The sequence below is a fragment of the Lissotriton vulgaris genome, chromosome 4_1, assembly GCF_964263255.1.
Source record: "Lissotriton vulgaris chromosome 4_1, aLisVul1.2, whole genome shotgun sequence".
NCBI lineage: Eukaryota > Metazoa > Chordata > Amphibia > Caudata > Salamandridae > Lissotriton > Lissotriton vulgaris.
In genome coordinates this window covers 905,644,862-905,716,950 of record NC_141691.1, presented here as the reverse complement: position 1 = coordinate 905,716,950, position 72,089 = coordinate 905,644,862, and positions in this window count along the sequence as shown.

Sequence of the window (72,089 nt, the reverse complement as noted above, 5' to 3'; positions counted from 1 at the left end):
CTTGCTTCCTCCACTTCCCAGGTCCTCCAGTTGGCGCTTCAATAATTCTCTTCTTCTCGACCCACTGTTTTCTTCCTCTTTCATCACATTTGCTAATACATTTTTTGAACTAAATAGTAACCCCACTTCCTCCCCCTATATATTATGGGATTCCTTTAAAGCCACCGCAAGATGCTTTATCATGGATTTTGTCTCCCCAAAAAATTTACGTTTTATTCATCAACATAAAGTTACCCTAGCGCATATTAAGGCCTTAGAAGATAAATTCTATATATCATCACCAGCGGATTTGGTCCTTCAAGATTTTATTCATGCCAAGTTAGCCTTTAATAAAACTACAACTGATAACGCATCTTCCATTCTCCTCCGCAGCAGTGCTCGCTATTATGGTGGTCGTAATAAAGTTTTAAAACGTCTAGCGAATTATCTTAAAACCTGTAAAGATCGTATGCTGATTAACTCTATGTAATCTTCAGATGGCTCTTGTCTCCATAAAGATCGGGAAAATTTTAACTAATTTAAATCGTTCTATGAAGATCTCCATACCAGACACTCCTCTCTTTCTAACTCTCTCACATTCAGTCCTAACTCCATCACCTCCAACCCCATCTAATTTTCATCTTAATTTTTCTGATCTTGAAGTAAACCTGTCTCTCAATGAATTATCCTGTGCCCTCAACACTTTAAAGAGAAGGAAAAATCCAGGCTTGGATTACTTCTCCGTTGAATTTTATTTACACTTTTCCAATTTACTACTTCCCAAACTTTTAAATTTTCTCAATTTTTTCTCTCTCTTCGATAAAACAGAAGGTACCTTTCAAGAAGCCATACATGTTTTGCAAAAATTATCGACCAATTTCATGGTTAATGTTGATTATAAACTATTCGCCAAAACACTTGCTTTACATTTAGATCCTCTCATGCCTCATTTGGTTGCCAAGAAGCAATGTGGTTTTGTAAGGGGCAGATTACCCGTGGATAACTCCTGCCTATTTCTTAATGTTTTAAACAAAGCTTCTTCCCTTTCTTCTTCCTTAGCAGCTATTTCCGTTGATGCTGAGAAAACATTTGACAGAGTGGACTGGTCCTTTTTATTCGCATCCCTGAAATGGCAAGGATTTGGTCCCAAATTTTCTTCTCTCATTTCTCTACTATACTCAACCCCCGGAGCCTCAGTTCCAGTCAATGGTTGAGTTTCATCCTCCTTTTCTCTTCAACGGGCAGTTCATCAAGGTGGTTCCCTCTCACCCCTCCTTGGCTCTTGAACCCTTTTTGTCCTCTATTCGTAAAAATGACTCCATATCTGGTTTTACTTATGATGATTGTCACTTAAAACTCTCCTAATATGTGGACGACATCCTTCTTTTTATTTCTGCTCCCAAAACTTCCATTCCCCCTTCTTACATGAATTCACCTTTTTCCCCTTGTTTCTGGCTATATAAACAATTCAGACAAAACAGAAATTCTCCCTCTTACTAAATTTTGACTCCCAGATTCTTTTTCTTCCACTGGTTTTGCATGGAATGGTTCTAAAATAAAGTATCTGGGTATGTGGTTCTCCAACTCAGTTGCTTCTTCTATTAAATTAAATATGACTGCCGTTCTCTCACGTGGTGGGGTTGGTTATACTCCATTAAGATGATGATTACCCTATTTTGATTTATACTTTTTCAATGCTTCATGTTGATATTTCTCTCTGTTATTTTAAACAAATTGATTCTCGCCTTACCAAATTTCTCTGGAAAGATAAAAAAGCCAGGATTTCATTATCTTCTCTTCAAAAGACAAAATATAATGGGGGTGTACATTTTCCTGATGTTCGTCTTTATCATAAATCATTTTGTCTTCATCAGGTCTCAAAGTGGCTTCTTTCCGAAGTTTCCCCTTTCACTCCTCTTTGGCTTTGCATTGAACGTGCCCTATTATTACCCGTTTCTTTCAAGGAGGTTCTAGCCTTTTCTACCACAAACCCTCTTACCTCTCTCCCCTTGCTAAAATACAAATTTCCTATTTGGCATCATTCCTTGATTACTATCAATAGCAGAACCATATTTTGGGGATCCTAGAGCTCAAGGGGCATAATTTGGGTTAAGCACCTTTTTGATGGCCTATCTCCATGCTCTTTTCTCAATTTCAAGTTGCATTTAATTGCCCTCGCTCCTTCCTACACAAATTCACTATTCTAATAGCGGCTATTCTTTTTTTTTAAATTGAAGCTGGAGTTGGTCAATTATAAACATTTACATATTGCTATATTATATCATACTAAAAAACAGAGATAAAATTATATTTTTGACAATATAAATCTCTTACAGAGTCACTATAAATATCCCACATCCTAAACCTATTTTACATTTTATAAAAGAATTAGCAAAAAAACAAGTAGTACACTACAAACCCCCCTGTAAACATTTACACAATACTCTAATCTAATGATATAAAATTGCCTTCCCCCCACCGCAGTGTAGCAACAGCTTCATTCTTCACCTCTGCTACTAATCAAAGTTAGTCCCCCATATTTTATTACATTTCTTAAGTCCCCCAATTCTTGCCGCATAGGTGTATTCGCTTTTCTTCACCCTTCTCATCTTTTGACCCCACTCGAATACCAGAGGAATTGAATCCGAGCGCCATTTTTGTAATAACAGTGACCTTGCAATTGCCATAGCTATATATAAAAATCTAGTCACTGAATCTATGAAAAGGAGATCAGGATCAAAGCCAAGCAATATTAATCTGTCGTTCACTTCCAGCTGTATATTGCATTCTTTGTCCAGATACAGAAATACCTCTACCCAATACACATTCATTTTTGGACAGCAAAGCATGATATGTGACCAGTTGGCAGATGGATAATTCAAGCAACGAAAGCATTGAGAGGACTGATTGGGATACATTTTTGCAAGGGCGGCAGGAGTTCGATATAACAGCCATTTACTAAAAAATAGCATCCTGCGCCAATTTGCTCCTCTTAAAGAACAAAAAAGTAGTCTATTTATGGTGGTCCAAATATGGGGAGAGATTTCACAATTCTCATGCCCTGACCATTTCTTTATGGCTTTTGGCTCAAGATCTACTCCCCTCGCAGAGGCTAAATATTCCTTCCAGGCTCCTGGCTTCCTATCTGATGCTATAACTAGAAGAGTCTCCACCAACTGATTTGCAGCCAAAATGGAGGTAACATTTATTTCAACAAAGTATTTATATAAAAGTGCCATAAGAATTTGTTAGAATAAAATCATTGATCTATAATTGACGTATTTCTTCTACGGACACCCAGTTACCATTCCTTACAAAATCTGAAATTTTAACAAACCCAGCTGCTGCCCATTTTGATGCCAGGTATGTGGGTTGTCTAACACCTATAAGGGCGAGGATTTCTTCCAGTAAGGATGCTGAGTTAATAGCCGGAATGGAATATTTTTTTAAAAAGCCTGCCGCCTTTTTAAAAGCCATTGCGGACACTTATATCGAACTAACTTCGGTGATCCAAACATTAGCAGAGGAGAAAGAATTTGACTATCATTACACATAAGATTCATAAAAATATTGCTAATAAAATATACTTGCGGCGACGGCTTAAACCTAGATAAATATTGTGCAAAATATGCATCATAATAACTTTTAAGATTGGGAAATGCTAAACCACCTTGGTCCACATCTTCATACAAAATGTTAAGTGCTAGTCATTTTTTTGCCCAAATAAAGGCTGTAAACATTGACTCAACCTGAGAAAAGAGCCTGATAAAGTGCATGGAATTGAGGAAAACAGGAAATTAAATAGCGGTAAGACGGAGATTTTAATTAAGGCTGCACGTTCCACTATGGACAGAGGGAGCAAGTTCCATCGGGAAAACAACCCTTTAATTTTCTTTATTAGAGGAACAAAATTTTATTTATATAAATCATCAATCAAATTGGAGAAAAATATCCCCAAGTATCTCTCTGGGTTGGAGTTAAGAGAGCACTGAATATCGGGGTGCAGATTTATGACTGTCCTCCCACATTGTATCACTTCTGTTTTGGCTTTATTTATTCGATATCCCCCTAAAGCTTCAACATTCTCAAACAACTTGAAGACCTTAGTTTGTACCTCCACTGTTGGCTTAATTAGAAGCATAATATCATCTGCGTAAAGTTTTAACTTAGGCATTGCTGGAATTGGAGGGTGGATATCGAGGCAGTTCCGAATAGCTGTTGCCAGGGGTTCGATAAAAAAAGCAAATAACACAGGCGACAAAGGGCAGCCTTGCCTTGTGCCTTCCTTGATTTTTATACAACCTACCACTTCAGAATTGATGATAACATTAGCCACTGCATTTTCGTACAAGCTCTGAACTAAAAGTATCAATGACCGTGGGATATTAAAGGAATGTAGAATCGACAATAGTGTCTCCCAAACCACAAGGTCAAAGGCCTTTTCTGTGTCTAATAATAACACGAGTGCCAGAAGCATCTGAACCTCAAAATAGTCCAGAGCTTCTACAAAAAAGTGGGTGTTAGTAGCCAATTGTCTACCAGCCAAAAAACCATTTTGGTCTGCGTCAATCAGCTGTGCTGCGTATCTATTAAACCGGAGAGATCACAATTTTGTGACAATTTTATAGTCCTAATTCAAGAGCGGACGATAAGAATTAGGGTCCATCTTATCCTTGCCTTTCTTTGAAAAGCTGACAATATTCATCTGCCTAAAAGATTCTGGGACTAACCCTCCTTCTAATAAAGAATTAATCAGGGCTAAAAAAAATTCAGATAATGCATCAAAAAAAACGTAAAAAACTCTGCGGGTAGTCCATCTGGGCCACAGGCCTTACCATTCGGCAAACTCTTTACAACTTCCTCCAAGTCTATCAATGAAAAAGTGCTTGCCTAGATTGTTTATCCATTTCTGACAGAATAGGAGATGGATTTTCTATGAGGAAATTTGCAAGTAGTTGGTCATCAACTCTTTGGAGTTTGCTGTAAATAGACTCGTAGTGGGACATCATGATGTCCCCAATTATTCCTGGATCCTCCGTGGGAACTGCTGTCAAGGGGCACTTTAATGCCTTAATTTGATTTGCAGCGGCCTGCTCTTTAGCCTGCTACTTTCTGTTGATAGCGTTGAAAAAATATCTCACTTTGGGTGTTATAGGCAGAGCAGAGCTCACACTTGGCCTGTTCAATATGTTTTTTACTGGAAACAGAAGGATCCCTTAAAAATCTCTCATTGAGGGCATGAATCTTGTCTTTGAGTTTTAGCTTCTCCAGCCTAGCTTTCTTTGACATGGCCGCGTCTTTACCTATTATTAACGCCTGCACAAATGCTTTAAGGGAGTCCCAAACTATATGAGGGGCAGCAGACAGAGTGTTTTGAAGAAGAAATTGTATGATCTCTGTATCTATAAACTTCACCCACTCCTTATCGTTTAAGTATAGTTTATTAAAGGCCCATCATTTTGGTGACCTTAAGCCTGCCCCCAGATGGATTTCTAATGTCAACATAGCATGGTCTGAAAATGCGTTAACAAAAATTTTGTTGTAAAAAATCTAACCCCTGAGAGATCAGGAAGAAATCAATACGGGAGGAAGACCAAAACCGACCCGATCCACACGTATATTTCCTTTGCTCCGGGTATGCTGATTGCCATGGATCATGTAAGTTTAATATGGTTTCATAATTTTTCAAGATTTTAAAAGATCTTGGCTTTGTCTGCCTCTTCCCAAATACTGTGGAATCTATCCGCAAATTTCCTCAAAATATTAAAATTCCCTCCCACAATTAGATCTCCCGGGATCATAGGCAATCTAGACAAAGTTCTTCATAGGCTTTCACATTATCCTTTACCGGTGCATAAAAGATCACAAATGTGAGGGGACGTGGTTTTGATCTAAATGAGAAGGAGGCCCAACACCACCTCCCCGATGGATCATTACCGGCGTTAATATATTCTGCTTGTAAGCTCTTATTTATAAATATAGCGGTCCCTCTATCGGAGGCCGAAGAAGATGAAAATGTTCTATAAGCTGCCCATGTTCTAAACATAGAGAATTCAGAGATTTTAATAGTCGGGATATGGGTTTCCTGTAAAAGAATTACCCCTGGATTTTCTGTTTTTAACCATGATTCAACAGCATGCATCTTTCTTTTGTTATTAAGCCTGTTTACATTAAAAGACAACATTTTCACAATTGACATATTAACCATATAATAACACGAGTGACTCTCCTAACGAAACAAATGAGAGAAAGTAATAGATTATTAACAAACAACCAGCTTCATTTTTCCCCTTTTGCCAGTCACCTCCCACCCCCACCCACAACCCCTTTTGCAGAGCACCCACCCCCCAGAAAAGTGGCCTTTGAACCCTCCACCACGCCTTCCACTTTCCCCTCCCACCTCTCAATTCGGGTGTCATGTTTTAACACCCTGGTGGTCCCACCTCCAGTCCCCCCAGAAATGTGGCCTCCCTGTTCCCCTTAACACTTAGCCTCCAGTTCTAGCGACAAAACCTATTGTTCAGTCTCCCCCACACTAATATCTAGACTTTCATACATCTCTAGAGCGGGGAACTATATTACTTTTACTACCATCCCAGGAATCCTGACAACAGGCTTAGTATACATATCGTCCTGGTACTTAACTATTCTAGCCTTTTGAATTAAGAGAGATCTCATCCAGAATCCCCTGTGCTTCACCTACATCTGTGAACATTAAAAACTTTCCCTTCACCAGGACTCTCAGCTTGGATCGCTGAGCAATTGACGCTTGTGCCCCCTTTGCCTTAAATAATTGCAGCATTTTAACAAATTATTTCCTGCGGCGAGCCGCAGAGGAAGACATATCTGAGAAAATTTGACATTTGATAGTTTCATTAACAGGGAATTGCCTTTTTTGAATGGCTTTCGTTAGGACTGCCTCTTTGATACGAAAATCTGCAAAACTGATCAAAATCGTGCGCAGGAGTGAAAAATGTTGAGCCGGGACATGGTGGGCTCTCGTAATCGTGAGGTCCCCTCGAAATTCAGGAATGACCCTTTGTTTAATGAAGGTATTGACCCAGCTCAGGGTTTGAGACCCTTCCAGACCCTCAGGTACCTGAACCAAGCGGAGATTTGATCTTCGAGAGTGGTTCTCCAACTCTTCCAATGCCTGTTTACTTTTAGTGGCAACTTTGACCTCTCTCATAACAGAAGAGAGTTGATCCTCTAAGGCAGAGATTCTCTCCTCGGCTTCTTGGAGCTTAATAGGGAAAGTCCCCATTGTGTTTTCTATTATCTCCAAACGCAGAATGAGGGAGGCCAGTTCCACTTTCTGAGTCCTTTTCAGGTCCCGAACCTCGTCTAGGATCAATTTTCGCATATCCTTAACACTCATTTGGAAGTCTCCCGTAGAGTCACCCAATATATTAGAATCAGTGTTGGCATTTAGGTTAGGCAAGGGCTGAGGCAAAAACATGTCAGAAGGGGGAGTTCTTAAATCCTCTATTTCTGCATCCTCCTGCTGGCAGGATAGTAGCTGGTCTAAAGTTGTCGGGCAGACCCATGCTTCTTCCTAGAGTCGGCCTGTTGCTCACTAAGTTCTTAAATCCTCTATTGCTGCATCCTCCTGCTGGCGGGGTAGTGGCTGGTCTAAAGTTGTCGGGGCAGACCCATGCTTCTTCCTAGAGTCGGCCTGTTGGTCACTAAGTTGATATTTCCCTCAATTCAACAGATTGACAAAAGGCCTCTCACTTTGGCTAGTAGGAACATGGGCAGTCTTCTTATCCAGATTGCGGAGGCCGGCTAGTCTGGGGAAGCAGTATGGACAACAAAATCAGTATTGTCTAGTACAACTTGTGGACTCGGGGCCGGGCTCTCTTGTCTCACTACCATACCACCATTTTCTTTGTCATTCCTAGTGCTCTTAGTAATCTGAGTACCCGGGTTAGAGCTAGAAGAGGAAGCCTGCGGAGTAGGTTTTTTCCAAAAAAGTGGGAATTGCTTCTTCTGCATATCCAATTTCTTGTCCAAATCACCTTCTTCTTGTATATTTATTGGTGAGCAGATGGTGGCTACGGTGGTTGCGGTGCCTGGAGCTTTACTGGTATTCTCTACTGGCAGTACTGGCTGCTGAGTGGTTGCATCCGGGCTCTCATTCTCCACTTCTCCTTCAGAGCTCTGAACTGTAGTGTCCATAGTGTGAGGCGGGGGGTGCTTTCTGGTCCAGCTGGGCGGGTCGCTTTCTTAGCCTCTCTTGCCTCCTTTGCCAAGAGCCGAAGTGCCTTAGCCTTGGCGAGGCGAGTATTCAGCAGCTTCCCCATCTCTGGAGTCTCCGGCATATAGACAGCTTGTACTGCTTGGTCTGCTCGGTCGTTTAAGCCACAAACCGTCTCTCCTCTCAGTCTCAAATCACTTTTCAAGCAGCTTTCAGCCTCTACTACTTCATTCAAATTCTGACCTCGGCAGCCCTGGCTGTCAAAAGTTAAATAGATCTAGCCTTGCCTTGCCCACTGCGTTTTGCTTAAGAGTCTACCACTGCCCGCAACCTCCTCACCTCCACCTCCTCCTTTCAGACGCCAGACACCCTCTCTGCAGCACTGTGCTAAAAATTTCGCAGGTCTCTGTGGGGCTTCCCAATGCCTTATCTCCGCGAAACCGCCGTTTCCAGCCTCCTTACTTGTGAAACATGCCTGCAGAGGAAGAGACGCCACCGAAATTTTTCGTCAATCACCTCCACTCCACAGAACCGCCGTATGGGGTCTTCTCACTTTCCTGGCATGCCCGTAAACACACAAGAAGAGGCACCACCCGGAGAGTTCTTTAATCATCCATCGGAGCAGTGAACATTGCACACGCGAACAAGGAAGAGGCGCCGCTCGTAAACTCCTTCATTCGTCCCTCCGAGCAGCAAGAACGCCGTCAGGTACACTCCGCCATTCCTGGGGGCGGAACCGTGAATCACCTGAGAGTACCCGGAGGCGTGGTTCTCCGTGGCAGTCATTACGATACCAGCGGCTATTCTTGATGCTTTTTACTCTCTTCCTCCTTCCCCTCTCCCTTCTGTTCAAGATCCTTTTATCAAGAGCCTTCTCTTGCTACTCAAAGCTTCTCTTATACATAAATACTTCTCAGCTCCAGTCCTAACCCAGATCGTATTAAATCAAAGTTGGAACTCTCATGGTAATCTGATCTGGGATGTGAATGGCCTATTACTTTCTGGGACAAACTTTGGTCCCACTCGCTTAAAATTTCTCATTCTGCTTCTCTTACTCAATCTATACTCTTCCCTCATGATAGAGTTTATCTCACACGTACCTCTATAGCTAGGTTCTCCCACTCTACAGATACAAACTGTTGGTCCTTTGACTCCTCCAATGCTGACCATCTCCACCTTCTCTTTCTCTGCCCCTCAGTTTCAAATTTTTGGGGAAAAGTTTGGTCCTTCACTTCCCACATATTTAATATTTCTACACCTTATTCCACTCCTCTTCTTTTTTCTGGGAGTCTATCTGAGGCGCTTGATCTCCCTTCCCAAAAACATTGTCTATTTGACCTTATGCTTGCTTTAGCTTTCCAACACATTACTTCCAACTGGAAAACACTTATAAAACTTTCTGTCTAACACTGGATGAATAGTCTTTGGCATTTTCATCGACTTGGCATTGCTTTTGCCTCAACTTGCAAACCAAGGGTTAATAGAAATCTTTTTTGGTTACCTCTTAGGACATGTTTAGAGAATCTAGTGTTAATAGATAATTCTTGTTTAAATACCAAAAATGTCTAACCTCCTTAAATGGCTTTAGGAAGTAGGGGACCCCTATATATGAAAACCACTAGTTATACATAGGGAAAAAATGTCTAGTTTGAGAAAGGTCTATAACTAGTATACATAACATAGAAACAAATAGTGCTATTAAAACCCACTATATATAAATAATCATGAACCACTTTTGTTGTACTTTTATTCAAAATTTATTATCTTTGTTTGATTTTGTAAAGGGTATATACTTTTTGTTTAAAAATTGAGTTATTTATATATATAAAGGGTAACTGATCAAAAATAGTTTATCATTGAAGGTGCAAAACATACATATGACAAGACATAAAATTAAACATAAGGAAGATGAATGAACATGATGTAGGCAAAGCGGTAGATACACACTACGCGCGTTTCGACTCGTTAGCCTTCATCAGGTGACCCGTCTTTGACTAAAAAACAGCTAAAGATGAGTGAAAAGCTGGTCAGCAAATTAAGATAGTTGTATGTTCAATCTCGTAGCCCTAGCAAAATGGTCGGGGAAGTGCTGATGCAGAGTTGATATATAAGCGTGTAATTTCCTTTAATGTATTATGATCACGACGTAAAAGATCTCATTGATGCTGGAAGTGAATATGATGCTGGTAATAAACCACTTCTAATATCTTGGCGTTGTGGATATTGGCTCTTAAGGGTTGGGCATCTAGAAAAGAAGCCAGATCGATTTTAATGTGGAAATTGTAGGACGATTTTTTAGGGATTAAAATGAAGTCGATCGTCTGGCTTCATCAATGCATCGTCGGTAAAGGATCCCGGCGTCTTGTGTTGGAAAACCTCCTTAAATGTTCATCTTCTCTGTTTCTTGCTTTTATGCCATGTACTGTGTTTCACATTCCTTTGTATTATGCAGTTTCTCGTTTATCAGTTTTATAATAATAACTTTCCTCTCCCCTCCCTCCCTCCCTTCCCCTTCCTTTCCCTTATGTATTTAGAACATTTAAAACAGCTTTCTCCTTTGCTTTGTATGCTACCCTTTTTTGTTCCTGATATATTTCTATTTTAATATGCTCTATTTGTATTGCTGTCTTTTGTATCACTTAATTATCCAAATAAAGCTTTTTAAACTTTATGAGTGTGGACAGTTCATAAATCAACACATGTTCCTTTGTAATTTCCTACTGTAATGGGCGGTGATGATACAGTGTTGATGTATATATGGAAATTGTTTGTTTTTTCCCCTTTACTCCTATACACTTTTAAATATATTAGTTTTCAACCATGTTACTACACACACCTATTTTCTTCTTTACTTTTTATTTTATATTTTATATTTTCTTTGAATTCTTGTCAGAACAAAATGAACCTTTACTTTTTTTTAAGTCTCATCATTAAGTGATCATACAATTCATTTGATAACAATAGATTAGTAATAGTTATTTAAAAAAGTATCTTTCGAGCTCCATTTTATAACCTACAACTAAGATCACAGGGATTATTGGGTAGCCCATGTTTTGCATTTATTGAGATTATTTCAAGCATTCCATCAGTTTTTTGTATACTTGATTGTCATTTGAGCACCTGTTCTCTGTTTTACTGGGTGTATGTCCCTGTAAAAGGGGCGATATTGGACATCCAAGAGGCAGAATGATTGACAACAGCAAGCCTTTAGGTCCTTCACTACTGGTGCACTTTAAGCCCTGTGCCCTGGTCAGTTACACAATAAATGTTCTTCACAAACAATAATGACAGAAACCCAAAGTTTAGGGAAAGGACCTCAATTACATTGAGACAGCACTGACAAGTTTGTGGGCACAACGGTGATGGCAAGATATCACCCCAGAAAAATGACAGGTTTCCCTAAATCTTAATTCAGTAGACTGATTCTTTTTGCCACTTGCATCAAAACTTCTGCAATTGGTCAGACTCTGGTCTGACCAAAAAAGTTGCGATGAATTCACATGAATCACTGCTTACTAGCTTACTAGACATAAAAAATCACAAATAATAGTGTTCATGTCAAAGTACTCCGCCCAGAGCATGAATGGAAAAAGGTATTTTGAAAGAAAGGAAATTATTAAAGGTCAAAGCAGACTTTTAGTGTATATTAGATCAATTTCCATTCAGTGCATACCAACAGTTAAAGAATTTCAAGAATACAGTGGTAAAAAGAAATCCATTCAACAACATAGATTTTGAAAGCAAACAGTCACATATCCTAGTTACTATTCTAGACATTACAACATTTTTACAGGTGTAGTTAAACACGCCTACAATTGAATGAAATGTAAAATTCCTGATTTTTCGACCAGTGACATCTATTTTAAATATAAATGTAGAGTGAAAAACAAACATAATCAACATTCACACTCAAACAAGTAAATCTATAGTGGCAATGCAATTTCATGAATGTTGTAACAACGTAAGTGAAATGAAATTCCAAGGGAGACTTTGATCTAGAATAAATACACACATTCTGCCCCATAAACCCCTATCACTTACAGTATCGGTTGATGAAAACCCCGCTGGGAATCAATTTAGAGCTTTTCTATATGTCCGTTTGCCTGAAGATTTTAACCTATTTATCTACTAAGCCCTTCCTTACTCACAGATCTATTTTAGTTGAATTAGTGTTGGTAATTAACAACATTAAAACATTTATCTATTTTATTTCATTGAATAACCACAGACTCAGTTTTAAGTTTAAAGTTTTATCTGAATATTTTAGTGAATCAAGTACAAATTACAGTGTTATGTTGTTATGTTGTTATGTTATGTTATTGGCTCTTTTATCGCGCATGACTCACCCAGGGGCATCTCAGCGCTCACCAGAGAGGGGGGATATCCAGAGATTACGAAGGTCAGAACAACCAGGTTTTTAGTTGCTTCCTGAAGATCAGGTAGGTTGGGGATTTTCGCAGTGACACTGGAAGCCTGTTCCAGTACTTTGGTGCTAGAAATGAAAAAGCTCTGCCGCCTGTGCGAGTGCGCCGGATTCGAGGTATATTCAGGAGAGCAAGGGTCTTTGATCTTAGGTTGCACTCACTTGTGTGCTTGACAAGTTTGTCCCTAAGATATGCTGGGCCTTCCCCTCTTAGAGCCTTAAAAGACAGACAACAGATCGTGAACACGGCGTGCTTTTGGATTGGCAACCGGTGCAGTTGTCTGATCAATGGAAGGGAGGGGGTACCGGGGGGGGCAGTTCAGGACCATTCTGGCCGCGTTTTTCTGTATTACTTGCAGCTTAGATAGAGTAGAAGTTTCTACCTCTGCAAGTAAGGCATTGACATAATCCAGCCTACTTCCTATCATTGCCTGCACTACTGTTCTGCGGTGCTCCAGAGGAAGATAGGGGATAATTCTACTTAGTAGGCGGAGATTATAGTAGCATGAGCCTGGAATGTTTTTCACATTTTCTTTCATGTCTAGTTTGGCATCCAATTGGATTCCCAGGCTTTTTACTGAGGTAGAGGGTGATGGTGCTAGTCCCTGTTGGGGGGGGCACCAATCTGCTGTCCACAGGCCTGCAGAATTCCCCAACAGCATTAACTCAGTTTTCTCTGAGTTAAGTTGGAGACATTGCTCCCTCATCCAATTTGCTATTGCCAGCATACCATCCGTAAAACGTTGTTTCTCTTCAGTAATGTTTTTACCGATTGGGAATAGTAGCTGCGTATCGTCGGTGTAAGAGAGAATCTCAAAGCCGAACGACTGGATCACCTTGGCCAGGGGAGCTAAATAGACATTAAAGAGGGTGGGGCTGAGACACGAGCCCTGTGGTACCCCCTTATCCTGTAGGAACTTTTTTTGGGAAACATAGGGGCCAAGCATGATGGTTTGCCATCTATCCTGTAGGAAGTTTCTTAGCCACTCTAGGGCAGAGACTCCGATACCACACTCACTTAGTCTCTCTGCTAGCCTCCGATGAGATATCGTATCGAAGGCCACGGAGAGATCTAAAAGGATCAAGATAGAAGAGCCCCCCGCATCAAGGGTGCGTCTTAGTGAGTCGGTAATTGCCAGCGAATCTGTTTCTGTACTGAAACCCCATCGAAATCCTGATTGAGATGGGTCGAGTATGTTATTTGTTTCCAGATATTGACTGAATGAGTATTTATATTTGCTTCCAATAATTTCCCTAATAAGGGTAGCAAAGATATCTGCCTGTAATTACACAGTTCCAAAGGATCTGCAGATGTTTTTTTCAGGATTGGCTGTACAACCGCTTCTTTCCAGGTCCCCGGGATGAGACCAGTCTCAATTGAGGCATTGAAAATTTGTTGAATTATTGGGGCACAAAGTGGGGAGATCAGGGCCATCGTACCAGCTGGACATAGATCCTGAGGGGACCCAGATTGTCGACTCCATAATTCTGAAACAAGATTCAGTTACATAAATTAAACTATATATTTTAATGATGAGTACCTCAGGAAGAGAGGACAGAGAGAAAAGGCACATTGACACAATACACATTTATATTTACCTAGGATGGTGTGAGATCAGACCCCTCCGGCCAAGAGTTTGGACCCCATGAAATAACAGGTAGCAGGTTTAGGATAGGATTAGGAAAGGACAGGTCACCTCTTCTGGATTTAACGCCAGCGTCAAACCCCTCTCTGAAACTAGTTTCCCTCCTCGATTATCTTCCGCATCTCGTTCCTAGTTCCCTTGCTTCCACAGTCCTCTTCCGCACTTTCGGTCCTAAATTTTATTTTTACTATTCCAAGTCTGTTTTCAAGTAAATCGATCAGTAATCGGACATCATCTCTATCTCTCAGCATTCTGGCAGCAATCAGGCTACTTCATTTAGCTAACTATCCCAATTATTCCTTTAGGTGCTATGTTCCACCCCCAAATGTTTCAAACTTGTGTAAATTGTGTATTCTGATTGGATAAGACAAGGGAATGATCGTCACACAATACTAAGTTTATTACTTTTCTTAAGAGCATTGTCTTATGTTCCCGCCCATTTAATTTGTTTCACCCAAGCTTTATTCCTACCCATTTTCATATTCAATTTTAAACATTTTATAACATTTATACGTTTATTCATTGAGTCTTCAGGATGTTCCGTCATTTTTCTACCTATGAGAAAAGATTGTCCTTGATCAGGTTCCAAGACTTGAGATCACAATTCCAGGGTTGCGGTCTACTGTGACTGCTCACATTACCCACGTGGGTTTAAGCCTTGTTGCTCATTTTAGGCCTAATTACGAACTAACAGAGAAGTCAAAAAGACAAGATGTTAGATTCAAATAAAATGGTTTCACTGTATACCACTTATGTCTACTCTAATCCCATTTAATCAAATAATTCTTTATGCATTAGCACTTAATATAAAACACAATTTAGTGTCAAGCAGAGCAGATGCTTAGCATGTGAGTTCGGAAGTTGCTATTTTGGACCTTAGTTCGCAGAGGCAAAGCTTTCCCTCAAAGCGTTATGACATCATGCAGTTGGCACATGCGTACTTCAATTGCAGCATTTTTCAGCGGCCATTCTCAGTCCAGTTACTTGTTAGTAGACACATAGGCAAGCTCCCCCTGCTTCTACATTGTATACGAATTTTGTATAAATTAGTATAACAAACATTTATTAGTACTTTATTATGATTAGATGAGAGGACTCATCCAGCAAGTTGCTTATATACAAATCGTTGCTCCATCAATCCCCTCTCTGATGGCATTTATGCCATCTACAACTACCCATACCCAAATCAAATGCCAACTTTAGCATATTTCCATTCCCTTCTCTAATTTGTCCATTTATATTTCTTCTTTCCCTTCTATTTTCTTCATTTTCTTATATAATTCATCTTTTAATTCTTCAAGCCTAATTTCTTCATATTTTCTTCTCTTTCCCTGCGTATTTGTCTCATATTTTCATCTCCTTATAATGCATTTGCACCAAATCATTAGCATAAAACATGTTAATGTTATTCCAAGTATAGTTAGTATTATTTGAGCCATTACTCCTTTACTAAAACTAATAAACTAAGACCCTATTGAAGTTAAACTATTTGTTAGTCTTTTCCACACATCATCAACTTCCAGTTGTTTTAATTCTTCTTCCAAATTAGTAATATTCTTAATAAATTATTCTGTTTCTATACTATTGACAGGAAAGTAAGTGCAACAATATTGGGCTTTCAACATTTTACAGACTTCGTCCTCTTTTGCTTATAATATATCAAGAGCAAGTCGATTTTGCAAAACCATAGATCTGATGGCAACCATTTCAGTATTTATCATTGGAAACCCTCCAGCAGTGTCAGCCGATAAGTGATCAACTACTGTAGATAATTTACAAATTCTTTGTGTATTCAGAATCACTCCCACTGAAGGTATCAATGCACTGAATATATCTCCTACAATTTCTGCAAAACTAGCTCTTTTACTACGTATTAGTTCATTCTTGTTTTCACTGCTTTCAGTGATTTTTTTTACATGGTAAACTTTAGGAAATACTATTCAAAAATAGAAACTCCCATACCATCTATCAGGTAGCTTAAAATAAGCTTTGTTCCAACATATATAATAAATTCCAGGAAATATTGGATCTGTTCCTGCTTTTAGTCCCTCATCCCCCAATGATCAAGAAATTATTAAGCATGGGCGTAAAATCTGTTCAGTTCACGGAATTTGCGGATTTTCTGCAATTTCGCGGTCCGCGAATCTCGCGAAACTGCGGAAAATCTGCGAAATCACGTGCGGGACGGATTTTCAAAAACTGAAGTACATGAAGCACTTACAATGTTACAGCAGGTGCCCAAGTTGAAGCTAATTTCTTTGTAACCATTTACAAAAAGGTTACAAAGAAATTAACTTCAACTTGGGCACCTGCTGTAACCCTGTAAGTGCTTCCTGAGCGGCGCCTCCAGAGTTGTTGCCTACTTGCAACTATTCTCTGACCCTGCTCTGACCCTCGAAGCAGGGTCAGAGACTAGTTACAAGTATGGCACAATGCTCCAGGCGTCACATAAATTAAACCACAACAGCAAGCACTTACAGATAAGAAAGCAGGTGCCGGACTTGAAGCTCAAATTCAGTAACACATTAACCAGACCCTGGTTGAGGCTGGGTAATTGTGCTTTCTCCCCATAGTCTACAGTGGTGAACCAGAGGGTGCTGTGATGAACCAGAAGGTGCAGTTGTTAACCACAGGGTGCTGTGATGAACCAGAGGGTGGCAGTGGTGAACCAGAGGGTGGCAGTGGTGAACCAGAGGGTGCTGTGATGAACCAGAGGGTAGCAGTGACGAACCAGAGGGTGGCAGTGATGAACAAGAGGGTGACAGTGATGAACCAGAGAGTGACAGTGGTGAACCAGAGAGTGGCAGTGATGAACCAGAGGGTGACAGTGGTGAACCAGAGGGTGGCAGTGATGAACCAGAGGGTGTCAGTGGTGAACCAAAGGGTGCTGTGATGAACCAGGAGATGACAGTGATGAACCAGAGGGTGACAGTGATGAACCAGAGGGTGGCAGTGGTGAACCAGAGGGTGCTGTGATGAACGAGAGGGTGGCAGTGATGAACCAGAGGGTGACAGTGCTGAACCAGAGGTTGGCAGTGGTGAACCAGAGGGTGGCAGTGATGAACCAGAGGGTGGCAGTGGTGAACCAGAGGGTGGCAGTGGTGACCAGAGGGTTTCAGTGGTGAACTAGAGGGTGCTGTGATGAACCAGAGGGTGGCAGTGGTGAGCCTCAGGGTGACAGTGATGAAGCAGAGGGTGGCAGTGGTGAACCAGAGGATGGCAGTGATGAACCAAAGGGTGGCAGTGATGAACCAGATGGTGGCAGGGGTGAACCAGAGGGTGCTGCGATGAACCAGAGGGTGACAGTGGTGAGCCAGAGGGTGCTGTGATGAACCAGAGGGTGTCAGTGGTGAACCAGAGGGTGGCAGTGGTGAACCAGAGGGTGGCAGTGATGAACCAGAGGGTGACAGTGATGAACCAGAGGGTGGCAGTGGTGAACCAGAGGGTGGCAGTGATGAACCAGTGGGTGGCAGTGGTGAACCAGAGGGTGGCAGAGATGAACCAGAGGGTGGCAGTGGTGAACCAGAGGGTGGCAGTGATGAACCAGAGGGTGACAGTGATGGACCATAAGGTGGCAGTGATGAACCAGAGGGTGGCAGTGGTGCACCAGAGGGTGCTGTGATGAACCTGAGGGTGGCAGTGATGAACCAGAGGGTGACAGTGATGAACCAGAGGGTGGCAGTGGTGAACCAGAGGATGCTGTGATTAACCAGAGGGTGGCAGTGATGAACCAGAGGGTGAAAGTGATGAACCAGAGGTTGACAGTGGTGAACCGGAGGGTGGCAGTAGTGAACCTGAGGGTGGCATTGATAAACCAGAGGGTGGCAGTGGTGAACCAGAGGTTGGCTGTGATGAACCAGCGGGTGGCAGTGATGAACCAGAGGGTGGCACTGCTAAACTGCCCAAGAGCCCGGTGGGTGTGAGCCCCCATGCTGCTGAGCTGCCCAGGGGTTGTGAGCCCACACGCTACTGAACTGCCCCGGGGCCCAGTGGGTGTGATCCCCCCATGCTGCTGAACTGCCCCGGAGCCCACTCAGTGTGAAAATCATTTGTGCTCAATTGCCTGGGTGCCCTCTGGGTGTGAGCACACATTGTGCTATGTGCCCCCCTGCCCCCAGTACATATATACCCGTACCGCACAGCACCATTATGCTCTTGCACCATGAAGACTGGTGCCTGGATGCTCCTGATCCGTGTAGGTGGTATCACCGTCTAGTGCAGTCAAAATGTAAAGTCATAACTTGCTACACAACACCAACAAACACGTGTCCCCCCTGGCACCGGCCCAGCGCCAGCATATGCCTGTACAGGGCAGTTTAGTATGAGATGGGCCATTGCCCAGCAGCTGCATGCGCCTGAACCCACTGAGCAGGATCAGAATGGCTTTGTACCAACATGCTCAGCAGAGCTATATTGGACATCTGAAGGAATCTGGGGTCCTCTGCCAAATGTATTTTTGCATCAATGAGTTTCCCGAGTGCCATCCCCGTGTTGCTCCTGTGACCAGGAGGCTGCTTTCTCCTCCTCTGCTGCTCTGCTCAGTCTCTGACCCTTTATAAACAAGATGCATGTGAACTCGCATAGAAGCCCCATCCATTTGGGCCCGTCCACCATACACTAGCGGTATGAAACGTCTTCCCGCCCGTCCCACTATAATGGCAAACTCACTCAAGGGACCATGGCTCCTTTTGGCGCGCTGGCAAAGTTACAGGCACACATGGTCAAATATTTGTGCAAATGGCACAAAAATCTGCGAGTTCGCAGGAAAATTCGCGAACTCGCTGATTTTTTTTGCCATTTTGCACGAATTTGCGGACCGCAAATTTGAAAATTTCGCCCATACTTAGAAATTATGCTCACATTTACTGGAACCAATAAATACATTGTTATAGTCAGTTTTCAACCTTTGGAGACAAATCTTCCATTTTTTTTCAAAATCTAGTGGCATTGCAGCCTGAACCTTGCCAGGTGTATGAAAATTTCCTTTCTCCGCCCATGATGGAATTTTAGGTTTCTTTTCTTTGGCTATTTTCTGGAAAGCTTGTCTCCTGTCTTCTACTAAATTCAAAAATATCTTTTCTTCTTCTTTTAGTAAATATGTTCGATTATGCTTATGAGCTTCTGCTATATCTATTGAATTTTGTGCTAAGAAAAATTCTCCCATAAACTGAGCAGCTAGACTAGTGAGTACTGTATTCATATTCTTACTAACAGGAACTTCTGAAAATATCCCATCTAAGTTTGAATAAAAATACTGCAATTTCCCTGTTTTATAGAACAGACTTGTTAGTATACTGCATGATATGCCATATGTTGACGGTAAATGGTGATATGTGACTCCTTCTGCTACTAAAGCTGGTAATTTCATGCATACATAACAATCACCAATTTCCATAGTATCTACATATTCAAATAATAAATTTGTAAAGACATTTAGATCTGTGTTATCTGTTACTGTGTGATGTATTTCTAACTCATCTGATGCTTCTAGTTCTTCTCTATTTCCCTTTATGTTAGCTTGCTTTCCATCTATAACTGTAACATTTTTCTTTTCTATATTCATTAAATATGGTATTGCTATGGTTAATCCTAACCATACTACAATCACTAATAGAATGCATTTTTGTAAACAATTTTGTTTTGGTCTTTCAGTAACTTTATATTTAGCCATAATTTAAGAAGATTTCTCTTCTTTCTTTCAGAAATTCACAATTTTATCGGTTTGTTTTTAAGAAGGTCTCACCTCTCCTTCGTTAATTTGATTTGCAATTATTTCTTCATCACTTTCTTCATTTAAATCTACATTTTAGGATCTTCAAGAATAATATAAGTCCATTCAGGTCCCTTGAATTTATTATTCAATATTTTCAGTTTCTGGCTTCTTCACTTTTGTTTCTCACTATTCTGTCCCGATTGACTAGTGACTTCATTCACTTGTTCAGGTTCTTCATCACTAGTCTTAAGGTGATACTTCAATCTTTTGACATATTTGGGTCAAATATCACCTTTTCTGACTCTTTTAGTTTGCACTGTATTTTAACTTTCCTCATCACTTTCAAGTATTCCTTTATTTGTATTTGGTTGTGGCACAACTTTATTTTCTTCGACTTCTGAATCCCTCTCTAGTTGACCAAATTCAGGACCTTTTGAAGTACTAATCTTCACCTGAACATGTTCTGCATTGTCTAACTGACCCTCTACTGATTTTCTGCTAATCTGTTCTTCTTCCTGCTCTTGTTTCTCTATTCTTATTTGGCTTGATTTACGTTTTTCTTCTTCAGAATTTTCTCTCAAATCAGTCTGTGTGTATTTTTCTGTTCTTATCTGTTCTAGCTCAGAGTCCTCAATTTTGTTCTCTATTTCCTGAACTTGATCTCCTATCTCTATCTGATCCTCCACAACTTCTAGCTTTTCTGCTTTTGGTCAGCTCCTTGTTCTTACTTCTGCATCAGGTAAATTGACTGCTAGTACCCAATCCTCCTGACTAGTGCTTGGTTGTTCTTGATCAGCTACTTCAGAGTTTGTTATTCTAGGCTCTTCAGCTGTACAACCTTCTGCATCTTCAACTTCAATTTCTTATTGTTGATTTTCTTCCTCAGGAACTGCTTCTTTCTTTGAATGGTTGGCATATATCCGGTTAGGCAAACTTGCACATTTCACTGCCGTGGTTGTAACCAATATGACCTGTTTTGGGGTGCTCCACCTGGGTGCAAGACACATTTCTTGGGTGTGATTCTTCACTACCACTGAGTCACCTAGATTTAGATCATGTGCTTGGTTCAGCTGCCTTGTCTCTGCATCTTCTCCGACCTGGTGAGAGACAGAACACACTAGGTCAGCCAATATTTTACAATAATTCAATACCAGATCATCAGATATGCTTAACAATCTATGTCCAGGTATGAAAGCTAATCTCATTGTTCTTCCCATGAGTACTTCAAGGGGACTCAACCCGGAATTTCTGTCAGGAATGTTTCTGAGTCCCATCAGAACAAGAGGCAATGCATCTGGCCAATACAATGAAGTGGATGTGCACACCTTCGCCAATCTTTATTTTATCGGGCGTTCACTTGTTCCACTATCCCAGAAGCCTCTGGGAGATTGGCACAGTGCAACTTTTGTTTAATCTTGATTGCTTCACAGATCAATTGAATTATTTAATTATTAAAGTTAGACCATTGGTCTGATTCTACTGTTACTGGAAAACCAAACGCAGAATGTTCTCTCTCAACAATAATTTGGCAGCTGTTATACTGTCATTCCTCCTGGTTAGGTATGCTTCTACCCATCGTGAGAATAAGCACACTATGACTAGTATGTATTTTAGTCCCCTAAATGGTGGTATATGAATGAATTAACTTGCAACCTCACAAATGGTCCTTCTGCATTTCAAATCCTTCCCTAACTGACCACTGTCTTTCTACCTGGGTTATTTTGTTGACAAATTAAACAACTCTGGCAAAGGTTCTCTGCAACAGTTCAAAACTTCGAATTGTACCAATCTTGTCTGACAAGTCTGATTATAGCATCCCTACCTATGTGTATGTCTCCATGATACATTCTTGCTAATTGTGAAAGTAAACAATCTGGCATAACTGCTCTGCCATCTGGATAAATCCAGACACCATCACCTTTTTGACATCCTATTTTGATCCACTCTTCCTTCTCACTTACTTCTACTTCATCTTGTAAATTTTTCTGCACATCCCATGTTTCAAATGGTGAAATAAGCATAAGTTGGCATCTGATTCGTGTAGTTTCAATTTTCTTGTTTACTGCCATCTTTGTTTTAGCACAATCTTGATCAACTTGTTCAGGATAACGATTTCCCGCAGTCAGATAGTCTTTTCCTGACTGATGTGCAGCACACGTGACCACAGCTACTTCTTTTGGCAAGTGTATGGCTTCTAAAAGCTCTTTCCCATATTGTCCATTTTTCATAGGGATTCCTGAAGAAGTCATGAAATCCCTTTGCATCCTGAGTTGGCCAAAATCATGCACTACCCCGTAACCATACTGACTATCAGTGTAAATGGTTACTCTCCAATTTTTTCCAATTTTGAATGCTTTAATTAAAGCAATCAATTCTGCTTTTTGTGCAGACCTGACTCCAGGTAAATAGGATGCTTCGACTATTCCAGCCAATGTTCAAACAGCATAAGCAGCACGAAATCCTCTTTCCTCATGCCTCAGGCATGAGCCATATTTATATAGTTCATTTTCATAATTGATCAATGGTTCTTCTTGAATGTCTGTGCGAGGTTTTGTACAGTATTCTGTTACATCTAAGCATCATCCCTCACTTCTTCTCCGTACACATCTGGTAATAGAGTAGCTGGATTTAAAACTGTGCACCAGATTATGGTCACATTTTCTGCTCCCAAAATAATTCTCTTATATTTTGTCAATCGACTTTGGTGTGAGATACTGGGTCCGAGTTCTTGTCAGGCTGTCCCATCACAATCGGTTCACTCTGTTCAAGACTTGTGCAAGCAGCAGCAACTGCTTTCAAACAACCAGGTAATGCAGCGTACTAAGCATGGGCATAAAATTTGTTCCCCTCACGATTTTGCGGATTTTCCGCAATTTCGTGATCTGCGAATCACGCGAAATTGCGGCAAAATCAGCAAATCCGCGAGCGGCACAAATTTTTCTCAGGAAGCACTTACAGGGTTAAAGCAGGTGCCCAAGTTGAAGCTAATTTCTTTGTAACCATTTACAAAATGGTTACAAAGAAGTTAACATCAACTTGGGCACCTGCTGTAACCCTGTAAGTGCTTCCTGAGCTGCGCCTCATTGCCTACTTGCAACTATTTTCTGACCAGGGTCAGAGAATAGTTACAATTAGGCACAAGGCTCCTGTCACTAAAATTAAACCTCAGCAGGAAGCACTTACGCATTATAATCAGACCAAGAATCTAATGAGCACGGTCGATGCTAGGCAGGTGTGCTTTCTCCCCAGATCTACTGTCTACAATTAGCTGTAATCTGTGATGGAGGTCCAGGCATCCACGTGTTTCTCCAGCGCAGTCCCCCTGTACTTCCAATGACCAACACTTATTGCTTTCTCCTCATTTGCCATTCTTCTGGGCCTTTACGCAGATGTAGTGTAGGAAAAGCAGGATAGATTTACCCAACGAGGTAGCACTTACTGCTTTCTCGTAATCTGCTGCTCTGATCGGACTCTGACCCTTTATTAACAAGAGGCATGTGAACTCGCACAGAAGCCCGGCCCCAAACACACTAGGCTATGCAACCTCTTTCAGTCCTTTCCCCCACTGTGATGGACAGCTCACTCGATGGACCTTGGTGCCTATGGCCGCGGTGGCAATGTCATAGACACACGTGGTGACTTGCCACTCTTCTGGGCCTTTTTACGCAGCTGTAGTGTAGGAAAAGCAGGATAGATTTATCCAACGAGGTAGCACTTACTGCTTTCTCCTAATCTGCTGCTCTGATCGGACTCTGACCCTTTTTAAACAAGAGGCATGTGAACTCGCACAGAGGCCTGGCCCCACACACACTCGGCTATGCAACATCTTCCCGCCCTTTCCCCCACTGTAATGGACAGCTCACTCGAGGGACCTCTGTGCCTATGGGCATGGTGGCAATGTCACAGACACACGTGGTGACTTGCCACTCTTCTGGGCCTTTACGCATCTGTAGTGTAGGAAAAGCAGGATAGATTTACCCAACGAGGGAGCACTTACTGCTTTCTCCTAATCTGCTGCTCTGATCGGACTCTGACCCTTTATAAACAAGAGACATGTGAACTCACACAGAAGCCTGGCTCCACACACACTAGGCTATGCAACCTCTTCCCCCCTTTTCCCCACTGTGATGGACAGCTCACTCGAGTGACCTCGGCACCTATGGGTGTGGTGGCAAAGTCACAGACACACGTGGTGACTTGCCACTCTTCTGGGCCTTTACGCAGCTGTAGTGTAGGAAAAGCAGGATAGATTTAACCAACGAGGTAGCACTTACTGCTTTCTCCTAATCTGCTGCTCTGATCGGACTCTGACCCTTTATAAACAAGAGGCATGTGAACTCGCACAGAAGCCAGGCCCACACACACTAGGCTATGCAACCTCTTCCCGCCCTTTCCCCCACTGTGATGGACAGCTCACTCGAGGGACCTCTGCGCCTAAGGGCACAGTGGCAAAGTCACAGACAAACGTGGTGACTTGCCACTCTTCTGGGCCTTTACGCAGCTGTAGTATAGGAAAAGCAGGATAGATTTACCCAACGGGAGAGCACTTACTGCTTTCTTCTAATCTGCTGCTCTGATCGGACTCTGACCCTTTATAAACAAGAGGCATGTGAACTTGCATAGAAGCCCGGCCCCACACACACTAGGCTATGCAACCTCTTCTTGCCCTTTCCCCCACTGTGATGGACAGCTCACTCGAGGGACCTCTGCGTTATTGGCGCAGTGGCAAAGTCACAGACACACGTGGTGACTTGCCACTCTTCTGGGCCTTTACGCAGCAGTAGTGTAGGAAAAGCAGGATAGATTTGCCCCACGAGGTAGCACTTACTGCTTTCTCCTAATCTGCTGCTCTGATCGGACTCTGACCCTTTATAAAGAAGAGGCATGTGAACTCGCACAGTAGCCCGGCCCCACACACACTAGGCTATGCAACCTCTTCCCGCCCTTTCCCCCACTGTGATGGACAGCTCACTCGAGGGACCTCCGCGCCTATGGGCACGGTGGCAAAGTCACAGACACACGTGGTGACTTGCCACTCTTCTGGGCCTTTACTCAGCTGTAGTATAGGAAAAGCAGGATAGATTTGCCCAACGTGGTAGCACTTACTGCTTTCTCCTAATCTACTGCTCTGATCGGACTCTGACCCTTTATAAACAAGAGGCATCTGAACTCACACAGAAGCCCGGCCCCACACACACCTAGGCTATGCAACCTCTTCCCGCCCTTACCCCCACTGTGAACAACGGACCCCAACGAAGCAGCCTCGCACAGTGGCTCACCAACTGCGCCGATGACCTCGCACCACTGAAGAACCCCCCCAGCAGACAAGGCAGCAAGAAAGCCTCTTGGTTCACCAACGACCTCAAAAACTCCAAGAAAACCTGCCGCACCCTCGAGAAAGCCTGACGCTATGACCAGACAACAGAAAACATGTCATCCATCAAGAACGCCACCCGGAAACACCACCAGCTGATCCGCACCACCAAAAGGACTACATTCAAAGAACGACTGGACAACAACTCTCACAACAGCAAGGAACTCTTCAGCATCATTAAAGAGCTCTCCAGCCCCAGCGCCTGCATCAACGACATCAAACCCTCGCAAGACCTCTGCAACTCACTCGCCTTGTTCTTTCACCGCAAGATCGCCGACATACACAACAGCTTCGGCGCACAGACCACGCACCCAACCACCGATCCAGCACCCCCCGCCACCACCCTCTGCACCTGGACCTCGGTCAGCACCGAAGATACCGCCCGCACGGTGAACACCATCCACTACGGCTCCCCTACCGACCCCTGCCCACACCACATCTTCTCAAAGCCGCCTCCATCATCGCACCCCATCTCTGAGACATCATTAACAGCTCCTTCGCATCGGCAACCTTCCCGGAGAGCTGGAAACACACCGAGCTCAGCGCACCTCCTGAAGAAACCCTCTGAGGACCCCACTGATCTCAAGAACTACCGCCCCATCTCGCACCTCCCTTTTCCAGTCAAAGTCATCGAGAAGACAGTCAACAAGCAACTCTCAGCCTTCCTTGAGACAAACGGATCCCTCGGCCCCTCGCAGTCCGGTTTCCAAGCAAACCACAGCACCGAACCGCCCTCACCACAGCCACTGACGACATCAGGTCCCAGCTCGACAATGGGGAAACAGCTGCCCTCATCCTCCTGGACCTCTCAGCAGCCTTCAACACTGTATGCCACCGCACCCTGATACAGCGCCTCAGCAACATCAGAATCCAAAGAAAGATCTTGGAGTGGATCATCTCGTTCCTCGCTGGTAGAACCCAGGGAGTCCGCCTCCCCCCGTTCCAGTCAGCGGCCACCAAAGTCATCTGCAGCGTCCCGCAAGGATCCTCGCTCAGCCCCACCCTCTTCAACATGTACATGACCCCCCTCACAGCCATCGCATGCCAACACAACCTAGCTATCATATCCTACGCAGACGACACCCAGCTGATCCTGTCCCTTACCAAAGACTCCGCCACGGCCAGAGCCAGCCTCCAGGAAGGAATTAACGACGTCGCGGAATGGATGAAGCTCAGCCGGCTGAAACTGAACTCAGACAAGACGGAAGTCCTCATCCTGAAAACATCCCCCTCCGCCTGGGACGACTCCTGGTGGCCCCCTGCCCTGGGCACCGCCCCCAAGCCAACGGACCATGCATGCAACCTGGGCTTTGTCTTGGACTCTTCCCTCACGATGACCAAGCAAGTCAATGCCGTCTCGTCATCCTGCTTCAACACCCTGCGCATGCTCCGAAAGATCTTCCGGTGGATCCCCACCGACACCAGGAAGACGGTCCCCCAGGCCCTCATCACCAGCCGACTGGATTATGGAAACACCCTCTACGCTGGAACCACAGCCAAACTACAGAAAAGACTCCAGCGCATACAGAACGCCTCTGCACGACTCATCCTGGACACCCCCTGCCACAGCCACATCACTCCCCAGCTGAGAAACCTGCACTGGCTCCCCGTAGTTAAGAGGATCACGTTCAGACTCCTCACCCACGCACACAAGGCTCTCCACAACATTGGGCCCAAATACCTCAACAACCGCCTCACATTCTACACACCCACCCACCAGCTCTGATCTGCCAGCCTCGCACTCGCCACCGTCCCAAGCATTCGCAGAACCACCACCGGTGGAAGATCCTTCTCCTACCTGGCGGCCAAGACATGGAACTCCCTCCCAACCCACCTACGACTGACCCAGGACCATCTCTCCTTCAGGAAACAGCTCAAAACTTGGCTCTTCGAGCAGTAGCGGATCCCCCCTCAAGTGCCTTGAGACCCTAACGGGTGAGTAGCGCGCTTTACAAATTCCCTGATTGATTGATTGTGATGGACAGCTCACTCGAGGGACCGCAGAGCCTATGGGCGTGGTGGCAAAGTCACAGATACACGTGGTGACTTGCCACTCTTCTGGGCCTTTACGCAGCTGTAGTGTAGGAAAAGCACAATACATTTACCCAACGAGGTAGCACTTACTGATTAGCCAGTATAAAGTACTCCAGTTAAGTATGGTGCAAATCACGAAAAAATCTGCGATTCCGCGTGAATTCGCGGACCGCTGATTCAGAAACTTCACCCATACTTAGCGACTACTGGGTCCAGAGTGACAGAAAAATATGCCACTGGACGTCTCCTCAAACCATGACCTTGGGTCAATACTGACATGGCACAATTATCTCCTTCACAACAAAATAATGCAAACTCTTTTGTATAATATGGCATTCCCAAAGCAGGAGAATATAGGCATTGTCATAATTTTACAAACACTCTCATGCTTTCATCATCCCACTCTACAGGATCTTTTGCTTGTATCTTTGTTAACTGTATCAAAGGCTTGGCCAGTACGGAAAACCCTGCAATCAACTACCTAAAATATCCTACAACACCAAGAAACATTCAAATTTCCTTCTGGGTCTGAGGTAACTGCATCTGTGTTAATATTTTGATTCTTTCAAGTGTCACCCTCCTTGCTCCTCTTTCTAGTTGATGTCCCAAATATATTACATTGTTTGGCAAAACTGTAATTTCTCTGGTAACACTTTGTGTCCTCCATCTGCCAGATGGTTTAACAATGCAACAGAATCCAAGACACAATTGTCTCGTGTTTTTGAGGCCACTAACAAATCGTCTATATAATAGACCAAAACTGAATTCCTGGGCATTATCAATGATTCAATGTACTTTTTTAGAACCTGATAAAAAATTGAAGGTCTTTCAGTGTTCCCTTGAGGAACGTGGTTTCACACATAAATTCAATTTTCAAATTTAAATGAAAAGAGGTTTTGACTATCTGGGTGTAATGGCAGAGAGAAAAATGCATGACACAAACCAATTACTGTGAACCATCCTTCATTTCATGGTATCTGATATAAAATCACTGCTGGACTTGGCACTACAGGACAACAAGGTACCACTATTTTATTTATATTTCTACGGTCTTGCACTATCCTATTTTTTCCTTTAGGTTTCTTAATGTCAATTATGGGTGATTTACAAGGGTTCATTATTTCTTTCAAAATGCCTTGTTGAATCATTCTTTCTATTTCGGCTATGACACCTGATTTTATTTCTTGACACATTTTATATTGGCTTGTATTTGGGAATGTAGCACCTTCCTTTATAGTCACTTTCACTGGGTCCACACCTGCCATTAATCCTACTTCTTTTCCAGTAAAATCCCATACTTTTGGATTTACAATTAATTTTAGCTCTTCTGGTAGGTCATCCTTTGTCATCATGGAGTACATCTCATCTACCTCTGTTCCTTGTTTTCCTAACATCAATTTATAGATACTATCTTCATCAGGGGTCTGGATTGTCACACCATCCGGTGTACACTATATGGTATAGTTCATTTTACAAAGTAAATCCCTACTTAACACATTTAAAGGACTAGAATCACAAACTAAAAACTTATGCATTTCTTTAAAATTCCCTATACACACTTCCATTGGTTCTGTAACTGGGGTTCTGATCTGTCTGTTAGAAACTCCCACTACTTGGATGACTTCTCCTGAGAGGGGCGGGTTTGGGATGTCTGTCATTCTCAAAGTAGAATGGTTAGCACCAGTGTCCAATCAAAAGGTAATATATTTTCCTTCTACCTTCCCATCACCCGAATGATCTACCGGTGAGGATGTGCCAAGTACGCATTCTTCTTCCCCCTCCTCAGGTACCGTCATAATTCATCCTCCTGATGACTATTATTCTGCAAAAGAAACTGAGAAGTTACAGAATTTGGCTTACCACTTTCGCCTTGAAATCCGTCGTCCACACTGTACTTTGCTTTGTTCACAAAATTTGGCATAGAGTCAGGTGTAATTGATTCTGTGGGCTTACAACCACTTGCGGTTTATTTAAAATCACCTCATTCTGTGTCTTTGGACTTAAATTTTGATTTGGGCCTTTATTATTTTGTATATTTTTACACTTGTTTTTCCATTGCCCCACTTTTCTGCGCCCATGACAAGGAAACTTTTTCTTTGCTTCTTCTCTACTTATTTTCCCCCTTGGTTATCTCTCATTATTTTCATTCTGTCCTGATCTTCTAATTTTTTCATTATTTATTTTTAATTCTTGTTCTTCCAGTTTCACTTGTACCCACATTACTTTTTCTTCTAACTGTTTCCATCTATTGTCTATTTAATCTCCACAATACTTCAAAACATCATCTACAGACTTCATTTGCAAGCACAGCCTGTGCGTCTGAATCATTTGACAAATGTCTGATCTTAGTCCAAATACAAATCGATACACAAAATGTCCCATACTTTTATCAACAATATTTTCAAATCGACTATACTGTTTAAACACTTGCAATACACGCTTGTAGTGTGCATAGACAGTCTCATTTATTTCCTGTGTTGTTTTATCTATTTGTATCCAATCAGTTTCTTTTGGAGGTATTTTCCATTTCAAAAATGTAATTACTTGATTATATTTCTTCATTACCTCTTCTGATGGTGCACCTGTTTTCTCATCTCTTGTATATTCATCACTAGGCCAATCTACTGTAATTTTACATTTCTGTCCATAAATCAGTAGGTACCACTATGTCAAACAAACCATCCAGATCCTACAGCAAAACCTTTGAGACCTTTACAAACCTTTCGACTTGTCTGTACCACTCTACAGGCTTCTCTCTTAATTTTGGGAAATCATTTGTAAATTATAGAATATCCTGCCTTGTCAACGTAACATGTACATATCCCGCTCCGGGTACTTCTCTCATAGGGCACGGTCTTTCTGTATTTTTAGTTTCTCTAAATACATATTCTGATGCAGCTTTGTATACTTGAGCTTCCTCCTTCTTTTTAGTCCACCTTGCCTTCCACCTGTCTAATTCCCCCATTTCTGCAAAATAGTCATCAGTTCTTTAATATGCAATTTTCTTCCTGGCATATTCATATTTTCTAAATCTTTGTCAGTGAACTCTGCTCTGTGGGGTTTTTGCAATACTTTGGATTTACCTATGTCTATTCCCATTTCAGAAGCAAGTTCTGTTAATTTCTCATGAAATACTTTTACATTTATTGTTATGCTTCGGCATATAAATAATGACTCTTCCTCACAATATGCATTTAATCTGTATATTCCCACATTTCCAGCTATCATTTCTTCTGATTCTATTTTTAATCTATAAATATACAGAATCTTTGGTGGCAGTACTGTTTTATCTACTCCCTGTGCCTGTCTTTCTAATTCTTCAGGTGACACTAGGGTAGCACTTCTAGTTCCTGTGGAAGCCTCCATTCGTATTTCTTGTGAGCAATTTGGGGTAACTCTTTTTGGAGTCTAATGTACCTGTTCCCTGATTGGTAAGTCCATTAATGATATTACTGACTCGCATTCACTAGCTTGATCTTCAATTATTATATTTTCTTTTCTTGACTATTTTACAGAAGTAGTCATAACTGATAGATTAGAACAATTTATTTTATCCCCATATCACAGGACAACAGGACCTATAGTCTCTGGTATAGTTAATGCTTCTGGATTTGCACACAATTGGTTTATTTTCTGTATTAATTCTTCTGTATCCTTATTTATGGCTTCCCTTTCTTTTACTTGTAAAATTCTTTCATTTAATGAATCATGCAATACTTGTGGAACTAAAGGAGTCTCTAAAGCTGGAGCATTTGGTATACTTCTAATGGGCCTTTCCTTATATGGCAGATGATTCTTTGTTAAAATATCTTCCATAAAACTCATCTTCAGATTCACCATAACCTGTCATATTTTTAGTTTTCCTTGTGCACTTGCTTCCTGATTGCTCATCTGCCACTACTACAGGATACAATACTTCTGTGGCCATTGCACTGTTTCATCTGATCTTCACGCTTTATGTGTAATGTCTTGGGATAAAATCCCCTGTGTCACCTAGTACTCCTAGTTCTGTCTCGTTCAAATGCCTCCATTTCCAATTACTCTAGTGCTTCATATTGGGTTAAGCTAGATCTGGGTTCTATTTCATTCATCCTATTTCTTAAATTATAAAGAATTTTGCCATTAAATGTACCACGTTCTGGAAAAGCCAATATGCCATCACCTTTTGTATATTCGATCCAATTTTGTAACCATACACAAGTATGATACCCTTTTTTCATCATCATAAATGAAGCTGGTGTTTGGGGCGGTGGGATAAGGATTCCTTCTCTAGTTTTAATAAGTTTATCTTTTTAGAAATAATTTTTTTCTTTTCAGCATAAAAGACATTTTTCTTTTTTCTCCGTACATATTATAAGTTCTCCTCCCTATGAATTCTTGTCTGACAAAACCTAGATGTCTCCTATCCGGGCGATTCCTTATTGAGGTTGAATCGTTTTTCCACATAAAATTCTTATTTTCCTTCGTATTTTAGTTTATACTTTTTTCTCCAATCTTATTCGCACTTTTATTCTGTTACTTCAACCAGATTTAGATTTACAAAACTCTTTTGTCCAATGCTAGCGCGTCTTTTATTGTAATGTCAGTATTCAATCCTCACTACTGACCCCTCCTTTACAACTCTTTGTTAACTCACACACCTGTTGTCTCGACCAATCCCAGCGCGGCACCTGATGAGGTCAGTGTGACAACCAACCCCTCCTTTACAATTCTCTGTCGTTTCACCCACACCCGCCGCCCTATCCCAGTGTGGCACTTGGTGACGTCAGTGCAGCTCCGGTAACTGACCCTCCCTTCACAATGTAATACAAAAACTAATTTTCTTCAACTTTTTAAATATTTTTTCACATTAGATGACAATATAGGTACATTCGCTACTCTGTCCAATTTGCAAATATAATATCTATTTTTTTTCACTACGAGTAAAACCTTCTGTTTACTTTTCAAACATTACAAGCAAAACCCTTCCGTTTACTCTTCACATAAGCTCAGAAGAACCTGCTGCTCGTCCAGTGTTCCCCTTTCTAGGTGATATAACACCAAAATTTCAACGGCGAACTCTTCACTATCAATTACTCCCACTGTTTCTCGACTAAATTTCTAAAAATCAACGAGTAACCTGTCTTCAGTGTGATTTCCATTCATCACCCGCTATACATTTCCCACGAAACAAATTTGTTAATACTTAAATCTAGAACCAATAATCACCAAACTAATCAATAAAAACCATACCTCTGCTACCATCATAACTGATCCAGCGGGACACCAACCTGCAGTCAAGTACCACTAAAATACACACATTCAGGCCCATAAACCACTTTCACTTACAGTATTCGGTTGATGAAAACCCCGCCGGGAATCAATTTAGGGTTTTTCTAAATCAGTTTGCCTAAAGAATTTAACCTATTTAATTACTAAGCCCTTCCTTACTCTTGGATCTATTTTAGTTGAGTTAGAGATGGTAATTAACAACATTAAAACATGTATCTATTTTATTTCACCGAATAACCACAGACTCCGTTTTAAGTTTAAAGATTTATCTGAATATTTTAGTGAATCAAGTACAAATTACATTGTTAACTCCATCATTCTGAGAAGTAAGATTAAGTGGCCTAAATTAAACTATAATTTTAATGACAAGTACCTCAGGAAGAGAGGACAGAGAGAAAAGGCACAATGACATAATGCACATTATATTTACCTAGGATGGTGTGAGATCAGACGCCTATGGCCAAGAGTTTGGACCCCATGAAATAACGGGTAACAGGTTCAGGACAGGATTAGGATAAGACAGGTCACCTCTTCTGGATTTAACACCAGCGTCAAACCCCTCTCTGATACTAGTTTCCCTCGATTATCTTCAGCATCTTGTTCCTACATTTTACTTTTACAATTCTAAGTCTGCTTTCAAGTAAATCAACCAGCAATCAGACAGCATCTCTATCTCTCAGCGTTCTGGCAGCAATCAGGCTACTTCATTAAGCTAACTATCCCAATTATACTTTCTGGTGGCATGCTCCACCCCCAAATCTTTCAAACTTGTGTAAATTGTGTGGACAAGCCAAGGGAATGATCGGCAAACCATACTAAGTTTATTAGTTTTCTTAAGTGCATTGTCTTATGTTCCCACCCATTTAATTTGTGTCAACCAAGCTTTATTCTCACACGTTTTCATATTAAATTTTAAACATTGTATAACATTTATACATTTGTTCATTGAGTCTTCAGGATGTTCCATTATTTTTCTGCCTATGAGAAAAGATCGTCCTTGATCAGGTCCCAAGACTTGAGATCACGACTGCAGGGTTTCTGTCTACTGCGACTGTGCACCTTACCCATGTGGGTTTAAGACTCATTGCTAATTTTAGGACCAATTACGAACTAACAAAGAAGTCAAAAAGACAAGACGTTAGATTCAAATGCAATGGTTTCACGGTATGCCACTTATGTCTACTCTAAGCCCATTTAATCAAATAATTCTTTATGAATTAGCACTTAGTATAAAACACAATTTAGTTTTAAGAAGAGCAGATGCTTAGCATGTGAGTTCTGAAGCGGCCATCTTTGACATTAGTGCGCAGAAGCTAAGCTTTCCCTCAGAGCCTTATGACATCATGCAGTTGACCCATGCGTACTTCAATTCCCGTGTTTTTCAGTGGCCATTTTAGTCTCAGTCCAGTTACTTGTTAGTAGACACATAGGTAAGCTTCCCCTGCTTCTACATTGTATACGAATTTCGTATAAATTAGTATAACATACATTTATTAGTACTTTATTATGATTATATGAGAGGATTCATCCAGCAAGTTGCTTATATGCAAATCCTAGCTCCAACAACTTGAATCTCAATAGGGAACGTACATGCAAATAATCTTACTTCAGATTGAGACTATTTGGATAAGAAATCTGTATAGATGAGAACTAAAAGCATTTAATTAAATTATTGAAATAAATGAGCAATCGTTTTTTCTATGGTGCTACTGTTGCCTACCTTGCGGGTTCAAGGTTCCACCTTTTATGAGGCATACATACCAGTTTTAATATTATGTTGTGGCTTTGGTCATTCAAACCATCACATTGGTAATTTATAGTGCTATAATGTTTTTCATAAATTAATTTACATATATTTTCCATCCACAGAACGTATATGATAATACTAATAGGATTTCCATGCAATGAATTGCTCTTTCACAAGTCTTGCTAAGACCCTGCAAACTTTCTTCAACCAAGGCTTCCTGTTGCAATATGCAGTACCATTTTAAAAACCATAATAGCAGCATTTTCAATATTTTCTCTGCTCCAAGGTTTCTAGCAGTTGTTAAAAGAACTTTAGATTTAGAACCTTAAGTTGCCTTAAATTATGAATATGAATGATATGCTATTAGACAGCATTGCACAGAATAATTATTTCAATGGCTGCTTGAATTTCATAATAGGTATCCCATCTAAAATGTATTAGGTAGATATGATCTACAATATACTTTCCATGTTTTAAATTTTGATTGATATGCAATATATCTGTTTCAGTGTTATAGTCCGTCCTTCCTCTGTTTTAACACAGCAGTCCAATTGCTTTAGTTTTCCAAGCAACAGCAACAGATAACGACAGCAAACTACAGATTCTGTTAGCCCTAAACGCTTGCTCTCTTGCTATATGTATAAAATGCAGTTTTTCGGTATCCCTGAGAGTTGGAGAGAATGACAGAGGAGTCCAAAACTAACCACCAATGGCTCCCACTTGGTAAATGCCTGATAAGATAAAATGTATTATATTAACAGGGTCCAACTAGATGCCATTAAGTATGCAAGTTGGCAATGAAGAATAGTTAAGAATCTATCTTAGGACAAATTAAATCAATGCAGTATCCTAGCGGTGACATAAGACTGTGTACGCAAAACATTTTAAGCAAACTTAAGCATGATACATAGGCAATAATCATTGAAAACAATGCACAAGTGATAAAACGTGAAGGTGACCACACAGTGCTAGAGAGAAGGAGCATATTGCTCGAATCAAGTGATCAGATGAGAACAGCTGCAGGATACAGAACATGTAAGTTAGGCAAATTAAGGCACATAATACTTTGGTCAAGTTGTAACTAACATTCTCTTTAGGAAATTGTCATTTTGGTTAATATCTTTGTACATGTTGGCGTCGATAGCAGTTCAATTGGCTTTGCGTATATTTGTTTTTTGTTTGTTTTACCTACAATCCATGTCTGCATTTTCAGCCTGCTTCATTTGATGTCACTAGTCGCCTTTAATACGTTATTACAAGCGACTTTGATATTTTTCATACTATAAGCATGTTGTGATGTACTGTAGTAAGGAAATAAACCAGTTTTCTTTGTACTGATATGTAAGCATCATTAGTATTAACAAGAGATATTTTATTGTGCAAACTAAATAAAAATCTCTAGCTTGACATAAGTTAGTAGAGACCTCTAATTGTACCCCTAGAAAAATATATCTTGCTTGGTGATATATAAAAATGCTTCATTCTCTGTTTCGTCAGTATTAATACAAGTCTTGCTGTGCTGAACTCTTCAACAATGTATCCAAATAGTAGGGACTCATTGTCTGACCATCAGTGTTTAGACAGATTTATCGTTGTTTACATCTAAGTTTCATGTAAAATCTCTCTATCTTTTATGTAACGAACTCGGATAAAATACAGTTATGCCATATGTACAAGGACTGGCGAAAACCACTGCTAACGCTAGTTAGCGGCAGATTTATTACCGCTTTGTACCGCTGAAAACTATCACCTTGTTAGCGACGTATGTACAAGACGTTGCTATGATCCACTACTACACCGGGTGCAACAATGGTGGGCGGCGGCTCTCTGCATCACAGGCTGGATGATGTTGCGTTGGCTGGACGTTGTGGAAGGTGAGGCCCCTGAACTGTGCCGAACTTGTGTGGCAGGAGCGCTGCAACCTGAATGCCTAAAGGGGCCCTGCTGCATTACCTGCATCAGGAGGTTCACCAGCAGACTTGGTGGTGACTGCTTTACCCAGGCTTCTGTAATCCCACCTGGCTGAGGCTCCTGCTGTTTGAGTCACAGATTTATAGAAAGTGCAGAGGATTATGCCATGGTGTCAATGTTCAGGTAACGAGAAGGTGGGATGAGTAGCGGAGGAGGCCCGGGGGTCGAGTCGCCCAGGCCTAGCACATGTAAACGACGCATCCCCAGTGGCAGCTCATCCACTATGGTGGAAAAGCATCAACCCAATGCTTTCAAGCAGTGCAAGAAGAGGTACAATCATCACATGATGACAACTTCCTGATTTAATCGTGCCATGTTTCCTGTGCAGGCAGGAGTGTGGGTAGGGCTGCTCCACTCATGGTGAAGAGCAGGGACGGAGTTGCATGCCTACTCAAGTGCGCATTGACTGTTTGGTCAGCCCGCTCAGGCCGCCCCAAGCAGTCATGCACAGTCCTGTTTGCAATGCAGGCTGCATTACAGCCTGCATGGAGAACATGCCCACCCCTCCAGCCCCTGGCTGAACAACTCATCCCAGTGCCAATGACCAATTCCAACACTGCATTGCAGCGTTGTGATTGGCTTAGGGGAGGAAGCATGGCTGCCTACTTCCTGTTCCTGGAAGCAGACTCTGGAGAGCAGGAGAAACGAAGACATGGGATACGGCCTCGATGTAAGATTTCTCACATTTAAATATTTACAACACCGGCTCACTTACACACCCCCGCGTCCACACCCCATCCAGTGTTCTTTCCGGCGTTTCCCAACTCCCAGCTGTCCAGTACCCCTGCAGCACTTCCCAATGGCGGCCGCTGTATGGCCTTGCGCAGTGGGAGTACCAATGGAGTTCCAAAGATATATATGGAGTTACGACGCATACCATTACATCACATTCCATTACAATGTATACTAATTCTAGGCATATTGCAACAGTAGGAACAGTGCTGGATTGCGGAGATGTAAACATTACTATTCCCACTTCTGTGAGTGCTTCCATAAAACTAACTCTTGCACCCCAAAGCAAACCCTCAACCCTAAAAGTCATCTTTGAGCCCCCAAAACACACCTTAAAAATCATATTTGACCCAGATGCACACCCCAATTTTCATATTTGACCCAAATGCACACCCAATTTTTATATTTGAGTCAAATGTATACCCACATTTTCATATTTTACCCAAATGCACACACAAATTGTTATGATTGACACCAAAACACTCCCCAAATTTCAAACTTAACCTGATAATATATCCCACATTTCATCTTTAACACCAGAAACCCATACCCACCCTAAAACTTAAAAATACCAATAACTGACCCCACAATGCGTTGTTATTGAATGCAATGTAAAGGCATCTGCGTTGTTGGATTTGCATTGTAAAGGCATTACAATGTTTTGCCTGTGTTGTTATGGACGTCTCCCGTGCCAAAGGCAAGCCTGAATGTGTCCATCTGCCCCTGGACCACGCTCAGCACCAAGGAACCCTCCCCTCGGACACTCCACAACAATGACTCCAGCACCCTCCTCGCCATCAACCCTGGATGCCACATCGCTCGCAAGGACCAACATCTGCTCCAGACCGGACATCACCATCACTCACGACTACTAAATCACCTGCAAGAACCACCCCGACAGCCCATGAAGAGGCATTGCATCACCTACAGAAGCACACTCAGACTGACCACACAGTCTAATGACCCAACGGTGTCCATGGAACACCTCAACTTCCAGATCTGAAGCAACCCCACCCCATCCTCTGCAGCACCCTCATCTGTAGGCCCCCTGGGCCATGGACACCCATTCTCTGATAACATTGTAGACCTCATTGCACACCAGTCTCTCCCATTCACCGATGACATCCTACTCAGCAAACTCAAGTTCCACCTGTACAACCTCAGTGACCAGAACACTACCCCCTCCTGTGGTAGCTCCCTAACATCACACTCAAGCAGCTAGTCACCACAGGAAGCCAGCATAGCAGGACACATGGTCGAGCACGTCTCCTCCGCCAGCGGGACATTCAATTACATCAACACCACCTTCAAAACAGGCACCTTCCCAGATGACTGAAAGCACGCAGAAGTCAGACCTGTGCTCAAGAAACCCAAAGCTGACTCCAGCAACCTCAAGAACTATTGGCCCATCTTGCACCTCCCCTTCGCAGCCAAGTTGCAGAGAAAACAGTCAACAGGATACTGACACGATTAATTGAAGAGAACGCCGTCCTCGACCAGTCCCAATCCAGATTCTGAAGCAACCACAACACAGAGACTGCCCTACTTACTGCCACAGATGACATCCGCACCCTCCTTGACCAAAACCACACCGCAACCCTCATTCTACTTGACCTATCAGTGGCCTTCGACACCGTCTCCCACCGCGCACTAGGCGCTAGACTACACAATGCAGGCATACAAGGAACTGCCCTGGACTCGATCCGATCATTCCTCACCGGAAGAAGCCAAAGGGTCAGACTACCACCCTTCCTCTCTGACCCCACAAAAATCACCTGCAGAGTCCCACAGGGTTCATACCTGAGCCCCACCCTCTTCAACATCTATATGGCCCCCCTCGCAACCATCGTCCGACAACACGGCCGCTACATCGTATCCTAATGCCGACGACACCCAGCTCATCCTCTCCCTCACCAAAGAGCCCACTACTGCCAAACTGAACTTCCAGAAAGGAATGCAAGATGTTGCAGTCTGGATGAGCAAGAGCTGCCTGAAGCCAAACGCCGAGAAGACAGAAGTCCTCGTCCTCAGTACCCCCCATTCAGCATGGGACAGCACCTGGTGGCCGACTGCCCTCAGAAGACCACCTACCCCCTCAGACCACGGCAAGAAACTCGGCATCGTACTCAACTCATTACTCACCATGAACCAACAGTTCAACGCCTTCACCTCCAGCTGCTTCAACACCCTCCGCATCCTCCGCAAGACCTTCAAGTGGATCCCACCTGAGTCCCTACTCCGCAAACTCCAGACAATACAGAACACTGCCGCCAGATTCGTCCTCAACATCCCCCGACAAGAACACATCCGTCAACACCTACGAAGTCTCCACCGACTCCCCATGGAGAAAAGAGTCACTTTCAAAATCCTCACTCACGCCTACAAATGCCTACACACCAACGGATCCAAATACCTTAACGACCGAATCAACTTCCACGAATCCCAAACAAAACCTCTGATCTTCCAACCTGGTACTGGCAGAAACCTTGCGGATCCACAGAGCCAGAGCAGGCGGAATATCCTTCTCTCACTTTGCAGCCAAGACCTGGAACAAGCTACTGGCAGACATCAGATGTGCCCCCTCCCTGAACACCTTCAGGAAGACCCTCAAGACCTGCCTCTTTGGCTAAAAAGATTTGCAGACCCCCCTGCCCCTCGTTACCTTGAGACCCTCACGGGTGAGTAAGCGCTTACAATTTCCTGATTGATTGACTCTCCTGGATCGACCATCATTGTATACATTACGTATTCACCATGCCCACAGTACACCACCGCCATCATCGCCCCCCTTGCAGCTGGTTCAAGGCCACCGAAGAACGTCTCCTCAACTCCCTCAGCACCACCACTCCGCCAAGGTGTACAGATGATGACACAGCAGAGATCAATCGCCACAGATGGATCTCCTACTGCCCCGACACCCAGGCCCCCCTCTAAAACAGCCCTACATCAGTGCCTTACGCCTGCATGATGGCAGGCGTAAGGGTGACGCAGTGCCACAGGAATAGGCAGGCCCCATGCATTGCTGGAGTTGCAGCATGGTTGTGACAAAACTGCAGCAATGCCTGACTTTAGCTCAGACAGATACGTCAGAATTCCGGACGTATCTGTCATTACTTGCGTCACGGAGCACTGTCCAGTGAATACAGTGCATCCGTGGTGTTGCTAGAAGGGGGTAGTGAAAAGAGTTGCAATGCTGTCTTGGCGCCGTCCTGCAACACTTTTCATCAGTGAGGCTCAGGAATGCTTATTGATGGTGCGCAGTCCGGCCTTGTAGTTTTGTCACAGGGCAGCGCAATAGCATTGCTTTTAGCGCAGTCCAGCACCAAAACCTACTGAACTGAGGCCCCAAGGGTTATCTCTATTTTCAGACCAGCTATTTTCTGGTCTTAAAAAACTGCTTCTAACTGCAGTTAGAGGCAGTATTTTTGGTCCTCCTATCTTCAAGAATTCCCTTGTATACATATCGCGAAGTGGGGTCAGCTGCTATTTTTGCATAGGGATGCCTCCCATGCATGTCATTATCGCTAACAAAAGGGGCAATCTTTGTAATGGAAGTTTTTGGTGGAAAACTGCCGCTAACAGAGGTTCGCAGCAGCTTCTACATAAAGGGATAAAAATCTTGCCACAAAACCGCCGGGAAAGTGCTGCTAATGCAGTGTTAACATATGCCCCAGTATCTTCCATCTCCAGTGTAGTGCATGCCTCCTTTAATAAATAATACGTCATTGAGTTAAGTTTTAACAATATTTATTAAGGCTCACTACTCAACGTCACATTGGTAGTAGTGATTTGAAAATTTAGGAAGACATGTTTAGGAGGCCTTTAAACTTGGTGGACAATAATAGATTTGTTAGACATTACCATAATGGCAATTTACCTCCGTTGATCATGATTGGAGACACAAAATTGTGAAGCATAACAATTTGCTTTTATATATGCAAGTAATCTCAACAAATTGTGTTTTAATGTGAATATTCTTTGTTTTAGTTATTTATACCTAATTTAATGTATCTTTTGTATACGTTTGTGGCCTTGGCTGCTGAAATAAAGTTATTTTGAGTTGACTTGACTTGAAAGGGATCTCAACAGCAGTTTTGCTCCTTCTGTCACGTTAAAGCACTGTGCATACTTGTGACAGAATTACATCAAATATTGGTGTAAAAGATTTCACTCTCCGTGTTTCTGTAATAATTATTCAAGTGGGCTTGAAAATTACCAATGGCCGTGGATGCATAGAGGCTTCAGAGTTACTAGAAACAGACTGCAAAGCATGAAAATACACGGCACTCTGTTTGAAGCTCTGTTTTTCGGAATTGTTGATGTCTTCAGTCACACTTGTGCTAAAAAAAACTATATCGCACCATGGTGTAAAGACCAGTGGGAAACAGCCACTACAACTTGGCCTCTTCACCGAATACCCTAACCACGCATGCTTCACAACCCATGCGTGGTTACCACGTATAACCTTTACCACACATTCCTTTACTACAAGATACGTAGTAAAGGAATGTGAATTAAGGTTTGAATTAAAAAAAGGGGGCTGGGGGGTGGCTTGGGAGGGTCTCCCCCCACAAACAAAAGGAGCGGGTTTTAACAAAAAAAACTTACCTAAAAAACGATCTCCTGTGCCTCTTGTCCTTCATGTGATCAGCCTCAATAAGGATGTAATTACGTAGGTAGTGTACGTACTGCATTTTCAAGAAAAATAGAAAAAGGACCACTTACAACTGTGTAAGAAGGAGAAGTACGAACATAGAAACAGTAAGTATATTGTTTTTATTAAAATAATTTATTAGGTTAGGCTTCATTAAAAAAATAAATGTATAAATTGGAACAAAATAATCAGCCCTGCAGTCGGTTTACCATGAAAATGACATTATCATGCATAGTTATACAACGACAATCGTTGCAATGGTATGCATGGTAAAGGCATTTTTGTGGCAAAACCGTATGCATGTAATGGCATTCCGCTGTAACGCATACATGGAAAAGGCATGCGTTGCCACGGAATGTGTTGTAACGTCATACAACCAAGACTAGGGAGTGGTGTCTTGCATGAGATTTGTATTCGAGGCACATCTTCGAGTAGAAGTTCCTAAAATTTCAACACACAGGCAACACACTAAGGGTAAGCCGTGTAAAAAGTGAAAATATGCAGAAGTGACTTATGTTAAACATGGAAATTTCACCCACTATTCTGCTTGCTCAGTTCTCGGCCTGGTTTTGCTTCGTGCTAGTTATGTATGCAAAGCCTGTTCAGTATACTTGAATAGATCTGGCTGTGCATCTTAAATAGATTTAAGAGAATCTGTGAGTGTTTCCATAGTTCCTATCTATTTATGCCCACATTGCATGTTATCAGTGGTCTGGCGCTACGCTGCACACTACCTTGCATCAACTTGCGCCCTTACAAACGTTTGTGCCCTAAAGTTGATCAAAGCTGTCATTTGAATGACTTCATCAAATAGCATCCCATTGGATTGCGTGAGCTCCTCTGCAACAATTTACTAAAATTGGTTGTTTGTCTTTAGACACCCTGGTGCTAACAATTCTGAGAACAACTGTCTCACTAAGCACATGTCCAACTCCAGGTAATCGTATTTTGTGAAGTAGAGTTGTTTTTTAAAGTGCCTAAAGTTTTGCACTCTTGACACATTCACACAATCCTTCACCCTGTCACATGGTTTATGCAAAAAAATCAATTGGCACCATATTGGCGATTGTACAAAAGGGGAAAAAGACTATTTATGAGTTTTGCTTGATTGTAGTTTTTTGGCCCATGAGCATTGTGATTTAAGAAAAATTCGCCCATTTACCCTGTTGTGCATGCCAAAATGGCCACCATGAGTGTTGTCCAAATGGGTCTAGACGCCCATTAGTGTAAACCTACACTTGACTCTTTGACTGTCACGATGTTAGGCTAAAGGAGCATGAGCCTATATGCCCCCTGGCTGATGTCTATAGCTAATAATGAGTTGTAGCAATGCATTCAGGTCATTGCTTTTCATTGCCATGAAATAGTCTTTTAGACTAGCTACAGTTTGACACAAATCGAATGCACGCACATGAAGAGCATGCTCATCACAAGTGGCAAACAGATAATCTCAAAACTGACATTTTCAGTTTCCCTATGGCTCTCTGGGGACAATAGTGGGCACCTGCTTGCCTAACCTGACTGAAATCTAGTGATAAATGTATACCTTCACCTCACCATCACCACTCCTATGATCACCAGATGATAGCTTTTCTTCAACTGCCACCGCAGTATGTGCTCCTGTGTCTTCCACTGGCTCCCTCACACTACCAGTTTGCCTACTCCACAGTATTATGAGTAATAGTAGGTGTGTGAAAGTCATCCTTTTTGCTCTGATCAATCACATTTTTGACTGATGCTGGTGGTAACTAACTATGAAAGTGACTGTGGCTCTGCTAACCAGGCCCAGGGCCAATGCTTCGTCTTCTAAAGATATATGGCCATTATAATTCTAATCGGCCAAGACAACCTATCTGTAAGTCCCTAGTATATAGCAGGGCATATGGGTTTAGAGACCTTAGTGGACATTTTGTATTTAAGTGTACACTGTTGTGGTGTATGGTGTCCTTTGAAGACCAGGCCTGCCTTGAGACTGGTTTTAAAATTAAACTCTATCTAAATTCAACTGTGGAATTAAAAGTACTTCTAAAGTCAAAAACTACCTTTTTCTAATATATAAGTCAACCCTAAGGTCTGCCCTAGGTGCCCCAAGAGTAAAGTGCATTTTTATAAAAAGTGTGGACAATATAAAAGTTATTTTATATGCCTTTTTAGGGAAAAACAGCAAAAGTCGGGTTTCCCTTGTGTAGTGATGCTAGCCTGACAGGCTAATGTAGGAAAAGCTTTATTATAACTAATAAAGTCTAACTTTTGATTGAAGCTAGCTAGACATCTCATTGAAAGTATCACAATAATAGTTACGATCAATCCAACATCTTGCCAAAGTCGAATTTATTATAACTATTACAGGAAAGTCGTTTTAGAACTTACTATCCCGAGGTTACCTAAAGCAGTCCTGTAGCAGCCTTTTCTGATTGGACAGCCTTTTGACAGCCCGAGCTAAGCTGCTACCTGAGAAGGTGTGAAGAGACCTGGGGCTCAACAATGCAGCCATTTGGTTCCTGGAGAAGCCAGGGATAGGAAGAGAGAAGAAGAGAGCTGAATAGATAAGCTAGACTTGTAAGGCAGGAGCCTCTGCATAAAACCAGTGTCACAGGACATTGACCATCCAGACTTCGTTGATCTCTAGCCAGTTGGGAGCCTCCCTAATGAAATTAGGAGAGAGGCTGGAAGGGGAGTGTAGTCAGTTGTTAGTCACTCCTCTGGGTTGGGTAACACAGAAACACAGTGCATGCTGGGTCAAAAATATGCCACACTTCACAGGAAGTGCTCATAGAAGAGAAAAGTAACTTTACTCCTATTGGTGAGGGTGTGTCCCCCTATTGCCAGCCCAGAACGGGGGCTAAATTTGAGAGTGCCACTAAAACTCCTCACGAAATTACCTGAAACAAAAGAAGAAGAAGGACTGCCGTGGTTGGACTGCACTACATAATACTTGCACTCAAAAGTACTGCACATGCAACACTCCCAAGGCTCCACAAAGAAAGGACTGTACCTGACTCAAAGAAAAAGGAGTGAGTTCCCAGATCCACAACAGAGTTGGAAGAAGTCACCTGCAAGCCATGGAGAGGATCTTCCGAGCTGACTAGTTGCAACTGGATTTTACCTAGACTGTGTAGGTGCATTGTGGGAAACTGAGTCCCAGTCACCAAGAGACAATCTAGAGTCTCTGAACCCTTGGCTGGAGCTACTGAACTCTTATTTTCCCCTAAGAAACTACTAGACCTCAAAGTTTGGAAATTTTATGCACAAGTTTTCAGAAAAGCTTAGGAATGAGATCGACTCGATGTTGAGAGTCAAGCTGCCGTTGATGAATCATGAGGGCCATTTAAAAACTGGGGTTACCCATTCGTGGTCTTGGACCTGGGTACAGTAGGATAAAAAAAACAATGGTCCCCGACCTTAATCTGACAAGATATAAATCAAAGTTCCTTTTTAGTGTATTCCGTAAATAAATTCATGAGCTTCTAAAAAATGACTTGTAGGCTCACAGTACTTAATACGTTATTCAGAAAAAAGAAAGGAGTGCAACAAACCATGATCTCATCCACCATGCATTTTATTTTCATGTCAATTGGTGAGAGAAGGTCAAAACATTCTGACGGTACAAGTTTTAGTCAAAGGAGGTTGCTCCAGAGGGAACATGCATGAAGGAACGGTGCTCAAGTGAGAAGGTGGTGAAAGGAATTCAATAAAGTGACATGGGAAACTTTATACATTAAAAATATAGACTGGTTGTAAATCACCGTCCTATTAGGCCTGGCCACATTCACTGTAAATGCATTCAGTTTTTGAACAGTTTCAGTTTGCATAGAATATTATTCTCATGTGACACGATTGGGGTGTATGTATGGGGTCCAGGCCCATTCAGGGAGCATCGACGTTTCGACCCGACTTATGGCCGTGATGGTGGTTTAAACCTCAGCCTTGCGGGTATTCTTCAGGACTGGGGTGGGTGAAGGGGAGGCAACCTGGGTCAGTATGAGGCCTTGTCACAACCCGCCAAGCTGATTTATATCTTGTCAGATTAAGGTCTAGGACCATTGTTTTTTGTATCATTGATGAACCATGAATCAGCCTGACCACTCCAGTTTGTCTCGTTGAAAGCTTCGGAGCTCCTCGGCAACAAATTTGAAGATTCCCGTCAATGAGAGAAAAGCTTCAAGAAAAATACTAAGGGCCTTATTTAGATCTTGGAAGAAAGGTTACCACATCAGTGATGGATATCCCATCCACCAAAATATAAATCTGTAAATAAGCCCTAAATCTGAAGGTAAACTTTTGACCGGGACCTAGCACTTAGCCTATCCAACCTGCACTCAATCGTATTCGGACAAAACTTTGACTTTGTCCCGAACCAATGTGACCTGATGACCATGAGGTGTGATTTAAGCTTTGTGATGCTAAAATGCACAATTTTTTATTTAATTAAAAAAAAAATCTTATCTCCAAGTACCTCTATTTGATTATTGGCATTTTGGTGTCCTTTTAAAGATAAACAGATCATCTATGTTTATGAATTGGTGATACCATTTTACTTAATTTACTGTTCTGGTGATATTAAATGCTTTACACATACCTGACTCCTAACTTACGTGTGACTGCTCATTTGCCAAGCTACCAAGGGTTAAGCAATGATTAATTTATTGAGACTTGGATGGACCAATTAGTGATTGTGATAACATTACTTGCTGAAGGTGAATATGTCCACCTACTAAAAATACTTTTTGCTACATTGTGTGCAGAGTGTTGGGTTTCAGAACTTGCATCTGGCAGCACAATTCAGTATTTAAGGGCATGATTTAGATCTTGACGGACTGGTTACTCAGTTACAACGGTGATGGATATCCCATCTGCCAAAATATAAATATCAGAGAATTTGATGGGATTTATATTTTGGCAGATGGTATATCAATCACCGCTGTGACGGAGTAACCCAAGTGCCAAGATCTAAATCAGACCCTAAGTTGGACAATTAAAAAACCTCTAATTTGACGCAGTGCAAAAATACTTTTTTGATTTTTAAAGTGATGAGTCCGACTTACTGAACAGCTGCTCAACTACTTGCACTCACAACCATACTTTAAAAACGTTGACATCTGTAGCATCAGTAACATGCATGAAACTTATTAACACATTCACAAAAATGGTCTGTGTAAAACACTATTGCGCATGCATTCCACTCACGACAAAGGCTCAACTCTTGACCTAATATTCTCTAAAGCTGACGCCACTCAGCTCGAATCGTTCCTCCCTTGCGACTGGTCTGACCACCATGTCATTACATTCCAAATCCTAGAAAAGGTTAAACATCTCCAAACTCAACCCCTGAGAACTAAGATATTGAAGAGGAACCTGAATAACGTCGGATCTGACGTTATAGCATCAGCTAATTCAAACCTTTTCTGTCACCCAGAAGACCTTGACGATGTACAGGAACTGACCAATCATTACTTTTATTCCATGAGCAACCTACTTGACAAAATAGCCCCACTTCAACTGAAAAGAACCTCTACAAAAGACTCAAAACCGTGGTTTGATAGGAGACTAAATGAAGACAGAGGCTCTCTTAGTGTCATTGAACGACAATGGAGAGCCGCCCCCTCTGCTGAACACCTCAAGCTCCTTAGAATCTCAAGAAACTTTTATTTTAGAAAGATCAGAAAATCTAAAACCGGCTTCTTCAGGTCTCAACTAGACCAAGCCAAAAACCGCCCCAAAAAACTATTTGATCTTATCAAAGCCCAGACCAAGAGCCTACCAAATCTCCCTAATGCCTTACCACTCTCTCTAACCAATTGTGAAGAATTTGCCTCCTTCCTTGCCTCTAAGACGGAGTATATTAAATCAGATCTAGTCAAAGACCTTCAATCCGTCTCAGACCTGGTAAAGAACCCTTCACTGCCCCGGGCTGGTGCCCAAGCTAACGACCGCCTGAAATTTAAACTAAAAAACCATGCTACTTGGTCCCACTTCAACATCTACAATGAAGATACCATTTTAAAGACGCTAACCTTCTTGAAACCTTCCAATCACTTCACAGACCCGCTCCCGGCAAATTACCTAAAAGACTTTATTCCTTTGTTAGTATCATCCTGGACTAGGATCATTAATATGTCTCTACTTCAAGGATCCATCCCAGACAGCTTGAAATCAGGTCAGGTCTCGCCTATCCTTAAGAAACCAACTGCTGACCACTCGGACCCAAATATCTATTGTCCAAACTCTAACATTCCTATGCTTGCCAAACTCCTAGAAAAATGTGTTAACATTCAGCTGAACAATCACATTGATCATTTCAACCTACTTAACCAATTCCAATCAGGCTTCAGAGCAGGTCACCGCACTTATTCAGCCATGACTCATGTATTAGACAACGCCCTAAAAATCCTAGACCGAAACGAAGCCTGTCTACTAATCCTACTCGACTTGTCTTCAGACTTTGACACTGTCAAACACGACAACCTGCTCGATCTCTTGAAGCACAAAATTGGAATGTCTGGAACAGTATTTAAATGGTTTGCCTCTTTCCTCCATAATAGATCACAAAGTTTCAAGATCAACCAATCCCTATTCAACCCCATGCCAGTCACTTAAGGAGTTCCGCAAGGTTCCTCCCTCTCTCCCTCCCTTTTCAACCCTTTTATGGAACCACTTATCGATCTTCTCAGCCTCGTCAAGATTCACGTCTACATGCATCCAGACAACACCCAAATCTACATCAAGATCCACTCACTTGATGACATCAAATCGCTCAAGTCCACCCTACAGAAAACCCAAACATGGCTGGCTGAAAATCATTAGAAACTAAACTCCCTCAAAACAGAATTCCTCTTAATTGCTCCCTCCAACAAAACTCTCACTATCCTGGAGTGGATGAAACACTTAACAGCCCTCAATGGTCAACCTCTCATTGTGGACTCAGCAAAATCGCTAGGGATGTCGCTTGACAGTAACCTAACAATGCAGAAACATATCAGTGCCTTAACCAAAGGAGCTAACTTCCACCTGAAGACTCTACGAAAACTGAAACCCTTCTGCCAGCATACGATTTCAAACAAGCATTTCAAGCCTTTGTAATCCCTCGCGTGGAATACAGGGCGGTAACCTTATGCGGCTTCCCAAGGACATCAACAGCACCACTAAGAGCCACAAACAACTCAGCTGCAAGACTCATAACGGGCTCCAAGAGAAACTCCCACATATCCCCAGACTTGAGCGCCCTCAACTGGCTATCACTTGAAGCCAGATTCCATCTCAAAATAGCTTGTATGACACACAAGGCCCTCTGCCACAACGCCCACTCTATCTAGCTCAGAAACTAGTGCTCTCTGCGGGCAGCAGAGCCTCAGGAAGTGCCAAGACTCTTCTGCTAAAACCCCCACAATTTGCCAAGAATAAAACCTATTACCGATCCTTCTCTGGTATAGCTCCTAGGATCTAGAATGCTTTTCTTATTGAAACAAGAATGAACCCTTCCTCTGCCCCATTCAAAATAGAAGTGAAAGCGATCCTCATGGCAAAAATTCACGTGAACTCTATAACTGTTTTTCTGTATTGTATTCGTATCCTGTTTTCTATGCTCTAAAGTTTGACCTTCGGTCAGCTTAATCTATGCTACTATTTGCTTTGTATTACTGTTTTCTCTTAGAAAGTGTGATGTTATTTCGTTCTTTCCACATATGACCTGGGAAGCGCTCTGTTACTCGTAAGCGTCTTGTTCGCGCTAAATAAAACCTTCAAAATAAAAAATAAATAACGATAAACTATAGTTGCTATGATACCACAGATTTATTCAGTAGTAAGAGACTGCGCAGGAGCAACATCTGGAGTCAGCCATGGCTCCCATCTAACTGCTGTTCTCCATTCAAACCTCTCACTACATTCCATTTAAGAACTTAATGACATCATAAACACACAAGACACAATAAATATTCAATGAGTTTACCAGTACAACAAAACAGCACTGACTAATACATTATCCTCTCCCTCTAATGTTTTTAAACAAAAGCAAAATGTCTAAACAATACAAATAGAAAAGGAACCGTTAAAAGAATGTTTTAAATGAGTAAAATGAGAATAAACCCTAAAATGAATACAAGAAATACAATTATACACAATGAAAAATGGCAGAAGGTTACTAAACACCTACATATAATAAATTACTCTCATAAAGAAGCTGTACCCAAACAGATTAAAAAAACATCAGCACTGACAACTATTGAGCCAAAGAATACATGAAAATAGCATCAATGATATCTATGCGATAGAGGAAAATGCCTTCAATGATTGTTTTTGTGCAGTTAGGTGTCAATGCTCGCCGCAACGCAGGCACCCTTGCAACATGATGCAAGTTTGAAGGTGCTGATGCATGGCAGCCAAAGTGCGCCAGCGCTGGGCAAAGCACACTAATGCGTCGTATTTTTGTTAATAGGATGCGTCAAACATTGTTTACAACACACGGTTTACAACGCGTGTCATTACAACGAATGTTTAACAACACAAAATCCATTACAACGCATGTCATTACATCGCATGGTCCATTACAAATCCTTCCCAAAAGTAGCGCCCAATCAGAGTTAGAATTGTAATTGCGTTGTAATGGATTATACGTTGTAACGACATGCTTTGTAATGGATTTTGCGATGTAAAAAATGCATTGTAATGACATGCGTTGCAAGGCGTGTGTTGTATAGTGTTGTATTCGACGCATCTATCTGCTTTGAAAATTATGCAGCACAGCACATCTAAATGGCTTCCAGCCCCATGCTGCATAATTTTCCTGAGGATGAGGACCTGAGTTCCATGTTACACTTTCACGTAAACCTATAAAAATAGGTTGAATTCAGTTTCATCATTTTGCAACATCATTAGCCTTGTTTATCATTACAGAATTCGCTAAAGTAATGCACATAGATTTGCTATTTTTTTGCACATTTTCGATGTTTGATTTAGGTGGACTTAATCTTTGACAAGTAGTTTCTATGGCCATGGTGAGTGGATAAAAAAATAGTTTCCGCGAAGATGGCTGCAGATCATAATCAAGGCCAGAAATCCATGCTATGCCATCATTTCATAAGCAAAGCAATTTATTTCAACAGAATTTGCTGCAGTGCTGAGTTGAAAGCCCATGAGACCGATCACACTGGGGTGTTTACATGTCACTGTAACCTTGTGCATCTTTGTTTTTCTTCACAGTAACCTCGTCCTTCCTTATATATGCAGGTTTGACATTTTACGAAAAGTAGTTTGCGATGCACCTCACTTTATTTTCTGGGGAATTACTTTAAAAGAAAATGTCGGAACCTTTTATGAGTAGGTCACCTCAGCAATCCTTCGCCACACTCTTATATCAGTTGTGCTCTCCGTCTAATTTAGTTTAGTCCATGACCATATAGTTAATTTCATTTTACAGTTGGCCTTAGATCCAGGTCTACAATATTTGCTATCTATTATAAATTTAAATAGTAAAAATGCAATATAAGTGAATAAAGTGTTTCATATAGTGCTGGTCAGCAGCATGGAAATAAAAATCAGTGATGTCATTTGAGATGTCATCAGTGATGTCATCAGTGAAGTCACTGACCATGTCATGAGTGATATAACATGTGACATCATCAGCAGTGCATTACGGGGGCACGAGCCAATATGGGTTATTAGTTGGTTTTTTGAGTATCAGAATGAGTCAATATGGGTTATTAGTTGGTTTTTTGAGTATCAGAATGAGTGTCTGTATGGTTTGATTGGGAGTATTACTTAGTGCACAGATGCATGAATGACTGACTCACTGTTTCTATGTGTTTTGAAGACAGCATGTGTGTAGGACTATATGGGTGGATGAGTGTGTATATGCATGTGTTAGTGAGTGAATGACTGTCTTAATAGTATCTTTATGAGTAACTACATATGTTTTAATCTAGTGTATGTGAGTATTATGTATATAAGTGGTTATATGTGAGAGTGAGAGATTGGACAAGTTCCTGTATAAATACGTATGTGTTTCTATAAGTGAGTACCTATGTGTACATTTCTGCAGAAGTAAGTGTAGTGGTGTGTGTATAGCTGTATTTGCAAGCAAATGGATGTTTGATAGTTTATTTGCATGTGTGAGTATGTGTGTGAGTAACTCTATGGGTGAGTGTAGGTGTGTAACAGGATGTATAGGTGTATGAGTACATATGATAAGTGAGTACATGTATGAGTGACTATATAGAACAGTTGGTGAATGAGTGGATGTGTATGTAGATTTTGGAATTACTGTATAGGTTGTTCTAACTGGTATTGGTATCTCCATTTAAAAAAAAAATGAGTTTCTATTTTTCAATGTGTGTATCAAAGGTTATATTACGCTGAGAGGAGATCTGCCACTCTTTCACAAGGATGATGTCATCAGTGATGTCATTTGAGATGTCATCAGTGATGTCATGAGTAATGTCATTGACCATGTCATGAATGATGTAATATGTGACGTCATCAGCAGTGCATTGCAGGCGTGCGAGTTATAGTTAGCTGAACTAACTATAACGGGGGAATTTCAAAGGTTTTGTATGAGTGAAATGTCCAGCTAACTATTACATGTGTGAAACCTATGTTTTTTTCAATAAATTTGTAAAGATTTTTAATTGCTAATTCCTAACTATAGTGTGTGTGAAACTATGGCTTTTTCAGTGAATTTCAAAGGTTTTGTAAATGATGAATATTAAAAGTATTAATTATTATATTATTTTCTTTTTATACTGATTTCTTACATTTTTAATATAAATATTTATATTTCTTTTATTATTTTAAATTATATTTCATATTCTTAAAGTAAAATAATAATAAAACTAGATTGAAAAATATTTTTTGTATTAATTATTTTTTCCAATATATTAAAATTGAATTCTATATAATTCCTTTATAATTGTTTTTCTTTATAATCGTACTGTATGCATACGCTAATGGAATTACACCAAATTTTGCAAAGAGGTAGAATTACATTAGCAGATTGTGCTTTTTGGTAAATGGAGTAAATCTGTTCAAGTAGTTCATGAGAAAAACTTAATACACTATGCATGTAGTCTTCTATGCACCGGCAAACTTGTCTTTTATACCTTCAATTCCCCAATCTGTATCCTTACACTTCCAGTAAACACTATCACACTTCTGTTTCAGTATTGTTGTAACCATACAGCACTATGTGCTTATCTATACACTATTCTAAAAGAATCCATTCACTACATTAAAACACTAATCAGCAGATGTACAATAAGTGGTACATTCCCAGAGATATGACAGTTATTGTGTACTGTGATATCACCTCCTTCTGGCGCAGGGCTTTATAATGTGATGCACCTTCCACACACCACGGCACATCTTTTGCACTACCAGTGCATCACAAACGTGACGTAACTGCTGTGTTAAAAGAGGCACAAGGGGGTTGTAAATCCACACCTAACACGTACAAATTCACCCAGGCAGTTTCACCAGCAGTGCAAATTGAAGCATAGACTTGTAACATATTAATATGGATATGTTACATTCAAGTGCTTCAGAGGTACTACAGTATACTATAGGTAAACACCTTTTAGATTTATGCTGTAGCACTTCCTTATAGTTCTGCACTTTCACATTCACCATACACTAGTAATGTATTCATTCATTCATTTATGAACTACACATTCATTCATAGAAATACCAGTGAAGGTAGTTTTTAGTTTTCTTTTTTTTGTATTTTGTCATCAAGTTTTTTTTAAAACCCACAAAATGGAACTGGAACCCAAAAAGTGTCCAACAGGAACATAAGAATGTAAAAGAAAAAATGAATGTCGAGGACAGCGATGCTCCGGCATCCTGCGTTTTATCAGGTAAATAGACTGTTCCCTATAACACAAACGTTTATCGTAATAAATACATACAATTTTAACGTCAGCAAAATCAGGATCAATTTGTGGGTGTGGACTGCTTGCTGAAAATTCTGCTGCAGTAGTTGATGTGCTTGGTGCAGTACCATGTGGGTTATCCTGCAACCTCCGTGTTGCAGCTTGAGCAAAGTTGTTGGGGTGCAAGTTCTTCATGTGTCGCACCATATTTGCTGTGCCAAAGGAGTATTTTTTAGATGGATCACCCCTTGAAAGAGTTGTTTGGCAAATTTTACAGGCTACATTTGGAGCAATATCTTTTTTTGCCCTTCTGGTAAAGTACAACATTTCCAATTTAGAGGTTTTTCCTCTTTTTTGGAGGATCTTTAGGAATGAAATGTCCCTCTGAAGAATGGCTGGAAGATGAGTCCATTGCTGTTATTATGGGGATCTTCCTTCTATTTGACAAGATTCTCAGAAGAGATGCTCTTTCTTAGAAAGTCAAAGTCGAATGATTAAAATGGGACTGAACTTTCAACAGTTGCAATAGGAAATGTTAGGAACCAATCAAATCTCTTCTTTTAAAGTCACATGGCTTTGCATACGCTTATGGTGTGCTTACGGTGCTCTTACGATGTGAGTACTCATGATGTTCTACATGGATTTGTGTAATTGTTTTTAAACGTAATATACAATTGTTAAAAGTTTTAAAAAACTATTTTCATAATTATCCCAGATAATGTCTTCCCTTAGTATGTACATTAAATACATAAATATATGTTTTAAAGAACTAGAAACATTGGCGCCTTTCGCGTACAGTACGCCATATGTGACGTCACACAAAAGCTTTTATGCAACGCGGAATGTCAAAGCATATTCGTACCGTATGCGCGGGTACGCGCTGAGTATGATTAGCAGTACAAAGTATGGTAGGATCACCCTCTCAGTGACAAATCAGAGCACAGGGCGCGCTAACAAAATTGATTAGAAGTGGTTACTCATTGGAGATCATATTCTGGGCCTGCCTCTGCGCACATGATAACCTCGCCCCATCTCTCTCTGTTGTTAATTGTTGCTGCACACACTCACACTTGCACATGTGCGGTGCACGCCCGGCCGCACTCCCCAGATGCCACCACCTAGGATGCTGGCTATCACTAAGCCTGGAAAGCAATACATTAACCAATGGGAGGTCAATGTAGAGCGCAAAAACGCTACCAATGACGGCCCTGGGCTTGCTTTGGTCAGTCCCCGCGGTTCCCATATAATGTGGGCACTGACGTGACCACGCTCTCTTTTGCCTGCCTGTGCTGGGATGACAGACACACTGTCGTGGTCGATTTTACTAAAAAATGTTTGGTTGAGCGGAGGAGGACTCGTCATACTCGACGTGGTGTCACTGCTGCTGCCGTGCTGCCAGAACACCATAGGCGCGGAGGCAGTGGCGCTGCGCGCAGCCCACCCCAGGCCCAGCCAAGGCCTCAGTCTTTGAAGACAACAGAAGCAAAGGGAGGAGAAGCCGCCACAACATCAGCCTCCGATGTAAATTGTACCTGCATGATAGTATTTTTTTACTGCGTCACGGGCCCTCCCAGCTCCGATTTGATTTACTTGTGCCTCATCCTATTTACTCCCTCCTAATCCTCGCGTGACTTTTACTATTCATTGTTACTTCACGTGGCCTTCCCAGGCTTCTATTCTTATTGATCGTACTTGGATGATTCTATATTTAATTCCTTTTGCGTTGCAGGACCCTGCTAGGCCTTTCTTTAATAATTTACGCGTGCATGAATTTCTATGTCGTATTTTTGAAGTGTGTCACGTGCTTTTGTGTCTGTTCTTAGAAATTTTATGTGCTTGATAGTATTTTTTTTTCTGCGTCACGTGGCCCTCCCAGCTCTGTTTTGCTTTATTTTTGTGGGGTACATGCTTTGTGGTTCATCGTATTTGCTCCCTCCTAATTCTCCCATGACTTTTAATATTTATTACTGCCTCACGTGGTCTTCCCAGCCCTGTATTCTTATTGTTCGTACTTGCATGATCCTATTAATTCCTTCTGCGTCACGGGGCCCTCCAATGAAGGAATCTGACTCTTGAGGCGGAAGGCGGGCGTCCTGTTATTTTAAAAATTACTTTTGTGTGTTCGCTTTTTTAACCCTCACTTTGCAACTACCCTCGCCTGGGACACTCACCTTGCACCGCGCAGCCGATCTTAGCGCTGCAGCGGGATTGCCATTGCCGCCATTATGAGGGAAGCCCTCGAGCCAGGCCACGCCCATTGCCGCTCGGCCATGCCCCCTCATACTATATAAACCGCGCCAGACCCTCAGTGTGTATTAGAAGGAATCTGACTCTTGAGGCGAAAGCCGGGAGTCCTGTTATTTTTGAGATCGTCCGCCCATATGACATTAAGATCATTACATATGCGGATGATACTCAGTTAGTGGTATCCCTTGCACAGAAGAACAGTGAGCTGGCACAGACTAAACTGGCGGCATGCATGGAAGAGGTCAGGAGATGGATAACGGCATCCTCCCTTAAACTCAACGGGGATAAAACCGAGCTTATGCTACTCGGTCCCCAGGCACTGCTCACTATCGACCGCTTATGGCCCACCAGCCTGGGCACACCACCTACCCCGAAAGACAACATAAAAAGTATAGGGGTCTGGCTGGACAAATCTCTAACTCTCAACACCCAAGCAACTAAAACATCTGCAATCTGCTTCGGGCTTATCAGGATGCTCAAAAAAGTCCTCCCACTCCTGCCTTTTGAAGCCAAACAGATTGTGATACAGGGCCTAATTCAATCTCGACTCGATTTGATCAACGCCCTGTACTTGGGGGCACCGGAATATGTGCTGCAAAAACTCCAGCGGGTCGAGAATTGTGCTGCACGCACGTTGCTTCAGATCCCACGTAGAGCATCAATAGAACCGGGGCTGAGAACCCTACATTGGCTCCCCGTCAGGGAGAGAATTAAATTCAAAGCCCTGTGCATGTCCCATCAAGCCTTCTGGAGAACAGGCCCCAAGATCAACCATTCCCTCCTCTCCCGTTACTGCCCCAGCAAACAACTTCGATCTACTAACGCTTTTTTAGCTGTAGTCCCCCAGATCAAAAGATCAAGAGCAGGAGGAAGATCCTTTTCGCTCAACGCGGCTAAGTTGTGGAATTCACTCCCTGTATATCTAAGATCAAATCCCAACCTGCTATCATTCCGCAAACAGCTTAAAACCTTCCTCTTTACCAACTGAACTCTTCTCCAAGATGTTGCTTCTTGAGGCACAATTTCTTCTTCCCAGCGCTTGGACGCCTAAGGGCAGCAGTCGCGCTTAACAAAACCCCTTTTCATTTAATTTCATTTCATTTCAATGCCTTTCTTTAATAAATTTTGCATGCATGAATTTCTGGTTCATATTTTTGAAGTGTGTCACGTTCTTTCGTGTCTGTTCTTAAAAATTTTATGTGCTTGATGGTATTTTTTTTCTGCATCGCGTGGCCCTCCCAGCTCTATTTTGCTTAATTTTTGTGGGGTACATGCTTTGTGGTTCATCGTATTTGCTCCCTCCTAATTCTCCCATGACTTTTAATATTTATTACTGCCTCACATGGCCTTCCCAGCCCTGTATTTGAATTGAACGTACTTGCATGATCCTAATAATTCCTTCTGCGTCACAGGGCCGTCCTATGCCTTTCTTTAATAAATACTGCGTGCATGAATTTCTGGGACGTATTTTTGAAGTGTGTCACGTGCTTTCGTGTCTGTTCTTAAAACTTTTACGTGCTTGATGGTATTTTTTTCTGCGTCAAGTGGCCCTCCCTGCTCTGCTTTGCTTTATTTATGTGCGCCATGTGCTTTGTACTTCATTGTATTTGCTCCCTCCTAATTCTCCCATGACTTTTAATATTTATTACTGCCTCACATGGCCTTCCCAGACCTCTATTCCTATTGATCGTACTTGGATGATCGTAATATTTATTTCCTTCTGCGTCACAGGGCCCTCCTAGGCCTCTTTTTAATAAATTTTGCCTGCATGAATTTTTGTGTCGTATTTTTTAAGTGTGTCACGTGCTTTCGGCTCTGTTCTTATAAATTTTACGTGCTTGATGGTATTTTTTTCGACGTCAAGTGGCCCTCCCAGCTCTTCTTTGCTTTATTTTTGTGCGCCATGTACTTTGCACTTCATCGTATTTGCTCCCTCCTAATTCTCCCATGACTTTTAATATTTATTACTGCCTCACGTGGCCTTCCCAGACCTCTATTCTTATTGATCGTACTTGGATGATCGTAATATTTATTTCCTTCTGCGTCACAGGGCCCTCCTAGGCCTCTTTTTAATAAATCGTGCGTGCATGAATTTCTGTGTCGTATTTTTCAAGTGTGTCACGTGCTTTCGGCTCTGTTCTTATAAATTTTACGTGCTTGATTGTATTTTTTTCTGCATCTTGTGGCACTCCCAGCTCTGTTTTGCTTTATTTTTGTGCGCCACGTGCTTTGTGCTTCATCATATTTGCTCCCTCCTAATTCTCCCATGACTTTCAATATTTATTACTGCCTCACGTGGCCTTCCCAAGCCTCTATTCTTATTGATCGTACTTGCATGATCCTATTCCTTCTTCATCACGGGGCCCTCCTATGCCTTTCTTATAAATGTGACATGCTTGATGGTATTTTTTGTGCGTCACATGGCCCTCCCAGCTCTGTTTTGCTTTTTTATTCTCCCATGAATTTTAATATTTATTACTGCCTCACATGGCCTTCCCAGGCCTGTTTTCTTATATATTGTGCTTTCATAAATATATATGTTGCATTTTTGTGCTCCGCCACGTGCTTTGTGTTAAAACATACGTACTCTCTCCTAATCATCATATTTGCTCCCTTTTAATCCTCCGCTGACTTTTAACATTTCTTGCTTCCCCACGTGACCTATAGTAGTTTTTTTGTGTGCTCTATTTGGCCTACACAAGTTTTGCCTCCTCAGACTAGCATAGTTTTAATTCATAATATTTTTTGGATTTATAACCTTGACACTACGCTGTTGTATTGGCCCTTTATTTGGCTTAGGTTCCCTAACCATTTTTCCCATTATCGTACATCTTTTTATGACATGCTTTCGCCAAAATACATGTTTTGGACACTTCACCACTTCATGATCAGTCTTTAAGTGTATTTGCTTTTGAAAGTGTAATGGTAATTGTTAGTCCATGATTAAAATGTCAGTCTTGATAGTTATGTATACTATGTATACCAAGGCTGCTCATGTAAATGCTACTATTGGAACTACAGCAGTAATTGTGCAACCCACACAAGAACCTCTAAATATAAAAATGAAGCTTATCACTGCAAGGCCTGAGCGCCCTCTGTTAAACTGTCATGTTTTCAAACTGCATCTATTTGACAGTCCTTACCTCTGTATTTCTATTGACTGTACTCTATATCCCTCGCTTAAACTTTCTGCACACAACATATTTTTCAAACTACATTAATATAAGAAAGGTATTTCTGATGAACTTTTTGTGCTTGAGAAATGTTTGTGGTAGGTTATTAAACTAATTCCTTTTTTAAGAAATGTTACTTTTTCAAAATTAATTTGCAGTGAGCATAATCAGTGATAATTCACCAGGACCTGTTCCATCTTCAGGCCCTGTTCCATCTTCAGGACCTGTTCCATCTTCAGAACCTCTTCCATCTTCAGGACCTGTTCCATCTTCAGGACCTCTTCAATCTTCAGGACTTCTTCCATCTTCAGGACCTGTTCCAGGTACACCACGTTCAGCTACATGTAAATTGTGTATACTATGGCTAATAGCGTATGATGTACATGTTGGTTCCTCTTTAGAAGCTTATGTTCTTTCATATATTTTTACAAGTAATCAATGCCTTCCTCTCAAAAATATTTCTCTCAACACCAAATATATGTATATTTTCATTCCTATTACAGTTACTTATCTTCAAGTAATAATTTTCCATCAATGTGTGTACTGCAATTCTCTACTCTGAAACCTATGATTGCTTTAACATTCAGGTTCGACTTTTGCTCAACATATACATTTGTTATTATGCTTTCAGATTGCAGAATGATACCCAACTCAGCAGCCAGTTGCCCAGATTTCTACTAATGTAATATTTCTAGGGAATTATGGACTGAAAATTGCAATGAACCTAATGGAGTTATCACGTTTGACTTTAACATTTCAATGATAAATAAGGTCTCACACTCTAGTGTTGTCCTGAATATTGGATTCTTCTTTATTTAGTTTTTTCATACAAGTTCTTTCATAGATAAAGACATATCATTACTTTTTAACATAGTATAGTAAGATATTGTCATTATAGTTGTGAATTTTCAATATGGTTTGTAGTGAAGCCATTTGAATATGTTTGCAAGAGTTGTACATGTCTCTAATCCTGGATCTGAGAACACCTAGACTCATGCATATTATATTGCAAACTAAGTTTTTAATTAATAGCATTGCTGTTATGATGTCCTAATGTACATCTTATTTTACATTTTGAGTCTGTTGAAAAGTATTGTGGTGTCTGCAACCAAGATGCTTCAACAACATACGTGCAAAAAGTTAATGGTAAGTACCCTCAATGAGTGTAAATGCAGAATATCAAAATTAAGTGATATAAGTCCTTGGAGTCTTTAGAACGCATTAAGTCTCCAGTTCACATTTGTCTGATACAGGGTGTACATTAGTATGACTCAGATAATTGAGTTATTTGCAAGGGTCTTTTTAGAGTTACGTCCACCATGTTAGAAAGCTCGCTATGCACCCTTCCAAGTTATGGAGTCATTACCACGTTTCCACTAAGGGGTCAATTCCGATTCCGGAAAAACCGCTCCGAATAGCCGTTCGGAGCGTTTTTCCCGTACGAATCGTACCCTGCAACGTCCCCCGTACGTACAACGAAGTACGATTCGTACTAGGAGCTGGACTCCGTACGAATCGTACAGAGACCGTACGAATCAAATCCCTGTACGAATCTCCCTCGGAACCCGCTGTACGCGACATCTATACGGTTCGCACTGCTTTTTCCGACCCAGCAAGTACGATTTGTGTCGGGTACGCACAGTACGACCCTTTTTCTACAGGAGCTGAAAACAGCCGTAAAAGCAGAGTTCGCCCCAAAACAGGTACGGAACGGACCCCCGGGTACGGTGTGTACACCCCATGATCGCAGGGGTATGGTGCGTACCCCTGCAATCATGGGGTGTATGCACCCTACCCCGTGATCTTGGGGTGTACGCACCGAAGCCCATGTTCGCTGGGTATACGGTGCGTACACCCCATGATCACAGGGTATGGTGGGTACACCCCATGATCGCAGGGGTACGATGCGTACCACAGCAATCATAGGGTATACGCACCGTACGGTGTGTAAGTGATTGTGTGCTTTTCCGTACGAATCGCCCTTACCTGACATGGACCGTACAAATCGAGTCCACATACCCCGGTCCGGATTGTACTCGTCGGGTTGTACGGCATGTGTACGAGTCGTACGGTTCACTGTTTCAGCCTTGCAATACATATGGATCGCAACGATTCAGACAGATTGACGGAATACGCATCGTACTACGCGACGCAAACGGACGGGTACGAATCGTACGGCTATGGCTCCGGATGGAAATCGTACGGACTTTTTTCCCCAAATCGGAATCGACCCCCAAGTGTTGAGAGATCACTATGTTTACCATGTAAATACATGTAAAGTTTTAATTTCAAAAAGCTATTGACCTTTAAACAATGCAATGTTAATAACACGTTACTTTTCACTATCTTCCCAACTGGCCCAATGTTTCGAATGCAGCAGATGACTCCACCTTGAATTTATAAAACCAAATGTAAATCCTACTTACCTTTTACTGGCTAGTTATGTACAAAATGTATGTTTTTAAGTAACATATGATCGCATGCAAGATGTCTAATTACATATTTGCACACTCCTGCAATCTAGTGTTGTGTCTGGATTATCATGAAAACTAATGTTGAGACACACTTCTTTCAGCTGTCACAATTTGCACAATCCTTTTAGAGTTGGACCACACTTCCTCTAACATTCCTACTTAATTTTCTATTTGAAATTGAACAATTATTTTGTTTAGGTGTTGAAATATAAATTTAAATCTTCCTTCTCTTTGAAGGTCAACAAGCAATACAGCTCCTCTACACATTAATTTTAAATGGTAGTCTAAAAAGAAGTGGTAATTACACTATCACTAAGGTAGACATCTGACAATAGAATCTATGATCTAGTTACACCACTATTCCATGGTCATAAACCAAAAGGTGTGTTTAGACTCAACAAAAATAACAATTATGCACTTTTTATGCTGGACAGTATTGCTTCTAAACACCCTTTCACTCCATTCTTCCATACCTTCAAAAAAGATTTTATGGATTTACATGCATAGTCTTTCAGGTCTCTATATCTCAAATGTAAAACAAGCATACTTATTTTTCTTTTCTTTTGTCACTGACATATATAAACTCATCAGTCACTCCTATGGTAAGCCTTTACAATCCTGAATGCTGAGTGCTGGGTTTTGTGTGAGAGGATGCCCATGCAAAACCAAGCTTAACTTTCTTTAGCTGCATGGAAACATGTAGTGTAACCTGCCAAACACTTTGAAATGCTACCCTTACACTAGTCCTAGAGGCAGATGTGGAATTCAACCATTCTTCATAAAATAGAATTGGATGCCACTAAGTACAAAGTGTTTCTGTATTATACAAGTCCTAATGTAATAAAAACAGGAAACAAGAGCATTGCTATCCTCCACATTTGTCTTTAGACATTTATTGAGCCTTTTTTTTTGTATCAACTACCCCGGCCAAATTTGCGCACTTGCTCCCTTTCTTGGCTTGGGTTTTTAATTCTTCGTCTTGTAATACAAATTCAAAGTGCAGGCCCTTTATTGAGCCTTCTTGGTAATTATTACTCGTGAATGGCAGTAGGTAATTTCCACACTTGCAGCCTTTCTTATTACTTACATTATTCATCTTCCACTCAATCAACACATCACCTACACATACACACACCTACTTGCAGCCTTTCTTGTCTATAGTTAACAACTATTCCTCTATTTCTATCTGTATTCAAAGAGCAGGCCCATCATCGAGCCTTTTTGTTGTAACAACTACCCCAGCTAAAAGCAGTGGGTAATTTGCACAGTTGCATCCTTTCTTGTGACGCACAGTCTGTGTAATGAGCTGCGTATCCAAAGAACTACTTCCACGATAAGAGAGTGGTTCTTTGCACGTCTGCAGTCTTTCAAACTTTTTACCTTATTCATCTTTCATTCAATGAACACATCATCTACAGGTATGCACACCTACTTGCTGCCTTTCTTGGCTATGATTATGAACTATTCTATTTCATATTCATATTCAAAGTGCAGGCCTTTATCAAGCTTTTTTTGTTGTAACTACCCCAGCCGAAGGCAGTAAAATTGAACACTTGCTGCCTTTCCTGGCTGGGGTTATCAATTATTTTTCAATTTGATATTCTGATCCAAAGTCATGGCCCTTTATGGACCCTTTTTTGTTGTAACTACTTCCCCGGCAGAAGGCACTGGCTAATTTGCACACTTGCAACCTTTCTTGGGTGGGGTTGTCAATTATTCTTCTATTTGGATAATATGCATCACAATATTTGTATTGATACAACAGTGAAAAATATTGAAACAATTGGTGTACAAAATGTTGAGGAAAACCTTTAGTTATTTTAGTTAATACCGTTCGTACTAAGAGTAAGAAAATCTAGCAAAAATTAGTGCATGTGAGGAAAGTGAAGAAAAAGCAACGTTGTATCTGGTAAAAAATATCAATACTATAAAAATTTGTATTTGGGAGTAGAAGAAAAAACTGTAGAAAAAGAGATTCCACATCTGGACAAATTGAAAAACTAGATGAGTCCAGAACTGAAGAGATCTACGAACATTACAGTGTTCATCCACTTCATTGTAAAGAAGTGATGGGGAATACTATAGAGTTATTCCAAATGAAAGAAGGAAAGGTGTATGGGAAAAAGCTTGGAAGCTTGTTGTTTCCCTCAGTTGTTTTCGAAAGAAAGAAAGGACGACGATATGATGACCAACCTGTGCATATTCCAGAATCTGAATCCGGACATCAAGGTTGTATGCAGAAGATACAAGATTTTGACAATGTATTCCGTATTTGTTTCATCTTTTGTTTGAGAGTGACTTGTCTGGACTTTCTTATGCAGTGAACCATATATTGAAAACAGGTGTACATTTGCAACATGTTTCACCAAAGGAATTTATAGATAAAGTACAGCAAGAAGATAATGTTTTGGATTCTCAGCTAATTAATCTCATGGCATGTCAGCATGATACTAATGAGTACTGGTACCATCGGCATGGAGAACTTAAATGTATGCTAAGGAACTTAGGAACTCCTACACGAATCCTTACTCTAAGCTGTGCTGAATATGCTTGGGATGATTTACTTCAATTTCTTTGAGAAGCAAATCCAAATATACTAAATATTGAATACAAGATACGTGGAGAATTGTGCTCTTTCGATCCAGTTAATGTATGCAAGTATTTCAATCATAGATTTGAAGCTATGATGTTTTTATCACCAATAAAAAAAAACCTCCTCTAGGAGAGGTTTTGGATTTCTTTTGGAGAAAGGAGTATCAAGCAAAAGGTGCTTCACACATACATATGCTAATATGCATCAAATATGCTCCCAAATTTGCAACTGAGTCAGATGATACTGTACTGTATTTCATTGAAAAATATGCTACATGTGATATACCCAAAAGTACACAAGATAAGAACTTGAGACAACAAGTCTTACGATTCCAAAGCCATCATTGTGGGAGATAATGTCGTCGAAAATACAAATCTATGGACAAGTTCTACACCAAATGTCGTTTTGGATTTCCACGTCCTGCAATATCGAAAGGAATAGTGAACAGTTTTATGTCATCTTTGCAACATACTATCACAAGAAAGTCTCCAAAAATTACCTACAACTAAAAAGGAAATGAAGAATCAAAATACAGAAATCACTGCAACCCAGTCATTTTATCCATGTGGAATGCTAACATGGACATTCAAAATGTTGCAGACAATTCCATTGCTGTTCCTCGATATGTAACATCCTACATGACAAAATCAGATAAAAAGTACAGTATTGACGGAGATGTGGGAAGAGATTTCCCACCAGAAGAGTCTAACTAAGAAATGATATGGTTACAGTTTGAAGATGTTATCTCATCGAGAAATTAGAACGTAAGACTGTTGACAACAACATCCTGGACCCGTCCCAATCCGGTTTCAGACGAAACCACAGCACCGAGACAGCCCTCATCGCCGCCACAGATGACATCAGGCGTCAATTAGACAACGGCAAAACATCTGCCCTCATCCTCCTAGACCTCTCGGCCGCCTTTGACACGGTCCGCCATCGCTCTCTAAAAACATGCCTCCAAGAAGCTGGTATCCAAGAGAAGGCCCTCGACTGGACCACATCCTTCCTCTCCGACAGATCCCAGAGCGTCCGTCTCCCACCTTTCTGATCCGAAGCCACCAACATCATCTGCGGCGTCCCCAGGGCTCCTCCCTCAGCCCGACGCTGTTCAACATCTACATGGCTCCTCTCACAAAGGTGGCCCGCCACCACAACCTCAAAATCATCTCCTACGCTGAAGACACTCAGTTCATCCTCTCCCTCACCAAGGACCCACGCACCGCCAAAACCAACATCCACAACAGAATGAAGGCCATCGCCGACTGGATGAGGAGAAGCTGTCTGAAACTGAACTGGGACAAGACGGAGGTCCTCATCCTTGGACCCAACCCCTCAGCCTGCGACGATTCCTGCTGGCCAACCACTCTGGGGACAGCACAGACACCCACCGACCATGCACAAAATCTTAGAATTATCCTCAAGTCCTCCCTCTTCATGTCCAAACAGGTCAGTGCCATCTCCTCCTCCTGCTACAACACCCCCTGCATGCTCCGCAGGATCTACAAGTTGATCCCGACTGAAACAAGAAGAACGGAGACACAGGCCCTTGTCAGCAGCAGGCTGGACTATGGCAACTCACTCTGCACCATAATTCCACCCAAACACCTTCGACGGCTACAGGGCATCCAAAATGCCTCTGCCCGACTGATCATCAACGTCCCCCGCCGCAGCCACATCACCCCCACCTGAGAAACCTACACTGGCTCCCCGTCGACAAGAGGATCACCTTCAAACTCCTCACCCACGCACACAAAGCACTCCACAATGCCGGACCAGCCTACCTGAACAGCAGACTCAGCTCCGCCAGCCTTGCCCTCACCGCGGTCCCCCGCATCCATCGAACAACCTCAGGCAGCAGATCTTTCTCCTACCTCGCCGCCAAGGCCTGGAACACCCTTCCTACCCACCTACGTCAGACCAAAGACCTAATCGCCTTCAGAAGACTCCTCAAGACCTGGCTCTTCGAACAGTAGCGAAGCTTCCACCCCTCCCCCCCCACCCCACCCCCAGCACCTTGAGACCCTCACAGGTAAATAGTGCACTCTACAAATAGATTGATTGATTGATTGATTCAAATGGCTTAACATCTGCAAATCTTTACTCCAAATCTAGAAGAATCATTTGGGTTATTCTAGGTCTTGCTGCAACATAAAATCGAGTACTTAAATCTGTACAAGAAATTGAATATTTAGCTGAAAAAGAGCCAGAAAGTATATTTATTGTAGTGTATTGGTTCATAACAAATCCTACACCAACTGTTAAAACATCCTTCCCATTTTATTCATTCTACTTTGACTTACTAAGAAGAACCATCTCTTCTGAGAATCCTGTCAAATAGAAGGAAGATCACCATAATAATAGCAATGTACTCATCTTCCAGCTATTCTTCAAAAGGAAATTTCATTCCCGAAGAGCCTCCAAAGAAGAAGAAAGAAGCTTTAATTTGGAAAATATTTACTTTCCCTGAAGGGCAAAAAAAGGTTAATGCTCCGTTAGTAACCCATAAATTGGTACTCATGAACTTTTGTGTTACGTGAAACAGTATATCAACCTCATAAAAAAACAGGAAACGGGAGCATCACTATCCTCAACATTAGTCATTAGACATTTATCAAGCTTTTTTTGTTGTAACAACTACCCCGGACGAAGGTACTGGGAAATTTGCACACTTGCTGCCTTTCTTGGCTATAGTTATCAACTATTCTTCTATTTCATATCTGTATTCAAAATACAGGCCCTTTATAGAGCCTTTTTTTGTAGCTACTACCCCGCCCAAGGTAGTAGGAAATTTAAAAACTTGCTGCCTTTCTTGGCTGGGGTTAACAATTATTCCTATTGTAATACAAATTCAAAGTCCAGGCCCTTTTTTGAGCCTTCTTCCTAACTATTACCCGTGAATGGCAGTGGGGAATTTGCGCACTTCCTGACGTTCATGTACAATGACAAGCTTAAAAGTCTACCAATATTAAAAAAGAGCAAGTATGGGCTATGGTTATCAATTCTTCTGTTTAGTATTCTAATTTAAAGTGCAGGCCCCTTATTGAACCTTCTTGGTAACTACTACCCGTGAATGGCAGTAGGTAATTTGCACACTTGCAGCCTTTCTTATTTTTTACATTATTCATCTTCCACTCAATCAACACATCATCTACACGTAGACACACCTACTTGCTGCCTTTCGTGGCAATAATTATCAACCATTCTTCTATTTCAAATCCGTATTCAAAATACAGGCCCTTTATAGAGCCTTTTTGTTGTAGCTACTACCCCGGCCAAAGTCAGTAGGAAATTTGCAAACTTGCTGTCTTTCTTGGATGGGGTTATCAATTATTCTTATTGTAATACAAATTCAAAGTCCAGGCCCTTTTTTGAGCCTTCTTCGTAACTATAACCCGTGAATGGCAGTGGGTAATTTACGCACTTCCTGCCGTTCATGTACAATGAAAACCTTAAAAGTCTACCAATATTAAAAAAGAGCCAGTATAGGCTATGGTTATCAATTCTTCTGTTTATCATTCCAATTCAAAGTGCAGGCCCTTTAATAAACCTTCTTGGTAACTACCACCCGTGAATGGCAGTGGATAATTTGCACACTTGCAGCCTTTCTTATTTTTCACATTATTCATCTTCCACTCAATCAACACATCATCTACACATACACACACCTATTTGCTGCCTTACTTGGCTATAGTTATCAACTACTCTTCAATTTCATATCCGTATTCAAAATACAGGCCCATTATAGAGCCTTTTTTTTGTAGCTACTACTGTGGCCAAAGGCAGTAGGAGATTTTCAAATGTGCTGCCTTTCTTGGCTGTGGTTATCAATTATTCTTATTGTAATACAAATTCAACGTCCAGGCCCTTTTCTTGAGCCTTCTTCATAACTATTACCAGTGAATGCCAGTGGGTAATTTGCACAATTCCTGCCGTTCATGTACAATGAAAACCTTAAAAGTCTACCAATATTAAAAAAGAACCAGTATAGGCTTTGGTTATCAATTCTTCTGTTTATTATTCTAATTCAAAGTGCAGGCCCTTTATTGAACCTTCTTGGTAACTACCACCCATGAATGGCAGTGGGTAATTTGCACACTTGCAGCCTTTCTTATTTTTTACATTATTCATCTTCCACTTAATCAACACATCATCTACACGTACACACACCTATTTGCTGCCTTACTTGGCTATAGTTATCAACTATTCTTCAATTTCATATCCGTATTCAAAATACAGGCCCTTTAGAGAGCCTTTTTTTTGTAGCTACTACTGTGGCCGAAGGCAGAAGGAAATTTTCAAACTTGCTGCCTTTCTTGGCTGTGGTTATCAGTTATTCTCATTGTAATACAAATTCAACGTCCAGGCCCTTTTTTTGAGCCTTCTTCGTAACTATTACCAGTGAATGGCAGTGGGTAATTTGCGCAATTCCTGCCGTTCATGTACAACGAAAAGCTTAAAGTCTACCAATATTAAAAAAGAGCCAGTGTGGGCTATGGTTATCAATTCTTCTGTTTATTATTCTAATTCAAAGTGCTGGCCCTTTATTGAACCTTCTTGGTAACTACTACCCATGAATGGCAGTGGGTAATTTGCACACTTTGCAGCCTTTCTAATTTTTTACATTATTCATCTTCCACTGAATCAACACATCATCTACACATACACACACCTACTTGCTGCCTTGGCTATAGTTATCAACCATTCTTCTATTTCATATCCGTATTCAGAATACAGGCCCTCTATAGGACCTTTTTGTTGTAGGTACTACCCCGGCCGAAGGCAGAAGGAAATTTGCAAACTTGCTGCCTTTCTTGGCTAGAGTTATGAATTATTCTTCAAGCAATTCAAATTCAAAATGCAGGCCCTTTATTCAACCTTCTTGGTAACTACTTCCCGTAAATGGCAGTTGGGAATTTCCACACTTCCGTCCTTTCTTGCGTCCTTTCTACCGCACAGTGTGTGTACTTTCTGCACTTTCTTGCCTCCTTAGAATTGTACCCATTTCTTAGGTTCCCACTGCGGAATCCAACACCGTGTCTGTATAATGAAAAGGATATCCAAAGATCCACTTCCCTGACAAGGCAGAGGGTAGTTTGCGCGTCTGCAGCCTTTCTTATTTTCACCTTATTCACCTTCCACTCAATCAACACATCATCCACACATACACACACCTACTTGCTGCCTTTCTTCACTGGGGTTATCAATTATTCTTCTTGTAATACAAATTCAGAGTGCAGACCCTATATTCAACCTTCTTGATAACTACTTCCCGTGAATGGCAGTGGGTTACTTGCGCACTTGCAGCTTTCTTATTTTTTATATTATTCACCTTTCACTCAATCAACACATCGTCTACACATACACACACCTACTTGCTGCCTTTCTTGGCTGTGGTTATCAACCTTTCTATTTCATATTCGTATTCAAACTGCAGGCCCTTTATCGGGCCTTTTTGTTGTACCAACTACCCCAGCCAAGGCAGTAAAAAATTGCACACTTGCTACCTTTCTTGGCTGGGGTTATCAATTATTCTTGAATTTCATATTCTGATTCAAAGTCCTAACCCTTTATATCGAACCATTTTTTTGTACCTACTATCCCGGCCAAAGGCAGTATGAAATTTGCACAATTGCTGCCTTTCTTGGCTGGGGTTATCAATTATTCCAAAATTAATTCAAATTTAAAATGCATGCCCTTTATTGAGCCTTCTTGGTAACTACTACCCGTGAATGGCAGTGAGTAATTTGCACACTTGCATCCTTTCTTGCGTCCTTTCTATCGCACAGTATGTGTACTTTGTGCACTTGCATTGTTTGCTTAGATGTGATACCCATTTCTCAGGATCCCACTGCAGAATCCGACACACAGTCTGTGAAATGGACTGGAAAATCAAACACCTACTTCCTTTACAAAGCAGTGGGTACTTTGCACGTCTGCTGCCTTTCTAAATTTTCACCTTATTCTGCATCAACTAGCAGAAACACACGTACCTGCTGCCTTACTTGACTGTCTTTGCCAACTATTATTCTAATTCAAAGTAGAGCCCTGGAAGGAGCCCAGAGTTGTTATTTTTCAGCACTACTGCCCAGAGTGGGAACTTAGTGCAATTGCTGTGCTTCCTAACATGTGGTAGTCATTCCTCAGCACTGCGGAATCCGACACCCTGTCTGTATAATGAAAAGAATATCCAAAGACCCACTTCCCTCATAAGGCAGAGGGTAGTTTGCGTATCTGCAGCATTTCTTATTTTTCACCTTATTCATCTTCTACTTGATCAAGACATCATCCACATGTACACACACTTACTTGCTGCCTTTTTTTACTGGGGTTATCAATTACTCTTCGATTTCATATTCTGATTCGAAGTCAGGTCCCTTTATCGAGCATTTTTCATGTAGGTACTACCTGGCCAGAAGGCAGTGGAAAATTTGCGCATTTGCTGTCTTTCTTCGTTGGGGTTATCAACTATTGTTCAATTTCATATTCTGTTTCAAAGTGCCGGCCCTTTATTGAGCCTTTTGTTGTATTAAGTATCCCAGCTGAATGCAGTGGGAGATTTTCACATTTCCTGCCTTTCTTGGCTGGGGTTATCAATAATTCTTGAATTTCATATTCTAATTCAAACTCATGGCCCTTTATTAAACCTTTTTGTTGTAACTACTTCCCCGGCTAAAGGCACTGGGCAATTTGCACACTTTTGCAGCCTTTATTTTTTACATTATTCATCTTCCACTCAATCAACACATCATCTACATGTACACACACCTACTTACTGCCTTTCTTGCCTATGGTTATCAACTATTCTTCTATTTCATATTCATATTCAAAGCACATGCCCTTTGTCGAGCCTTTTTGTTGTAACAACTACCTCAGTCGAAGGCACAAAGAGATTTACTCACTTGCTGCCTTTCTTGGGTGGGGTTATCAATTATTCTTGAATTTCATATTCTGATTCAAAGTCAAGACCCTTTATCGAGCCTTTTTATTGTAGCTACTACCCCAGCCAAAGGCAGTGGGAAATTTACACACTTGCTGCCATTCTTCACTGGGGTTATCAATTCTTCTTCTTGTAATACAAATTAAAAGTGCAGGCCCATTATTGAGCCTTCTCGGTAACTACTACCCGTGAATGGCAGTGAGTAACTTGCGCACTTGCAGCCTTTCTTATTTTTTATATTATTCACCTTCCACTCAATCAACAGATCGTCTACACATGCACACACCTACTTGCTGCGTTTCTTGGCTGCGGCTATCAACTATTCTATTTCATATTCGTATTCAAACTGCAGGCCATTTATCGAGCAGTTTTGTTGTAATAACTACCCCCGCCGAAGGCAGTAAAAAATTGCACACTTGCTGCCTTTCTTGGCTGGGGTTATCAATTATTCTTGAATTTCATATTCTGATTCAAAGTTTAAACCCTTTATCGAACCATTTTGTTGTACCTACTTCCCCCGGCCAAAGGCAGTGGGGAACTTGCATACTTGCTGCCTTTCTTGACCGGGGTTATCAATTATTCTAAAAGGAATTCAAATTCAAAATGCAGACCCTTTATTCAGCCTTCTTGGTAACTACTACCCATGAATGGCAATGAGTAATTTGCACACTTGCATCCTTTCTTGTGTCCTTTCTACTGCACAGTGTGTCTACTTTGTGCACTTGCATTGTTTGCTTAGATGTGATACCCATTTCTCAGGCTCCCACTGTGGAATCTGACGCAAAGTCTGTGTAATGGACTGGAAAACCAAACACCCACTTCCTTTACAAAGCAGTGGGTAGTTTGCACGTCTTCTGCTTTTCTTAATTTTTACCTTATTCTGCATCCACTAGCAGAAATACACCTACCTGCTGCCTTTCTTGACTGTCTTTGCCAACTATTGTTCCAATTCAAAGTAGAGGCCCTGGAAAGGACCCGTGTTGTTATTTTTCAGCACTACGGCCCAGAGTGGGAACTTAGTGCACTTGCTTTGTTTCCTTAGATGTGGTAGTCATTTCTC